Here is a 72089-nt window from a genome sequence, read left to right as displayed (position 1 = left end):
CAGTCACCTCCAGAGCTGCAGTCACTATTCTACTCTTACATCATGTCCTATCTTCCAGTGACCTCCAGAGCTGCAGTCATTATTCTGCTGTTACATCATGTCTTATCCTCCAGTCACCTCCAGAGCTGCAGTCACTATTCTACTCTTACATCATGTCCTATCTTCCAGTGACCTCCACAGCTGCAGTCATTATTCTGCTGTTACATCAGGTCTTATCCCCCAGTCACCTCCAGAGCTGCAGTCATTATTCTGCTGTAATATCGTGTCTTATCCTCCAGTGACCTCAAGAGCTGCACTCACTATTCTGCTGTTACATCATGTCTTATCCTCCAGTCACCTCCAGAGCTGCAATTACTATTCTGCTGTTACATCGTGTCTTATCCTCCAGTCACCTCCCGAGCTGTAATCTCGATTTTGCTGTTACATCATGTCTTATCCTCCAGTCACCTCCAGAGCTGCGTCACTATTCTGCTGTTACATCAGGTCTTATCCTCCAGACACCTCCAGATCTGCACTCACTATTCTGATGTTACATCGTGTCTTATTCTCCAGACACCTCCAGAGCTGCAGTCACTATTCTGCTGTTACATCGTGTCTTATCCTCCAGCCACCTCCAGAGCTGCACTCACTATTCTGCTGTTACATCGTGTCTTATACTCCAGACACCTCCAGAGCTGCAGACACTATTCTGCTGTTACATCGTGTCTTATCCTCCAGTCACCTCAAGAGCTGCACTCACTATTCTGCTGTTACATAGTGTCTTATCCTCCAGTCACCTCCAGAGCTGCACTCACTATTTTGCTGTTACATCGTGTCTTATCCTCCAGTCACCTCAAGAGCTGCACTCACTATTATTTTGTTACATCGTATCTTATCCTCCATTCACCTCCAGAGCTGCAGTCACTATTCTGCTGTTACATCGTGTCTTATACTCCAGTCATCTCCAGAGCTCCAGTCTCTATTCTGCTGTTACATCGTGTCTTATCCTCCAGTCACCTCCAGAGCTGCAGTCACTATTCTGCTGTTACATCGTGTCTTATCCTCCGTTCACCTCCTGAGCTGCAGTCACTATTCTGCTGTTACATCGTGTCTTATCCTCCAGACACCTCCAGAGCTGCAGACACTATTCTGCTGTTACATCGTGTCTTATCCTCCAGTCACCTCCAGAGCTGCAATCACTATTCTGCTGTTACATCGTGTCTTATCCTCCGTTCACCTCCAGATCTGCACTCACTATTCTGCTGTTACATCGTGTCTTATCCTCCAGCCACCTCCAGAGCTGCACTCACTATTCTGCTGTTACATCGTGTCTTATACTCCAGACACCTCCAGAGCTGCAGACACTATTCTGCTGTTACATCGTGTCTTATCCTCCAGTCACCTCAAGAGCTGTAGTCTCTATTCTGCTGTTTCATAAGGTCTTATCCTCCAGTCACCTCCAGAGCTGCACTCACTATTCTGCTGTTACATCGTGTCTTATCCTCCAGTCACCTCCAGAGCTGCAGTCACTATTCTGCTGTTACATCGTGTCTTATCCTCCAGCCACCTCCAGAGCTGCACTCACTATTCTGCTGTTACATCGTGTCTTATCCTCCAGACACCTCCAGAGCTGCAGACACTATTCTGCTGTTACATCGTGTCTTATCCTCCAGTCACATCCAGAGCTGCGTCTCTATTCTGCTGTTACATCAGTTCTTATCCTCCAGTCACCTCCAGATCTGCACTCCCTATTCTGCTGTTACATCGTGTCTTATCCTCCAGTCACCTCCAGAGCTGCAGTCACTATTCTGCTGTTACATCGTGTCTTATCCTCCAGCCACCTCCAGAGCTGCACTCACTATTCTGCTGTTACATCGTGTCTTATCCTCCAGACACCTCCAGAGCTGCAGACACTTTTCTGTTGTTACATCGTGTCTTATCCTCCAGTCACCTCCAGAGCTGCAATCACTATTCTGCTGTTACATAGTGTCTTATCCTCCGTTCACTTCCAGAGCTGCACTCACTATTCTGCTGTTACATCGTGTCTTATCCTCCAGACACCTCCAGAGCTGCAGTCACTATTCTGCTGTTACATCGTGTCTTATCCTCCAGCCACCTCCAGAGCTGCACTCACTATTCTGCTGTTACATCGTGTCTTATCCTCCAGTCACCTCAAGAGCTGCACTCACTATTCTGCTGTTACATCGTGTCTTATCCTCCAGTCACCTCAAGAGCTGTAGTCTCTATTCTGCTGTTTCATAAGGTCTTATCCTCCAGTCACCTCCAGAGCTGCACTCACTATTCTGCTGTTACATCGTGTCTTATCCTCAAGTCACCTCCAGAGCTGCAGTCACTATTCTGCTGTTACATCGTGTCTTATCCTCCAGCCACCTCCAGAGCTGCACTCACTATTCTGCTGTTACATCATGTCTTATCCTCCAGACACCTCCAGAGCTGCAGACACTATTCTGCTGTTACATCGTGTCTTATCCTCCAGTCACCTCCAGATCTGCGTCTCTATTCTGCTGTTACATCAGGTCTTATCCTCCAGTCACCTCCAGATCTGCACTCACTATTCTGCTGTTACATCGTGTCTTATCCTCCAGACACCTCCAGAGCTGCAGACACTATTCTGCTGTTACATCGTGTCTTATCCTCCAGTCACCTCCAGAGCTGCAATCACTATTCTGCTGTTACATCGTGTCTTATCCTCCGTTCACCTCCAGATCTGCACTCACTTTTCTGATGTTACATCGTGTCTTATTCTCCAGACACCTCCAGAGCTGCAGTCACTCTTCTGCTGTTACATCGTGTCTTATCCTCCAGTCACCTCAAGAGCTGCACTCACTATTCTGCTGTTACATCGTGTCTTATCCTCCAGACACCTCCAGAGCTGCAGACACTATTCTGCTGTTACATCGTATCTTATCCTCCATTCACCTCCAGAGCTGCAGTCACTATTCTGCTGTTACATCGTGTCTTATACTCCAGTCATCTCCAGAGCTCCAGTCTCTATTCTGCTGTTACATCGTGTCTTATCCTCCAGTCACCTCCAGAGCTGCAGTCACTATTCTGCTGTTACATTGTGTCTTATCCTCCGTTCACCTCCAGAGCTGCAGTCACTATTCTGCTGTTACATCGTGTCTTATCCTCCAGACACCTCCAGAGCTGCAGACACTATTCTGCTGTTACATCGTGTCTTATCCTCCAGTCACCTCCAGAGCTGCAATCACTATTCTGCTGTTACATCGTGTCTTATCCTCCGTTCACCTCCAGATCTGCAGTCACTATTCTGATGTTACATCGTGTCTTATTCTCCAGACACCTCCAGAGCTGCAGTCACTATTCTGCTGTTACATCGTGTCTTATCCTTCAGCCACCTCCAGAGCTGCACTCACTATTCTGCTGTTACATCGTGTCTTATCCTCCAGTCACCTCAAGAGCTGTAGTCTCTATTCTGCTGTTTCATAAGGTCTTATCCTCCAGTCAACTCCAGAGCTGCACTCACTATTCTGCTGTTATATCGTGTCTTATCCTCAAGTCACCTCCAGAGCTGCAGTCACTATTCTGCTGTTACATCAGGTCTTATCCTCCAGTCACCTCCAGATCTGCACTCACTATTCTGCTGTTACATCGTGTCTTATCCTCCAGTCACCTCCAGAGCTGCGTCTCTATTCTGCTGTTACATCACGTCTTATCCTCCAGTCACCTCCAGATCTGCACTCCCTATTCTGCTGTTACATCGTGTCTTATCCTCCAGTCACCTCCAGAGCTGCAGTCACTATTCTGCTGTTACATCGTGTCTTATCCTCCAGCCACCTCCAGAGCTGCACTCACTATTCTGCTGTTACATCGTGTCTTATCCTCCAGTCACCTCCAGAGCTGCAGACACTATTCTGCTGTTACATCGTGTCTTATCCTCCAGCCACCTCCAGAGCTGCAGACACTATTCTGCTGTTACATCGTGTCTTATCCTCCAGTCACCTCCAGATCTGCACTCACTATTCTGCTGTTACATCGTGTCTTATCCTCCAGACACCTCCAGAGCTGCACTCACTATTCTGCTGTTACATCGTGTCTTATCCTCCAGTCACCTCAAGAGCTGCACTCAATATTATTTTGTTACATCGTATCTTATCCTCCATTCACCTCCAGAGCTGCAGTCACTATTCTGCTGTTACATCGTGTCGTATACTCCAGTCATCTCCAGAGCTCCAGTCTCTATTCTGCTGTTACATCGTGTCTTATCCTCCTGTCACCTCCAGAGCTGCAGTCACTATTCTGCTGTTACATCGTGTCTTATCCTCTGTTCACCTCCAGAGCTTCACTCACTATTCTGCTGTTACATCGTGTCTTATACTCCAGTCATCTCCAGAGCTGCAGTCTATATTCTGCTGTTACATCACGTCTTATCCTCCAGTCACCTCCATAGCTGCACTCACTATTCTGCTGTTACATCGTATCTTATCCTCCAGTCACCTCCAGAGCTGCAGTCACTATTCTGCTGTTACATCATGTCATATCCTCCAGTCACCTCCAGAGCTGCACTCACTATTCTGATGTTACATCATGTTTTATCCTCCAGTCACCTCCAGAGCTGCACTCACTATTCTGCTGTTACATCACGTCTTATCCTCCAGTCACCTCCAGAGCTGCTCTCACTATTCTGCTGTTACATCATGTTTTATCCGTCCAGTCACCTCCAGAGCTGCACTCACTATTCTGTTGTTACACCGTGTCTTATCCTCCAGTCACCTCCAGAGCTGCACTCACTATTCTGCTGTTACATCATGTTTTATCCGCCAGTCACCTCCAGAGCTGCACTCACTATTCTGCTGTTACATCATGTCTTATCCTCCTGTCACTTCCTGAACTGCAGTCACTATTCTGCTGTTACATAGTGTCTTATCCTCCAGTCACCTCCAGAGCTGCGTCACTATTCTGCTGTTACATCAGGTCTTATCCTCCAGTCACCTCCAGATCTGCACTCACTATTCTGCTGTTACATCAGGTCTTATCCTCCAGTCACCTCCAGATCTGCACTCACTATTCTGCTGTTACATCGCCTCTTATCCTCCAGTCACCTCCAGAGCTGCACTCATCATTCTGCTGTTACATTGTGTCTTATCCTCCAGTCAACTCCAGAGCTGTAGTCACTATTCTGCTGTTACATCATGTCTTATCCTCCAGCCACCTCCAGAGCTGTAGTCTCTTTTCTGCTGTTACATCATTTCTTATCCTCCAGCCACCTCCAGAGCTGCAGTCACTATTCTGCTGTTTCATCTTGTCTTATCCTCCAGTCACCTCCTAAGCTGTAGTCACTATTCTGCTGTTTCATCGTGTCTTATCCTCCTGTCACCTCCAGAGCTGCAGTCTATATTCTGCTGTTACATCACGTCTTATCCTCCAGTCACCTCCATAGCTGCACTCAGTATTCTGCTGTTACATCGTATCTTATCCTCCAGTCACCTCCAGAGCTGCAGTCACTATTCTGCTGTTACATCATGTCATATCCTCCAGTCACCTCCAGAGCTGCACTCACTATTCTGATGTTACATCATGTTTTATCCTCCAGTCACCTCCAGAGCTGCACTCACTATTCTGCTGTTACATCACGTCTTATCCTCCAGTCACCTCCAGAGCTGCTCTCACTATTCTGCTGTTACATCATGTTTTATCCGTCCAGTCACCTCCAGAGCTGCACTCACTATTCTGTTGTTACATCATGTCTTATCCTCCTGTCACTTCCTGAACTGCAGTCACTATTCTGCTGTTACATCGTGTCTTATCCTCCAGTCACCTCCAGAGCTGCGTCACTATTCTGCTGTTACATCAGGTCTTATCCTCCAGTCACCTCCAGATCTGCACTCACTATTCTGCTGTTACATCAGGTCTTATCCTCCAGTCACCTCCAGATCTGCACTCACTATTCTGCTGTTACATCGCCTCTTATCCTCCAGTCACCTCCAGAGCTGCACTCATCATTCTGCTGTTACATTGTGTCTTATCCTCCAGTCAACTCCAGAGCTGTAGTCACTATTCTGCTGTTACATCATGTCTTATCCTCCAGCCACCTCCAGAGCTGTAGTCTCTTTTCTGCTGTTACATCATTTCTTATCCTCCAGCCACCTCCAGAGCTGCAGTCACTATTCTGCTGTTTCATCTTGTCTTATCCTCCAGTCACCTCCTAAGCTGTAGTCACTATTCTGCTGTTTCATCGTGTCTTATCCTCCTGTCACCTCCAGAGCTGAAGTCACCATTCTGCTTTTACATCATGTCTTATCCTCCAGTCACCTCCAGAGCTACACTAACTATTCTGCTGTTACATAGTGTATTATCCTCCAGTCACCTCCAGAGCTGCACTCACTATTCTGCTGGTACATCATGTCTTATCCTCCTGTCACCTCCAGAGCTGCAGTCACTATTCTGCTGTTACATCATCTATTATCCTCCAACCACCTCCAGAGCTACAGTCACTATTCTACTGTTACATCGTGTATTATCCTCCAGTTACCTCCAGAGCTGAATTCACCATTCTGCTGTTACATCATGTCTTATCTTCCAGTCACCTCCAGAGCTGCAATCATTATTCTTCTGTTACATCGTGTCTTATCCTCCTGTCACCTCCAGAGCTGCACTCACTATTCTGCTGTTACATCGTATCTTATCCTTCAGTCACCTCCAGAGCTGCAGTCACTATTCTGCTGTTACATCATGTCATATCCTCCAGTCACCTCCAGAGCTGCACTCACTATTCTATTGTTACACCGTGTCTTATCCTCCAGTCACCTCCAGAGCTGCACTCACTATTCTGCTGTTACATCATGTTTTATCCGCCAGTCACCTCCAGAGCTGCACTCACTATTCTCCTGTTACATCATGTCTTATCCTCCAGTCACTTCCTGAACTGCAGTCACTATTCTGCTGTTACATCGTGTCTTATCCTCCAGTCACCTCCAGAGCTGCGTCACTATTCTGCTGTTACATCAGGTCTTATCCTCCAGTCACCTCCAGATCTGCACTCACTATTCTGCTGTTACATCAGGTCTTATCCTCCAGTCACCTCCAGAGCTGCACTCATCATTCTGCTGTTACTTCATGTCTTATCCTTCAGTCACCTCCAGAGCTGCAGTCACTGTTCTGCTGTTACATCATGTCTTATCCTCCAGCCACCTCCAGAACTGCACAAACTATTCTGCTGTTACATCATGTCTTATCCTCCAGTCACCTCCAGAGCTGCAGTCACTATTCTGCTGTTACATCAGGTCTTATCCTCCACTCACCTCCAGAGCTGCAGTCACTATTCTGCTGTTACATCATGTCCTATCCTCCAGTCACCTCCAGAGCTGCTGTCACTATTCTGCTGTTACATCAGGTCTTATCCTCCATTCACCTCCAGAGATGGACTCACTACTGTTACATCGTGTCTTATCCTCCAGTTACCTCCAGAGCTGAATTCATCATTCTGCTGTTACATCATGTCTTATCCTCCAGTCATCTACAGAGCTGCACTCACCATTCTGCTGTTAAATCATGTCTTATCTTCCACTCACCTCCAGAGCTGCAGTCACTATTCTACTGTTACATCAGGTTTTATCCTCCAGTCACCTCCAGAGCTGCAATCATTATTCTGCTGTTACATCGTGTCTTATCCTCCTGTCACCTCCAGAGCTGCACTCACTATTCTGCTGTTACTTCGTATCTTATCCTCCAGTCAACTCCAGAGCTGCAGTCACTATTCTGCTGTTAAATCATGTCTTATCCTCCAGCCACCTCCAGAGCTGCACTCACTATTCTGCTGTTAAATCATGTCTTATCCTCCAGTCACCTCCATAGCTGCACTCACTATTCTGCTGTTACATCGTATCTTATCCTCCAGTCACCTCCAGAGCTGCAGTCACTATTCTGCTGTTACATCATGTCATATCCTCCAGTCACCTCCAAAGCTGCACTCACTATTCTGTTGTTACACCGTGTCTTATCCTCCAGTCACCTCCAGAGCTGCACTCACTATTCTGCTGTTACATCATGTTTTATCCGCCAGTCACCTCCAGAGCTGCACTCACTATTCTGCTGTTACATCATGTCTTATCCTCCAGTCACTTCCTGAACTGCAGTCACTATTCTGCTGTTACATCGTGTCTTATCCTCCAGTCACTTCCAGAGCTGCGTCACTATTCTGCTGTTACATCAGGTCTTATCCTCCAGTCACTTCCAGAGCTGCGTCACTATTCTGCTGTTACATCAGGTCTTATCCTCCAGTCACCTCCAGATCTGCACTCACTATTCTGCTGTTAGATCAGGTCTTATCCTCCAGTCACCTCCAGATCTGCACTCACTATTCTACTGTTACATCGCCTCTTATCCTCCAGTCACCTCCAGAGCTGCACTCATCATTCTGCTGTTTCTTCATGTCTTATCCTTCAGTCACCTCCAGAGCTGCAGTCACTGTTCTGCTGTTACATCATGTCTTATCCTCCAGCCACCTCCAGAACTGCACAAACTATTCTGCTGTTACATCATGTCTTATCCTCCAGTCACCTCCAGAGCTGCAGTCACTATTCTGCTGTTACATCAGGTCTTATCCTCCACTCACCTCCAGAGCTGCACTCACTATTCTGCTGTTACATCGTATCTTATCCTCCAGTCACCTCCAGAGCTGCAGTCACTATTCTGCTGTTACATCATGTCATATCCTCCAGTCACCTCCAGAGCTGCACTCACTATTCTGTTGTTACACCGTGTCTTATCCTCCAGTCACCTCCAGAGCTGCAGTCACTATTCTGCTGTTACATCATGTCATATCCTCCAGTCACCTCCAGAGCTGCACTCACTATTCTGTTGTTACACCGTGTCTTATCCTCCAGTCACCTCCAGAGCTGCACTCACTATTCTGCTGTTACATCATGTTTTATCCGCCAGTCACCTCCAGAGCTGCAGTCACTGTTCTGCTGTTACATCATGTCTTATCCTCCAGCCACCTCCAGAACTGCACAAACTATTCTGCTGTTACATCGTGTCTTATCCTCCAGTCACCTCCAGAGCTGCGTCACTATTCTGCTGTTACATCAGGTCTTATCCTCCAGTCACCTCCAGATCTGCACTCACTATTCTGCTGTTACATCAGGTCTTATCCTCCAGTCACCTCCAGATCTGCACTCACTAGTCTGCTGTTACATCGCCTCTTATCCTCCAGTCACCTCCAGAGCTGCACTCATCATTCTGCTGTTACTTCATGTCTTATCCTTCAGTCACCTCCAGAGCTGCAGTCACTGTTCTGCTGTTACATCATGTCTTATCCTCCAGTCACCTCCAGAGCTGCAGTCACTATTCTGCTGTTACATCAGGTCTTATCCTCCACTCACCTCCAGAGCTGCAGTCACTATTCTGCTGTTACATCATGTCCTATCCTCTAGTCACCTCCAGAGCTGCTGTCACTATTCTGCTGTTACATCAGGTCTTATCCTCCATTCACCTCCAGAGATGGACTCACTACTGTTACATCGTGTCTTATCCTCCAGTTACCTCCAGAGCTGAATTCATCATTCTGCTGTTACATCATGTCTTATCCTCCAGTCACCTACAGAACTGCACTCACCATTCTGCTGTTAAATCATGTCTTATCCTCCAGCCACCTCCAGAGCTGCACTCACTATTCTGCTGTTAAATCATGTCTTATCCTCCAGTCTCCTCCAGAGCTGCAGTCACTATTCTGTCGTTACATCGTGTCTTATCCTCCAGTCACCTCCAGAGCTGCAGTCACTATTCTGCTGTTACATCGTGTCTTATCCTCCAGCCACCTCCAGAGCTGCAGTCACTATTCTGCTGTTACATCAGGTCTTATCCTCCACTCACCTCCAGAGCTGCCGTCACTATTCTGATGTTACATCAGGTCTTATCCTCCAGTCACCTCCAGAGCTGCTGTCACTATTCTGTTGTTACATCAGGTCTTATCCTCCGTTCACCTCCAGAGATGCACTCACTATTCTGCTGTTACATCTTGTCTTATCCTCCAGTCACCTCATGAGCTGCAGTCACTATTCTGCTGTTACATCGTATCTTGTCCTCCAGTCACCTCCAGAGCTGCACTCACTATTATGCTGTTACTTCATGTCTTATCCTCCAGTCACCTCCAGAGCTCCAGTCAGTATTCTGCTGTTACATCGTGTCTTATCCTCCGTTCACCTCCAGAGCTGCACTCACTATTCTGCTGTTACATTGTGTCTTATCCTCCAGACACCTCCAGAGCTGCAGTCACTATTCTGCTGTTACATCGTGTCTTATACTCCAGTCATCTCCAGAGCTGCAGTCTATATTCTGCTGTTACATCACGTCTTATCCTCCAGTCACCTTCATAGCTGCACTCACTATTCTGCTGTTACATCGTATCTTATCTTCCAGTCACCTCCAGAGCTGCAGTCACTATTCTGCTGTTATATCACGTCATATCCTCCAGTCACCTCCAGAGCTGCACTCACTATTCTGCTGTAACATCATGTTTTTTCCTCCAGTCACCTCCAGAGCTGCACTGACTATTCTGCTGTTACATCACGTCTTATCCTCCAGTCACCTCCAGAGCTGCTCTCACTATTCTGCTGTTACATCATGTTTTATCCGTCCAGTCACCTCCAGAGCTGTAATCACTATTCTGCTGTTACATCACGTCTTATCCTCCAGCCACCTCCACAGCTGTAGTCTCTTTTCTGCTGTTACATCATTTCTTATCCTCCAGCCACCTCCAGAGCTGCAATCAATATTCTGCTGTTACATCGTGTCTTATCCTCCTGTCACCTCCAGAACTGCACTCACTATTCTGCTGTTACATAATGTTTTATCCGCCAGTCACCTCCAGAGCTGCACTCACTATTCTGCTGTTACATCATGTCTTATCCTCCAGTCACTTCCTGAAGTGGAGTCACTATTCTGCTGTTACATCGTGTCTTATCCTCCAGTCACCTCCAGAGCTGCGTCACTATTCTGCTGTTACATCAGGTCTTATCCTCCAGTCACCTCCAGATCTGCACTCACTATTCTTCTGTTACATCAGGTCTTATCCTCCATTCACCTCCAGAGCTGCAGTCACTATTCTGCTGTTACATCATGTCTTATCCTCCAGCCACCTCCAGAGCTGTAGTCTCTTTTCTGCTGTTACATCATTTCTTATCCTCCAGCCACCTCCAGAGCTGCAGTCACTATTCTGCTGTTTCATTGTGTCTTATCCTCCAGACACCTCCAGAGCTGTAGTCACTATTCTGCTGTTACATCGTGTCTTATCCTCCAGTCACCTCCTGAGCTGTAGTCACCATTCTGCTGTTACATCATGTCTTATCCTCCAGTCACCTCCAGAGCTACACTAACTATTCTGCTGTTACATAGTGTATTATCCTCCAGTCACCTCCAGAGCTGCACTCACTATTCTTCTGTTACATCATGTCTTATCCTCCAGTTACCTCCAGAGCTGCAGGCACTATTCTGCTGTTACATCATGTCTTATCTTCCAGTCACCTCCAGAGCTGCAGTCACTATTCTGCTGTTACATCATCTATTATCCTCCAGCCACCTCCAGAACTACAGTCACTATTCTACTGTTACATCGTGTCTTATCCTCCAGTCACCTCAAGAGCTGCAGTCAGTATTCTGCTGTTACATCATGTCTTAATCTCCAGTCACCTCCAGAGCTGCACTCACTATTCTGCTGTTACATCGTGTCTTGTCCTCCAGTCATCTCCAGAGCTGCAGTCACTATTCTGCTGTTACATCATGTCTTATCCTCCAGTCACCTCCAGAGCTGCACTCACTATTCTGCTGTTACATCGTGTCCTATCCTCCAGTCACCTCAAGAGCTGCCGTCACTATTCTGCTGTTACATCGTGTCTTATCCTCCAGTCACCTCCAGAGCTGCACTCACTATTCTGCTGTTACATCGTGTCTTGTCCTCCAGTCATCTCCAGAGCTGCACTCACTATTCTGCTGTTACATCGTGTCCTATCCTCCAGTCACCTCCAGAGCTGCAGTCACTATTCTGCTGTTACATGGTGTCTTATCCACCAGCCACCTCCAGAGCTGCAGTCACTATTCTGCTGTTACATCAGGTCTTATCCTCCACTCACCTCCAGAGCTGCAGTCACTATTCTGCTGCTACATCATGTCTTATCCTCCAGTCACCTCCTGAGCTGCTGTCACTATTCTGCTGTTACATCAGGTCTTATCCTTCATTCACCTCCAGAGATGCACTCACTATTCTTCTGTTAAATCGTGTCTTATCCTCCAGTTACCTCCAGAGCTGAATTCACCATTCTGCTGTTACATCATGTCTTATCCTCCAGTCACCTACAGAGCTGCACTCACCATTCTGCTGTTAAGTCATGTCTTATCTTCCAGTTACCTCCAGAGCTGCAGTCACTATTCTGCTGTTACATCAGATCTTATCCTCCAGTCACCTCCAGAGCTGCAATCATTATTCTGCTGTTACATCGTATCTTTTCCTCCAGTCAACTCCAGAGCTGCACTCACTATTCTGCTGTTAAATCATGTCTTATCCTCCAGCCACCTCCAGAGCTGCACTCACTATTCTGCTGTTACATCATGTCTTATCCTCCAGTCTCCTCCAGAGCTGCAGTCACTATTCTGCCGTTACATCGTGTCTTATCCTCCAGTCATATCCAGAGCTGCAGTCACTATTCTGCTGTTACATCGTGTCTTATCCTCCAGCCACCTCCAGAGCTGCAGTCACTATTCTGCTGTTACATCACGTCTTATCCTCCACTCACCTCCAGAGCTGCAGTCACTATTCTGATGTTACATCAGGTCTTATCCTCCAGTCACCTCCAGAGCTGCTGTTACTATTCTGTTGTTACATCAGGTCTTATCCTCCGTTCACCTCCAGAGATGCACTCACTATTCTGCTGTTACATCTTGTCTTATCCTCCAGTCACCTCCAGAGCTGCAGTCACTATTCTGCTGTTACATCGTGTCTTATCCTCCAGTCACCTCAAGAGCTGCAGTCACTATTCTGCTGTTACATCATGTCTTATCCTCCAGTCACCTCATGAGCTGCAGTCACTATTCTGCTGTTACATCTTTTCTTGTCCTCCAGTCACCTCCAGAGCTGCACTCACTATTATGCTGTTACTTCATGTCTTATCCTCCACTCATCTCCAGAGCTGCAGTCACTATTCTGCTGTTACATCATGTCTTATCCTCCAGTCACCTCCAGAGCTGCTGTCACTATTCTGTTGTTACATAGTTTCTTATCCTCCATTCACCTCCAGAGATGCAATCACTGTTCTGCTGTTACATGGTGTCTTATCCTCCAGTCACCTCCAGAGCTGCAGTCACTATTCTGCTGTTACATTGTGTCTTGTCCTCCAGTCACCTCCAGAGCTGCACTCACTTTTCTGCTGTTACATTGTGTCTTATCCTCCAGTCACCTCCAGAGCTGCAGTCACTATTCTGCTGTTACATCAGGTCTTATCCTCCAGTCACCTCCAGAGCAGCAATCATTATTCTGCTGTTACATCGTGTCTTATCCTCCTGTCACCTCCAGAGCTGCAATCACTATTCTACTGTTACATCCTGTCTTATCCTCCAGTCACCTCCAGAGCTGCAGTCACTATTCTGCTGTTACATCAGGTCTTATCCTCCATTCACCTCCAGAGCTGCACTCACTATTCTACTGTTACATCGTGTCTTATCCTCCAGTTACCTCCAGAGCTGAATTCACCATTCTGCTGTTACATCATGTCTTATCCTCCAGTCTCCTACAGAGCTGCACTCACCATTCTGCTGTTAAACCATGTCTTATCTTCCAGTCACCTCCAGAGCTGCAGTCACTATTCTGCTGTTACATCGTGTCTTATCCTCCACTCACCTCCAGAGCTGTGGTCATTATTCTGCTGTTACATCATGTCTTATCCTCCAGTCACCTCCAGAGCTGCACTCACTATTCTGCTGTTACATCGTGTCCTATCCTCCAGTCACCTCCAGAGCTGCAGTCACTATTCTGCTGTTACATGGTGTCTTATCCTCCAGCCACCTCCAGAGCTGCAGTCACTATTCTGCTGTTAAATCATGTCTTATCCTCCAGTCACCTCCAGAGCTGCTGTCACTATTCTGCTGTTACATCAGGTCTTATCCTCCATTCACCTCCAGAGATGCACTCACTATTCTACGGTTACATCGTGTCTTATCCTCCAGTTACCTCCAGAGCTGAATTCACCATTCTGCTGTTACATCATGTCTTATCCTCAAGTCACCTACAGAGCTGCACTCACCATTCTGCTGTTAAATCATGTCTTATCTTCCAGTCACCTCCAGAGCTGCAGTCACTATTCTGCTGTTACATCATGTCTTATCCTCCACTCATCTCCAGAGCTGCAGTCACTATTCTGCTGTTACATCATGTCTTATCCTCCACTCATCTCCAGAGCTGCAGTCACTATTCTGCTGTTACATCATGTCTTATCCTCCAGTCACCTCCAGAGCTGCACTCACTATTCTGCTGTTACATCGTGTCCTATCCTCCAATCACCTACAGAGCTGCAGTCACTATTCTGCTGTTACATGGTGTCTTATCCTCCAGCCACCTCCAGAGCTGCAGTCACTATTCTGCTGTTACATCAAGTCTTATCCTCCACTCACCTCCAGAGCTGCAGTCACTATTCTGCTGTTACATCATGTCTTATCCTCCAGTCACCTCCAGAGCTGCTGTCACTATTCTGCTGTTACATCAGGTCTTATCCTCCATTCACCTCCAGAGATGCACTCACTATTCTACTGTTACATTGTGTCTTATCCTCCAGTTACCTCCAGAGCTGAATTCACCATTCTACTGTTACATCATGTCTTATCTCCCTGTCACCTCCAGAGCTGCAGTCACTATTCTGCTGTTACATCAGGTCTTATCCTCCAGTCACCTCCAGAGCTGCAATCATTATTCTGCTGTTGCATCGTGTCTTATCCTCCTGTCACCTCCAGAGCTGCAATCACTATTCTACTGTTACATCCTGTCTTATCCTCCAGTCACCTCCAGAGCTGCAGTCACTATTTTGCTGTTACATCATCTATATTCCTCCAGTCACCTCAAGAGCTGCACTCTCTATTCTGCTGTTACATCGTATCTTATCGTCCAGTCACCTCCAGAGCTGCAGTCACTGTTCTGCTGTTACATCATGTCTTATCCTCCAACCACCTCCAGAGCTGCACTCACTATTCTGCTGTTACATCATGTCTTATCCTCCAGTCACGTCCAGAGCTGCAGTCACTATTCTGCCGTTACATCGTGTCTTATCCTCCAGTCACCTCCAGAGCTGCCGTCACTATTCTGCTGTTACATCGTGTCTTATCCTCCAGCCACCTCCAGAGCTGCAGTCACTATTCTGCTGTTACATCAGGTCTTATTCTCCACTCACCTCCAGAGCTGCACTCACTATTCTGCTGTTACATCATGTCTTTTCCTCCAGTCACCTCCAGAGCTGCTGTCACTATTCTGCTGTTACATCAGGTCTTATCCTCCATTCACCTCCAGAGATGCACTCACTATTCTACTGTTACATCGTGTCTTAACCTCCAGTTACCTCCAGAGCTGAATTCACCATTCTGCTGTTACATCATGTCTTATACTCCAGTCACCTACAGAGCTGCACTCACCATTCTGCTGTTAAATCATGTCTTATCTTCCAGTCACCTCCAGAGCTGCAGTCACTATTCTGCTGTTACATCATGTCTTATCCTCCACTCATCTCCAGAGCTGCAGTCACTATTCTGCTGTTACATCATGTCTTATCCTCCAGTCACCTCCAGAGCTGCACTCACTATTCTGCTGTTACATCGTGTCCTATCCTCCACTCACCTCCAGAGCTGCAGTCACTATTCTGCTGTTACATCATGTCTTATCCTCCAGTCACCTCCAGAGCTGCTGTCACTATTCTGCTGTTACATCAGGTCTTATCCTCCATTCACCTCCAGAGATGCACTCACTATTCTACTGTTACATCGTGTCTTATCCTCCAGTTACCTCCAGAGCTGAATTCACCATTCTGCTGTTACATCATGTCTTATCCTCCAGTCACCTACAGAGCTGCACTCACCATTCTGCTGTTAAATCATGTCTTATCTTCCAGTCACCTCCAGAGCTGCAGTCACTATTCTGCTGTTACATCATGTCTTATCCTCCACTCATCTCTAGAGCTGCAGTCACTATTCTGCTGTTACATCATGTCTTATCCTCCAGTCACCTCCAGAGCTGCACTCACTATTCTGCTGTTACATCGTGTCCTATCCTCCAGTCACCTCCAGAGCTGCAGGCACTATTCTGCTGTTACATGGTGTCTTATCCTCCAGCCACCTCCAGAGCTGCAGTCACTATTCTGCTGTTACATCATGTCTTATCCTCCAGTCACCTCCAGAGCTGCTGTCACTATTCTGCTGTTACATCAGGTCTTATCCTCCATTCACCTCCAGAGATGCACTCACTATTCTACTGTTACATCGTGTCTTATCCTCCAGTTACCTCCAGAGCTGAATTCACCATTCTGCTGTTACATCATGTCTTATCCTCCAGTCACCTACAGAGCTGCACTCACCATTCTGCTGTTAAGTCATGTCTTATCTTCCAGTCACCTCCAGAGCTGCAGTCACTATTCTGCTGTTACATCAGGTCTTATCCTCCAGTCACCTCCAGAGCTGCAATCATTATTCTGCTGTTATATCGTGTCTTATCCTCCTGTCACCTCCAGAGCTGCAATCACTATTCCACTGTTACATCATGTCTTATCCTCGAGTCACCTCCAGAGCTGCACTCACTATTCTGCAAGACAAAAATATATCTCATACCCTACCATAATTATATATAAATAGTTCACTAAGTACCCTATATTTATTATGCAACTTTGCTTTACATTTATATATAATTATGGTAGGGTATGAGATATATTTTTGTCTTGCTTCTTTTTTGCTAGTGTGAACATGCCTCTGTTTCTTCTATGTCTGCCATCTTAGACCTCAGTTCACATTGTCTGGTTTTTTGACTTGTTTGCATTCTGTGCAATTTAAGGGTGTGGCATGCCCTTTGTTGAGCTGATTGGTATATATGTAGCTTACCACGGGCCTAGGTGGTCTGGAGTTGGGACCCGGTCCTATTTGTCTCCCCTTTTATATGCATTACTTCAACTTTGATATACAGTAAGGTTTTTAATATAGGCAGTATAGGTACCGTCCCAATTTAGGGTCACCTTGCCGCTGGTGGGACGGCTTGTATACTTTTTTTGATCAAAAATAGTTCACTAAGTACCCTATATTTATTATGCAACTTTGCTTTACATTTATATATAATTATGGTAGGGTATGAGATATATTTTTGTCTTGCTTCTTTTTTGCTAGTGTGAACATGCCTCTGTTTCTTCTATGTCTGCCATCTTAGACCTCAGTTCACATTGTCTGGTTTTTTGACTTGTTTGCATTCTGTGCAATTTAAGGGTGTGGCATGCCCTTTGTTGAGCTGATTGGTATATATGTAGCTTACCACGGGCCTAGGTGGTCTGGAGTTGGGACCCGGTCCTATTTGTCTCCCCTTTTATATGCATTACTTCAACTTTGATATACAGTAAGGTTTTTAATATAGGCAGTATAGGTACCGTCCCAATTTAGGGTCACCTTGCCGCTGGTGGGACGGCTTGTATACTTTTTTTGATCAAAAATAGTTCACTAAGTACCCTATATTTATTATGCAACTTTGCTTTACATTTATATATAATTATGGTAGGGTATGAGATATATTTTTGTCTTGCTTCTTTTTTGCTAGTGTGAACATGCCTCTGTTTCTTCTATGTCTGCCATCTTAGACCTCAGTTCACATTGTCTGGTTTTTTGACTTGTTTGCATTCTGTGCAATTTAAGGGTGTGGCATGCCCTTTGTTGAGCTGATTGGTATATATGTAGCTTACCACGGGCCTAGGTGGTCTGGAGTTGGGACCCGGTCCTATTTGTCTACCCTTTTATATGCATTACTTCAACTTTGATATACAGTAAGGTTTTTAATATAGGCAGTATAGGTACCGTCCCAATTTAGGGTCACCTTGCCGCTGGTGGGACGGCTTGTATACTTTTTTTGATCAAAAATAGTTCACTAAGTACCCTATATTTATTATGCAACTTTGCTTTACATTTATATATAATTATGGTAGGGTATGAGATATATTTTTGTCTTGCTTCTTTTTTGCTAGTGTGAACATGCCTCTGTTTCTTCTATGTCTGCCATCTTAGACCTCAGTTCACATTGTCTGGTTTTTTGACTTGTTTGCATTCTGTGCAATTTAAGGGTGTGGCATGCCCTTTGTTGAGCTGATTGGTATATATGTAGCTTACCACGGGCCTAGGTGGTCTGGAGTTGGGACCCGGTCCTATTTGTCTACCCTTTTATATGCATTACTTCAACTTTGATATACAGTAAGGTTTTTAATATAGGCAGTATAGGTACCGTCCCAATTTAGGGTCACCTTGCCGCTGGTGGGACGGCTTGTATACTTTTTTTGATCAAAAATAGTTCACTAAGTACCCTATATTTATTATGCAACTTTGCTTTACATTTATATATAATTATGGTAGGGTATGAGATATATTTTTGTCTTGCTTCTTTTTTGCTAGTGTGAACATGCCTCTGTTTCTTCTATGTCTGCCATCTTAGACCTCAGTTCACATTGTCTGGTTTGTTGTTACATCAGGTCTTATCCTCCGTTCACCTCCAGAGATGCACTCACTATTCTGCTGTTACATCTTGTCTTATCCTCCAGTCACCTCCAGAGCTGCAGTCACTATTCTGTTGTTACATCGTGTCTTATCCTCCAGTCACCTCCAGAGCTGCACTCACTATTATGCTGTTACATCGTGTCTTGTCCTCCAGTCACCTCCAGAGCTGCACTCACTATTCTGATGTTACATCATGTCTTATCCTCCAGTCACCTCCAGAGCTGCACTCACTATTCTGCTGTTACATCGTGTCCTATCCTCCAGTCACCTCCAGAGCTGCAGTCACTATTCTGCTGTTACATCGTGTCTTGTCCTCCAGTCACCTCCAGAGCTGCACTCACTATTATGCTGTTACTTCATGTCTTATCCTCCAGTCACCTCAAGAGCTGCACTCACTATTCTTTTGTTACATCATGTCTTATCCTCCAGTCACCTCCAGAGCTGCAGTCACTATTCTGCTGTTACATCATCTATATTCCTCCAGTCACCTCAAGAGCCGCACTCTCTATTCTGCTGTTACTTCATGTCTTATCCTCCACTCACCTCCAGAGCTGCAGTCACTATTCTGCTGTTACATGGTGTCTTATCCTTCAGCCACCTCCAGAGCTGCAGTCACTATTCTGCTGTTACATCAGGTCTTATCCTCCTTTCACCTCCAGAGATGCACTCACTATTCTCTGTTACATGGTGTCTTATCCTCCAGCCACTTCCAGAGCTGCAATCATTATTCTGCTGTTACATCGTGTCTTATCCTCCTGTCACCTCCAGAGCTGCAATCACTATTCCACTGTTACATCATGTCTTATCCTCCAGTCACCTCCAGAGCTGCACTCACTATTCTGCTGTTACATCGTATCTTATCCTCCAGTCAACTCCAGAGCTGCACTCACTATTCTGCTGTTAAATCATGTCTTATCCTCCAGCCACCTTCAGAGCTGCACTCACTATTCTGCTGTTACAGCATGTCTTATCCTCCAGTCTCCTCCAGAGCTGCAGTCACTATTCTGCCGTTACATCGTGTCTTATCCTCCAGTCACCTCCAGAGCTGCACTCACTATTCTGCTGTTACATCATGTTTTATCCGCCAGTCACCTCCAGAGCTGCACTCACTATTCTGCTGTTACATCAGGTCTTATCCTCCAGTCGCCTCCAGAGCTGCTGTCTCTATTCTGTTGTTACATCAGGTCTTATCCTCCGTTCACCTCCAGAGATGCACTCACTATTCTGCTGTTACATCTTGTCTTATCCTCCAGTCACCTCCAGAGCTGCAGTCACTATTCTGTTGTTACATCGTGTCTTATCCTCCAGTCACCTCAAGAGCTGCAGTCACTATTCTGCTGTTACATCGTGTCTTATCCTCCAGTCACCTCCAGAGCTGCACTCACTATTATGCTGTTACATCGTGTCTTGTCCTCCAGTCACCTCCAGAGCTGCACTCACTATTCTGATGTTACATCATGTCTTATCCTCCAGTCACCTCCAGAGCTGCACTCACTATTCTGCTGTTACATCGTGTCCTATCCTCCAGTCACCTCCAGAGCGGCAGTCACTATTCTGCTGTTACATCATGTCTTATCCTCCAGTCACCTCCAGAGCTGCTGTCACTATTCTGTTGTTACATCGTTTCTTATCCTCCATTCACCTCCAGAGCTGCACTCACTATTATGCTGTTACTTCATGTCTTATCCTCCAGTCACCTCAAGAGCTGCACTCACTATTCTGCTGTTACTTCGTATCTTATCCTCCAGTCAACTCCAGAGCTGCAGTCACTATTCTGCTGTTAAATCATGTCTTATCCTCCAGCCACCTCCAGAGCTGCACTCACTATTCTGCTGTTAAATCATGTCTTATCCTCCAGTCACCTCCATAGCTGCACTCACTATTCTGCTGTTACATCGTATCTTATCCTCCAGTCACCTCCAGAGCTGCAGTCACTATTCTGCTGTTACATCATGTCATATCCTCCAGTCACCTCCAAAGCTGCACTCACTATTCTGTTGTTACACCGTGTCTTATCCTCCAGTCACCTCCAGAGCTGCACTCACTATTCTGCTGTTACATCATGTTTTATCCGCCAGTCACCTCCAGAGCTGCACTCACTATTCTGCTGTTACATCATGTCTTATCCTCCAGTCACTTCCTGAACTGCAGTCACTATTCTGCTGTTACATCGTGTCTTATCCTCCAGTCACTTCCAGAGCTGCGTCACTATTCTGCTGTTACATCAGGTCTTATCCTCCAGTCACTTCCAGAGCTGCGTCACTATTCTGCTGTTACATCAGGTCTTATCCTCCAGTCACCTCCAGATCTGCACTCACTATTCTGCTGTTAGATCAGGTCTTATCCTCCAGTCACCTCCAGATCTGCACTCACTATTCTACTGTTACATCGCCTCTTATCCTCCAGTCACCTCCAGAGCTGCACTCATCATTCTGCTGTTTCTTCATGTCTTATCCTTCAGTCACCTCCAGAGCTGCAGTCACTGTTCTGCTGTTACATCATGTCTTATCCTCCAGCCACCTCCAGAACTGCACAAACTATTCTGCTGTTACATCATGTCTTATCCTCCAGTCACCTCCAGAGCTGCAGTCACTATTCTGCTGTTACATCATGTCATATCCTCCAGTCACCTCCAGAGCTGCACTCACTATTCTGTTGTTACACCGTGTCTTATCCTCCAGTCACCTCCAGAGCTGCAGTCACTATTCTGCTGTTACATCATGTCATATCCTCCAGTCACCTCCAGAGCTGCACTCACTATTCTGTTGTTACACCGTGTCTTATCCTCCAGTCACCTCCAGAGCTGCACTCACTATTCTGCTGTTACATCATGTTTTATCCGCCAGTCACCTCCAGAGCTGCAGTCACTGTTCTGCTGTTACATCATGTCTTATCCTCCAGCCACCTCCAGAACTGCACAAACTATTCTGCTGTTACATCGTGTCTTATCCTCCAGTCACCTCCAGAGCTGCGTCACTATTCTGCTGTTACATCAGGTCTTATCCTCCAGTCACCTCCAGATCTGCACTCACTATTCTGCTGTTACATCAGGTCTTATCCTCCAGTCACCTCCAGATCTGCACTCACTAGTCTGCTGTTACATCGCCTCTTATCCTCCAGTCACCTCCAGAGCTGCACTCATCATTCTGCTGTTACTTCATGTCTTATCCTTCAGTCACCTCCAGAGCTGCAGTCACTGTTCTGCTGTTACATCATGTCTTATCCTCCACTCACCTCCAGAGCTGCAGTCACTATTCTGCTGTTACATCATGTCCTATCCTCTAGTCACCTCCAGAGCTGCTGTCACTATTCTGCTGTTACATCAGGTCTTATCCTCCATTCACCTCCAGAGATGGACTCACTACTGTTACATCGTGTCTTATCCTCCAGTTACCTCCAGAGCTGAATTCATCATTCTGCTGTTACATCATGTCTTATCCTCCAGTCACCTACAGAACTGCACTCACCATTCTGCTGTTAAATCATGTCTTATCCTCCAGCCACCTCCAGAGCTGCACTCACTATTCTGCTGTTAAATCATGTCTTATCCTCCAGTCTCCTCCAGAGCTGCAGTCACTATTCTGTCGTTACATCGTGTCTTATCCTCCAGTCACCTCCAGAGCTGCAGTCACTATTCTGCTGTTACATCGTGTCTTATCCTCCAGCCACCTCCAGAGCTGCAGTCACTATTCTGCTGTTACATCAGGTCTTATCCTCCACTCACCTCCAGAGCTGCCGTCACTATTCTGATGTTACATCAGGTCTTATCCTCCAGTCACCTCCAGAGCTGCTGTCACTATTCTGTTGTTACATCAGGTCTTATCCTCCGTTCACCTCCAGAGATGCACTCACTATTCTGCTGTTACATCTTGTCTTATCCTCCAGTCACCTCATGAGCTGCAGTCACTATTCTGCTGTTACATCGTATCTTGTCCTCCAGTCACCTCCAGAGCTGCACTCACTATTATGCTGTTACTTCATGTCTTATCCTCCAGTCACCTCCAGAGCTCCAGTCAGTATTCTGCTGTTACATCGTGTCTTATCCTCCGTTCACCTCCAGAGCTGCACTCACTATTCTGCTGTTACATTGTGTCTTATCCTCCAGACACCTCCAGAGCTGCAGTCACTATTCTGCTGTTACATCGTGTCTTATACTCCAGTCATCTCCAGAGCTGCAGTCTATATTCTGCTGTTACATCACGTCTTATCCTCCAGTCACCTTCATAGCTGCACTCACTATTCTGCTGTTACATCGTATCTTATCTTCCAGTCACCTCCAGAGCTGCAGTCACTATTCTGCTGTTATATCACGTCATATCCTCCAGTCACCTCCAGAGCTGCACTCACTATTCTGCTGTAACATCATGTTTTTTCCTCCAGTCACCTCCAGAGCTGCACTGACTATTCTGCTGTTACATCACGTCTTATCCTCCAGTCACCTCCAGAGCTGCTCTCACTATTCTGCTGTTACATCATGTTTTATCCGTCCAGTCACCTCCAGAGCTGTAATCACTATTCTGCTGTTACATCACGTCTTATCCTCCAGCCACCTCCACAGCTGTAGTCTCTTTTCTGCTGTTACATCATTTCTTATCCTCCAGCCACCTCCAGAGCTGCAATCATTATTCTGCTGTTACATCGTGTCTTATCCTCCTGTCACCTCCAGAACTGCACTCACTATTCTGCTGTTACATAATGTTTTATCCGCCAGTCACCTCCAGAGCTGCACTCACTATTCTGCTGTTACATCATGTCTTATCCTCCAGTCACTTCCTGAAGTGGAGTCACTATTCTGCTGTTACATCGTGTCTTATCCTCCAGTCACCTCCAGAGCTGCGTCACTATTCTGCTGTTACATCAGGTCTTATCCTCCAGTCACCTCCAGATCTGCACTCACTATTCTTCTGTTACATCAGGTCTTATCCTCCATTCACCTCCAGAGCTGCAGTCACTATTCTGCTGTTACATCATGTCTTATCCTCCAGCCACCTCCAGAGCTGTAGTCTCTTTTCTGCTGTTACATCATTTCTTATCCTCCAGCCACCTCCAGAGCTGCAGTCACTATTCTGCTGTTTCATTGTGTCTTATCCTCCAGACACCTCCAGAGCTGTAGTCACTATTCTGCTGTTACATCGTGTCTTATCCTCCAGTCACCTCCTGAGCTGTAGTCACCATTCTGCTGTTACATCATGTCTTATCCTCCAGTCACCTCCAGAGCTACACTAACTATTCTGCTGTTACATAGTGTATTATCCTCCAGTCACCTCCAGAGCTGCACTCACTATTCTTCTGTTACATCATGTCTTATCCTCCAGTTACCTCCAGAGCTGCAGGCACTATTCTGCTGTTACATCATGTCTTATCTTCCAGTCACCTCCAGAGCTGCAGTCACTATTCTGCTGTTACATCATCTATTATCCTCCAGCCACCTCCAGAACTACAGTCACTATTCTACTGTTACATCGTGTCTTATCCTCCAGTCACCATTCTGCTGTTACATCATGTCTTAATCTCCAGTCACCTCCAGAGCTGCACTCACTATTCTGCTGTTACATCGTGTCTTGTCCTCCAGTCATCTCCAGAGCTGCAGTCACTATTCTGCTGTTACATCATGTCTTATCCTCCAGTCACCTCCAGAGCTGCACTCACTATTCTGCTGTTACATCGTGTCCTATCCTCCAGTCACCTCAAGAGCTGCCGTCACTATTCTGCTGTTACATCGTGTCTTATCCTCCAGTCACCTCCAGAGCTGCACTCACTATTCTGCTGTTACATCGTGTCTTGTCCTCCAGTCATCTCCAGAGCTGCACTCACTATTCTGCTGTTACATCGTGTCCTATCCTCCAGTCACCTCCAGAGCTGCAGTCACTATTCTGCTGTTACATGGTGTCTTATCCACCAGCCACCTCCAGAGCTGCAGTCACTATTCTGCTGTTACATCAGGTCTTATCCTCCACTCACCTCCAGAGCTGCAGTCACTATTCTGCTGCTACATCATGTCTTATCCTCCAGTCACCTCCTGAGCTGCTGTCACTATTCTGCTGTTACATCAGGTCTTATCCTTCATTCACCTCCAGAGATGCACTCACTATTCTTCTGTTAAATCGTGTCTTATCCTCCAGTTACCTCCAGAGCTGAATTCACCATTCTGCTGTTACATCATGTCTTATCCTCCAGTCACCTACAGAGCTGCACTCACCATTCTGCTGTTAAGTCATGTCTTATCTTCCAGTTACCTCCAGAGCTGCAGTCACTATTCTGCTGTTACATCAGATCTTATCCTCCAGTCACCTCCAGAGCTGCAATCATTATTCTGCTGTTACATCGTATCTTTTCCTCCAGTCAACTCCAGAGCTGCACTCACTATTCTGCTGTTAAATCATGTCTTATCCTCCAGCCACCTCCAGAGCTGCACTCACTATTCTGCTGTTACATCATGTCTTATCCTCCAGTCTCCTCCAGAGCTGCAGTCACTATTCTGCCGTTACATCGTGTCTTATCCTCCAGTCATATCCAGAGCTGCAGTCACTATTCTGCTGTTACATCGTGTCTTATCCTCCAGCCACCTCCAGAGCTGCAGTCACTATTCTGCTGTTACATCACGTCTTATCCTCCACTCACCTCCAGAGCTGCAGTCACTATTCTGATGTTACATCAGGTCTTATCCTCCAGTCACCTCCAGAGCTGCTGTTACTATTCTGTTGTTACATCAGGTCTTATCCTCCGTTCACCTCCAGAGATGCACTCACTATTCTGCTGTTACATCTTGTCTTATCCTCCAGTCACCTCCAGAGCTGCAGTCACTATTCTGCTGTTACATCGTGTCTTATCCTCCAGTCACCTCAAGAGCTGCAGTCACTATTCTGCTGTTACATCATGTCTTATCCTCCAGTCACCTCATGAGCTGCAGTCACTATTCTGCTGTTACATCTTTTCTTGTCCTCCAGTCACCTCCAGAGCTGCACTCACTATTATGCTGTTACTTCATGTCTTATCCTCCACTCATCTCCAGAGCTGCAGTCACTATTCTGCTGTTACATCATGTCTTATCCTCCAGTCACCTCCAGAGCTGCTGTCACTATTCTGTTGTTACATAGTTTCTTATCCTCCATTCACCTCCAGAGATGCAATCACTGTTCTGCTGTTACATGGTGTCTTATCCTCCAGTCACCTCCAGAGCTGCAGTCACTATTCTGCTGTTACATTGTGTCTTGTCCTCCAGTCACCTCCAGAGCTGCACTCACTTTTCTGCTGTTACATTGTGTCTTATCCTCCAGTCACCTCCAGAGCTGCAGTCACTATTCTGCTGTTACATCAGGTCTTATCCTCCAGTCACCTCCAGAGCAGCAATCATTATTCTGCTGTTACATCGTGTCTTATCCTCCTGTCACCTCCAGAGCTGCAATCACTATTCTACTGTTACATCCTGTCTTATCCTCCAGTCACCTCCAGAGCTGCAGTCACTATTCTGCTGTTACATCAGGTCTTATCCTCCATTCACCTCCAGAGCTGCACTCACTATTCTACTGTTACATCGTGTCTTATCCTCCAGTTACCTCCAGAGCTGAATTCACCATTCTGCTGTTACATCATGTCTTATCCTCCAGTCTCCTACAGAGCTGCACTCACCATTCTGCTGTTAAACCATGTCTTATCTTCCAGTCACCTCCAGAGCTGCAGTCACTATTCTGCTGTTACATCGTGTCTTATCCTCCACTCACCTCCAGAGCTGTGGTCATTATTCTGCTGTTACATCATGTCTTATCCTCCAGTCACCTCCAGAGCTGCACTCACTATTCTGCTGTTACATCGTGTCCTATCCTCCAGTCACCTCCAGAGCTGCAGTCACTATTCTGCTGTTACATGGTGTCTTATCCTCCAGCCACCTCCAGAGCTGCAGTCACTATTCTGCTGTTAAATCATGTCTTATCCTCCAGTCACCTCCAGAGCTGCTGTCACTATTCTGCTGTTACATCAGGTCTTATCCTCCATTCACCTCCAGAGATGCACTCACTATTCTACGGTTACATCGTGTCTTATCCTCCAGTTACCTCCAGAGCTGAATTCACCATTCTGCTGTTACATCATGTCTTATCCTCAAGTCACCTACAGAGCTGCACTCACCATTCTGCTGTTAAATCATGTCTTATCTTCCAGTCACCTCCAGAGCTGCAGTCACTATTCTGCTGTTACATCATGTCTTATCCTCCACTCATCTCCAGAGCTGCAGTCACTATTCTGCTGTTACATCATGTCTTATCCTCCACTCATCTCCAGAGCTGCAGTCACTATTCTGCTGTTACATCATGTCTTATCCTCCAGTCACCTCCAGAGCTGCACTCACTATTCTGCTGTTACATCGTGTCCTATCCTCCAGTCACCTACAGAGCTGCAGTCACTATTCTGCTGTTACATGGTGTCTTATCCTCCAGCCACCTCCAGAGCTGCAGTCACTATTCTGCTGTTACATCAAGTCTTATCCTCCACTCACCTCCAGAGCTGCAGTCACTATTCTGCTGTTACATCATGTCTTATCCTCCAGTCACCTCCAGAGCTGCTGTCACTATTCTGCTGTTACATCAGGTCTTATCCTCCATTCACCTCCAGAGATGCACTCACTATTCTACTGTTACATTGTGTCTTATCCTCCAGTTACCTCCAGAGCTGAATTCACCATTCTACTGTTACATCATGTCTTATCTCCCTGTCACCTCCAGAGCTGCAGTCACTATTCTGCTGTTACATCAGGTCTTATCCTCCAGTCACCTCCAGAGCTGCAATCATTATTCTGCTGTTGCATCGTGTCTTATCCTCCTGTCACCTCCAGAGCTGCAATCACTATTCTACTGTTACATCCTGTCTTATCCTCCAGTCACCTCCAGAGCTGCAGTCACTATTTTGCTGTTACATCATCTATATTCCTCCAGTCACCTCAAGAGCTGCACTCTCTATTCTGCTGTTACATCGTATCTTATCGTCCAGTCACCTCCAGAGCTGCAGTCACTGTTCTGCTGTTACATCATGTCTTATCCTCCAACCACCTCCAGAGCTGCACTCACTATTCTGCTGTTACATCATGTCTTATCCTCCAGTCACGTCCAGAGCTGCAGTCACTATTCTGCCGTTACATCGTGTCTTATCCTCCAGTCACCTCCAGAGCTGCCGTCACTATTCTGCTGTTACATCGTGTCTTATCCTCCAGCCACCTCCAGAGCTGCAGTCACTATTCTGCTGTTACATCAGGTCTTATTCTCCACTCACCTCCAGAGCTGCACTCACTATTCTGCTGTTACATCATGTCTTTTCCTCCAGTCACCTCCAGAGCTGCTGTCACTATTCTGCTGTTACATCAGGTCTTATCCTCCATTCACCTCCAGAGATGCACTCACTATTCTACTGTTACATCGTGTCTTAACCTCCAGTTACCTCCAGAGCTGAATTCACCATTCTGCTGTTACATCATGTCTTATACTCCAGTCACCTACAGAGCTGCACTCACCATTCTGCTGTTAAATCATGTCTTATCTTCCAGTCACCTCCAGAGCTGCAGTCACTATTCTGCTGTTACATCATGTCTTATCCTCCACTCATCTCCAGAGCTGCAGTCACTATTCTGCTGTTACATCATGTCTTATCCTCCAGTCACCTCCAGAGCTGCACTCACTATTCTGCTGTTACATCGTGTCCTATCCTCCACTCACCTCCAGAGCTGCAGTCACTATTCTGCTGTTACATCATGTCTTATCCTCCAGTCACCTCCAGAGCTGCTGTCACTATTCTGCTGTTACATCAGGTCTTATCCTCCATTCACCTCCAGAGATGCACTCACTATTCTACTGTTACATCGTGTCTTATCCTCCAGTTACCTCCAGAGCTGAATTCACCATTCTGCTGTTACATCATGTCTTATCCTCCAGTCACCTACAGAGCTGCACTCACCATTCTGCTGTTAAATCATGTCTTATCTTCCAGTCACCTCCAGAGCTGCAGTCACTATTCTGCTGTTACATCATGTCTTATCCTCCACTCATCTCTAGAGCTGCAGTCACTATTCTGCTGTTACATCATGTCTTATCCTCCAGTCACCTCCAGAGCTGCACTCACTATTCTGCTGTTACATCGTGTCCTATCCTCCAGTCACCTCCAGAGCTGCAGGCACTATTCTGCTGTTACATGGTGTCTTATCCTCCAGCCACCTCCAGAGCTGCAGTCACTATTCTGCTGTTACATCATGTCTTATCCTCCAGTCACCTCCAGAGCTGCTGTCACTATTCTGCTGTTACATCAGGTCTTATCCTCCATTCACCTCCAGAGATGCACTCACTATTCTACTGTTACATCGTGTCTTATCCTCCAGTTACCTCCAGAGCTGAATTCACCATTCTGCTGTTACATCATGTCTTATCCTCCAGTCACCTACAGAGCTGCACTCACCATTCTGCTGTTAAGTCATGTCTTATCTTCCAGTCACCTCCAGAGCTGCAGTCACTATTCTGCTGTTACATCAGGTCTTATCCTCCAGTCACCTCCAGAGCTGCAATCATTATTCTGCTGTTATATCGTGTCTTATCCTCCTGTCACCTCCAGAGCTGCAATCACTATTCCACTGTTACATCATGTCTTATCCTCGAGTCACCTCCAGAGCTGCACTCACTATTCTGCAAGACAAAAATATATCTCATACCCTACCATAATTATATATAAATAGTTCACTAAGTACCCTATATTTATTATGCAACTTTGCTTTACATTTATATATAATTATGGTAGGGTATGAGATATATTTTTGTCTTGCTTCTTTTTTGCTAGTGTGAACATGCCTCTGTTTCTTCTATGTCTGCCATCTTAGACCTCAGTTCACATTGTCTGGTTTTTTGACTTGTTTGCATTCTGTGCAATTTAAGGGTGTGGCATGCCCTTTGTTGAGCTGATTGGTATATATGTAGCTTACCACGGGCCTAGGTGGTCTGGAGTTGGGACCCGGTCCTATTTGTCTCCCCTTTTATATGCATTACTTCAACTTTGATATACAGTAAGGTTTTTAATATAGGCAGTATAGGTACCGTCCCAATTTAGGGTCACCTTGCCGCTGGTGGGACGGCTTGTATACTTTTTTTGATCAAAAATAGTTCACTAAGTACCCTATATTTATTATGCAACTTTGCTTTACATTTATATATAATTATGGTAGGGTATGAGATATATTTTTGTCTTGCTTCTTTTTTGCTAGTGTGAACATGCCTCTGTTTCTTCTATGTCTGCCATCTTAGACCTCAGTTCACATTGTCTGGTTTTTTGACTTGTTTGCATTCTGTGCAATTTAAGGGTGTGGCATGCCCTTTGTTGAGCTGATTGGTATATATGTAGCTTACCACGGGCCTAGGTGGTCTGGAGTTGGGACCCGGTCCTATTTGTCTACCCTTTTATATGCATTACTTCAACTTTGATATACAGTAAGGTTTTTAATATAGGCAGTATAGGTACCGTCCCAATTTAGGGTCACCTTGCCGCTGGTGGGACGGCTTGTATACTTTTTTTGATCAAAAATAGTTCACTAAGTACCCTATATTTATTATGCAACTTTGCTTTACATTTATATATAATTATGGTAGGGTATGAGATATATTTTTGTCTTGCTTCTTTTTTGCTAGTGTGAACATGCCTCTGTTTCTTCTATGTCTGCCATCTTAGACCTCAGTTCACATTGTCTGGTTTTTTGACTTGTTTGCATTCTGTGCAATTTAAGGGTGTGGCATGCCCTTTGTTGAGCTGATTGGTATATATGTAGCTTACCACGGGCCTAGGTGGTCTGGAGTTGGGACCCGGTCCTATTTGTCTACCCTTTTATATGCATTACTTCAACTTTGATATACAGTAAGGTTTTTAATATAGGCAGTATAGGTACCGTCCCAATTTAGGGTCACCTTGCCGCTGGTGGGACGGCTTGTATACTTTTTTTGATCAAAAATAGTTCACTAAGTACCCTATATTTATTATGCAACTTTGCTTTACATTTATATATAATTATGGTAGGGTATGAGATATATTTTTGTCTTGCTTCTTTTTTGCTAGTGTGAACATGCCTCTGTTTCTTCTATGTCTGCCATCTTAGACCTCAGTTCACATTGTCTGGTTTGTTGTTACATCAGGTCTTATCCTCCGTTCACCTCCAGAGATGCACTCACTATTCTGCTGTTACATCTTGTCTTATCCTCCAGTCACCTCCAGAGCTGCAGTCACTATTCTGTTGTTACATCGTGTCTTATCCTCCAGTCACCTCCAGAGCTGCACTCACTATTATGCTGTTACATCGTGTCTTGTCCTCCAGTCACCTCCAGAGCTGCACTCACTATTCTGATGTTACATCATGTCTTATCCTCCAGTCACCTCCAGAGCTGCACTCACTATTCTGCTGTTACATCGTGTCCTATCCTCCAGTCACCTCCAGAGCTGCAGTCACTATTCTGCTGTTACATCGTGTCTTGTCCTCCAGTCACCTCCAGAGCTGCACTCACTATTATGCTGTTACTTCATGTCTTATCCTCCAGTCACCTCAAGAGCTGCACTCACTATTCTTTTGTTACATCATGTCTTATCCTCCAGTCACCTCCAGAGCTGCAGTCACTATTCTGCTGTTACATCATCTATATTCCTCCAGTCACCTCAAGAGCCGCACTCTCTATTCTGCTGTTACTTCATGTCTTATCCTCCACTCACCTCCAGAGCTGCAGTCACTATTCTGCTGTTACATGGTGTCTTATCCTTCAGCCACCTCCAGAGCTGCAGTCACTATTCTGCTGTTACATCAGGTCTTATCCTCCTTTCACCTCCAGAGATGCACTCACTATTCTCTGTTACATGGTGTCTTATCCTCCAGCCACTTCCAGAGCTGCAATCATTATTCTGCTGTTACATCGTGTCTTATCCTCCTGTCACCTCCAGAGCTGCAATCACTATTCCACTGTTACATCATGTCTTATCCTCCAGTCACCTCCAGAGCTGCACTCACTATTCTGCTGTTACATCGTATCTTATCCTCCAGTCAACTCCAGAGCTGCACTCACTATTCTGCTGTTAAATCATGTCTTATCCTCCAGCCACCTTCAGAGCTGCACTCACTATTCTGCTGTTACATCAGGTCTTATCCTCCAGTCGCCTCCAGAGCTGCTGTCTCTATTCTGTTGTTACATCAGGTCTTATCCTCCGTTCACCTCCAGAGATGCACTCACTATTCTGCTGTTACATCTTGTCTTATCCTCCAGTCACCTCCAGAGCTGCAGTCACTATTCTGTTGTTACATCGTGTCTTATCCTCCAGTCACCTCAAGAGCTGCAGTCACTATTCTGCTGTTACATCGTGTCTTATCCTCCAGTCACCTCCAGAGCTGCACTCACTATTATGCTGTTACATCATGTCTTATCCTCCAGTCACCTCCAGAGCTGCACTCACTATTCTGCTGTTACATCGTGTCCTATCCTCCAGTCACCTCCAGAGCGGCAGTCACTATTCTGCTGTTACATCATGTCTTATCCTCCAGTCACCTCCAGAGCTGCTGTCACTATTATGCTGTTACTTCATGTCTTATCCTCCAGTCACCTCAAGAGCTGCACTCACTATTCTTTTGTTACATCATGTCTTATCCTCCAGTCACCTCCAGAGCTGCAGTCACTATTCTGCTGTTACATCATCTATATTCCTCCATTCACCTCCAGAGCTGCACTCACTATTATGCTGTTACTTCATGTCTTATCCTCCAGTCACCTCAAGAGCTGCACTCACTATTCTTTTGTTACATCATGTCTTATCCTTCAGTCACCTCCAGAGCTGCAGTCACTATTCTGCTGTTACATGGTGTCTTATCCTCCAGCCACCTCCAGAGCTGCAGTCACTATTCTGCTGTTACATCATGTCTTATCCTCCAGTCACCTCCAGAGCTGCTGTCACTATTCTGCTGTTACATCAGGTCTTATCCTCCTTTCACCTCCAGAGATGCACTCACTATTCTCTGTTACATGGTGTCTTATCCTCCAGCCACTTCCAGAGCTGCAATCATTATTCTGCTGTTACATCGTGTCTTATCCTCCTGTCACCTCCAGAGCTGCAATCACTATTCCACTGTTACATCATGTCTTATCCTCCAGTCACCTCCAGAGCTGCACTCACTATTCTGCTGTTACATCGTATCTTATCCTCCAGTCAACTCCAGAGCTGCACTCACTATTCTGCTGTTAAATCATGTCTTATCCTCCAGCCACCTTCAGAGCTGCACTCACTATTCTGCTGTTACAGCATGTCTTATCCTCCAGTCTCCTCCAGAGCTGCAGTCACTATTCTGCCGTTACATCGTGTCTTATCCTCCAGTCACCTCCAGAGCTGCAGTCAATATTCTGCTGTTACATCAGGTCTTATCCTCCACTCACCTCCAGATCTGCAGTCACTATTCTGATGTTACATCAGGTCTTATCCTCCACTCACCTCCAGATCTGCAGTCACTATTCTGATGTTACATCAGGTCTTATCCTCCGTTCACCTCCAGAGATGCACTCACTATTCTGCTGTTACATCTTGTCTTATCCTCCAGTCACCTCCAGAGCTGCAGTCACTATTCTGCTGTTACATCGTGTCTTATCCTCCAGTCACCTCCAGAGCTGCAGTCACTATTCTGCTGTTACATGGTGTCTTATCCTCCAGCCACCTCCAGAGCTGCAGTCACTATTCTGCTGTTACATCAGGTCTTATCCTCCACTCATCTCCAGAGCTGCAGTCACTGTTCTGCTGCTACATCATGTCTTATCCTCCAGTTACCTCCAGAGCTGCAATCATTATTCTGCTGTTACATCGTGTCTTATCCTCCTGTCACCTCCAGAGCTGCAATCACTATTCCACTGTTACATCATGTCTTATCCTCCAGTCACCTCCAGAGCTGCACTCACTATTCTGTTGTTGCATCATATCTTATCCTCCAGTCAACTCCAGAGCTGCACTCACTATTCTGCTGTTACATCGTATCTTATCCTCCAGTCAACTCCAGAGCTGCACTCACTATTCTGCTGTTAAATCATGTCTTATCCTCCAGCCACCTCCAGAGCTGCACTCACTATTCTGCTGTTACATCATGTCTTATCCTCCAGTCACCTACAGAGCTGCACTCACTATTCTGCTGTTACATCGTGTCCTATCCTCCAGTCACCTCCAGAGCTGCAGTCAGTATTCTGCTGTTACATGGTGTCTTATCCTCCAGCCACCTCCAGAGCTGCAGTCACTATTCTGCTGTTACATCAGGTCTTATCCTCCACTCACCTCCAGAGCTGCAGTCACTATTCTGCTGCTACATCATGTCTTATCCTCCACTCATCTCCAGAGCTGCAGTCACTATTCTGCTGTTACATCATGTCTTATCCTCCAGTCACCTCCAGAGCTGCACTCACTATTCTGCTGTTACATTGTGTCCTATCCTCCAGTCACCTCCAGAGCTGCAGTCACTCTTCTGCTGTTACATCATGTCTTATCCTCCAGTCACCTCCAGAGCTGCTGTCACTATTCTGTTGTTACATCGTTTCTTATCCTCCATTCACCTCCAGAGATGCAATCACTGTTCTGCTGTTACATGGTGTCTTATCCTCCAGTCACCTCCAGAGCTGCAGTCACTATTCTGCTGTTACATCGTGTCTTGTCCTCCAGTCACCTCCAGAGCTGCACTCACTATTATGCTGTTACTTCATGTCTTATCCTCCAGTCACCTCAAGAGCTGTACTCACTTTTCTGCTGTTGCATTGTGTCTTATCCTCCAGTCACCTCCAGAGCTGCACTCACTATTCTGCTGTTACCTCATGTCCTATCTACCAGTCACCTCCAGAGCTGCACTCACTATTCTGCTGTTATTTCATGTGTTATCCTTCAGTCACCTCCAGAGCTGCAGTCACTGTTCTGCTGTTACATCATGTCTTATCCTCCAGCCACCTCCAGAGCTGCACTCACTATTCTGCTGTTACATCATGTCTTATCCTCCAGTCACGTCCAGAGCTGCAGTCACTATTCTGCTGTTACATCGTGTCTTATCCTCCAGTCACCTCCAGAGCTGCAGTCACTATTCTGCTGTTACATCGTGTCTTATCCTCCAGCCACCTCCAGAGCTGCAGTCACTATTCTGCTGTTACATCAGGTCTTATCCTCCACTCACCTCCAGAGCTGCACTCACTATTCTACTGTTACATCATGTCTTATCCTCCAGTCACCTCCAGAGCTGCTGTCACTATTCTGCTTTTACATCAGGTCTTATCCTCCAGTCACCTACAGAGCTGCACTCCTGCACTCACCATTCTGCTGTTAAATCATGTCTTATCTTCCAGTCACCTCCAGAACTGCAGTCACTATTCTGCTGTTACATCATGTCTTATCCTCCAGTCACCTCATGAGCTGCAGTCACTATTCTGCTGTTACATCGTATCTTATCCTCCAGTCAACTCCAGAGCTGCACTCACTATTCTGCTGTTAAATCATGTCTTATCCTCCATCCACCTCCAGAGCTGCACTCACTATTCTGCTGTTACATCATGTCTTATCCTCCAGTCTCCTCCAGAGCTGCACTCACTATTATGCTGTTACTTCATGTCTTATCCTCCACTCATCTCCAGAGCTGCAGTCACTATTCTGCTGTTACATCATGTCATATCCTCCAGTCACCTCCAGAGCTGCAGTCACTATTCTGCTGTTACATCATGTCTTATCCTCCAGTCACCTCCAGAGCTGCAGTCACTATTCTGCTGTTACATCGTGTCTTATCCTCCAGTCACCTCCAGAGCTGCACTCACTATTCTGCTGTTACATCATCTATTATTCTCCAGTCACCTCCAGAGATGCACTCACTATTCTACTGTTACATCGTGTCTTATCCTCCAGTTACCTCCAGAGCTGAATTCACCATTCTGCTGTTACATCATGTCTTATCCTCCAGTCACCTACAGAGCTGCACTCACCATTCTGCTGTTACATCATGTCTTATCTTCCAGTCACCTCCAGAGCTGCTGTCACTATTCTGCTGTTACATCAGGTCTTATCCTCCAGACACCTCCAGAGCTGCAATCATTATTCTGCTGTTACATCGTGTCTTATCCTCCTGTCACCTCCAGAGCTGCAATCACTATTCCACTGTTACAGCATGTCTTATCCTCCAGTCACCTCCAGAGCTGCACTCACTATTCTGCTGTTAAATCATGTCTTATCCTCCAGTCTCCTCCAGAGCTGCTGTCACTATTCTGCTGTTACATCAGGTCTTATCCTCCATTCACCTCCAGACATGCACTCACTATTCTCTGTTACATGGTGTCTTATCCTCCAGCCACTTCCAGAGCTGCAATCATTATTCTGCTGTTACATCGTGTCTTATCCTCCTGTCACCTCCAGAGCTGCAATCACTATTCCACTGTTACATCCTGTCTTATCCTCCAGTCACCTCCAGAGCTGCACTCACTATTCTGCTGTTACATCGTATCTTATCCTCCAGTCAACTCCAGAGCTGCACTCACTATTCTGCTCTTAAATCATGTCTTATCCTCCAGCCACCTTCAGAGCTGCACTCACTATTCTGCTGTTACATCATGTCTTATCCTCCAGTCTCCTCCAGAGCTGCAGTCACTATTCTGCCGTTACATCGTGTCTTATCCTCCAGTCACCTCCAGAGCTGCAGTCACTATTCTGCTGTTACATCGTGTCTTATCCTCCAGCCACCTCCAGAGCTGCAGTCACTATTCTGCTGTTACATCAGGTCTTATCCTCCACTCACCTCCAGAGCTGCAGTCACTATTCTGATGTTACATCAGGTCTTATCCTCCAGTCACCTCCAGAGCTGCTGTCACTATTCTGTTGTTACATCAGGTCTTATCCTCCTTTCACCTCCAGAGATGCACTCACTATTCTGCTGTTACATCTTGTCTTATCCTCCAGTCACCTCCAGAGCTGCAGTCACTATTCTGCTGTTACATCGTGTCTTATCCTCCAGTCACCTCAAGAGCTGCAGTCACTATTCTGCTGGTACATCGTGTCTTATCCTCCAGTCACCTCCAGAGCTGCAGTCACTATTCTGCTGTTACATGGTGTCTTGTCCTCCAGCCACCTCCAGAGCTGCAGTCACTATTCTGCTGTTACATCAGGTCTTATCCTCCACTCACCTCCAGAGCTGCAGTCACTATTCTGCTGCTACATCATGTCTTATCCTCCTTTCACCTCCAGAGCTGCACTCACTATTCTGTTGTTGCATCGTATCTTATCCTCCAGTCAACTCCAGAGCTGCACTCACTATTCTGCTGTTACATCATGTCTTATCCTCCAGTCTCCTCCAGAGCTGCAGTCACTATTCTGCCATTACATCGTGTCTTATCCTCCAGTCACCTCCAGAGCTGCAGTCACTATTCTGCTGTTACATCGTGTCTTATCCTCCAGCCACCTCCAGAGCTGCAGTCACTATTCTGCTGTTACATCAGGTCTTATCCTCCACTCACCTCCAGAGCTGCAGTCGCTATTCTGATGTTACATCAGGTCTTATCCTCCAGTCACCTCCATAGCTGCAGTCACTATTCTGCTGTTACATCTGGTCTTATCCTCCAGTCACCTACAGAGCTGCACTCCTGCACTCACCATTCTGCTGTTAAATCATGTCTTAACTTCCAGTCACCTCCAGAACTGCAGTCACTATTCTGCTGTTACATCGTGTCTTGTCCTCCAGTCACCTCCAGAGCTGCACTCACTATTATGCTGTTACTTCATGTCTTATCCTCCACTCATCTCCAGAGCTGCAGTCACTATTCTGCTGTTACATCATGTCTTATCCTCCAGTCACCTCCAGAGCTGCACTCACTATTCTGCTGTTACATCGTGTCCTATCCTCCAGTCACCTCCAGAGCTGCTGTCACTATTCTGCTGTTACATCAGGTCTTATCCTCCATTCGCCTCCAGAGATGCACTCACTATTCTACTGTTACATCATGTCTTATCCTCCAGTTACCTCCAGAGCTGAATTCACCATTCTGCTGTTACATCGTATCTTATCCTCCAGTCAACTCCAGAGCTGCACTCACTATTCTGCTGTTAAATCATGTCTTATCCTCCAGCCACCTCCAGAGCTGCACTCACTATTCTGCTGTTACATCATGTCTTATCCTCCAGTCTCCTCCAGAGCTGCACTCACTATTATGCTGTTACTTCATGTCTTATACTCCAGTTACCTCCAGAGCTGCAGTCACTATTCTGCTGTTACATCGTGTCTTGTCCTCCAGTCACCTCCAGAGCTGCACTCACTATTATGCTGCTACTTCATGTCTTATCCTCCAGTCACCTCAAGAGCTGCACTCACTATTCTGCTGTTACATCATGTCTTATCCTCCAGTCACCTCCAGAGCTGCACTCAGTATTCTGCTGTTACCTCATGTCCTATCTACCAGTCACCTCCAGAGCTGCACTGACTATTCTGCTGTTACATCGTGTCTTATCCTCCAGTCACCTCCAGAGCTGCACTCACTATTCTGCTGTTACATCGTGTCTTATACTCCAGTTACCTCCAGAGCTGCTGTCACTATTCTGCTGTTACATCATTTCTTATCCTCCAGTCACCTCCAGAGCTGCACTCACTATTCTGCTGTTACATCATGTCTTATCCTCCAGTCACCTCCAGAGCTGCAATCACTATTCTGCTGTTACATCATCTATTATCCTCCAGTCACCTCCAGAGCTGCACTCACTATTCTGCTGTTACATCGTGTCCTATCCTCCAGTCACCTCCAGAGCTGCAGTCACTATTCTGCTGTTACATGGTGTCTTATCCTCCAGCCACCTCCAGAGCTGCAGTCACTATTCTGCTGTTACATCAGGTCTTATCCTCCACTCACCTCCAGAGCTGCACTCACTATTCTGCTGTTGCATCATGTCTTATCCTCCAGTCACCTCCAGAGCTGCTGTCACTATTCTACTGTTACATCAGGTCTTATCCTCCAGTTACCTCCAGAGCTGAATTCACCATTCTGCTGTTACATCATGTCTTATCCTCCAGTCACCTACAGAGCTGCACTCACCATTCTGCTGTTAAGTCATGTCTTATCTTCCAGTCACCTCCAGAGCTGCAGTCACTATTCTGCTGTTACATCATGTCTTATCCTCCATTCACCTCCAGACATGCACTCACTATTCTGTTACATGGTGTCTTATCCTCCAGCCACTTCCAGAGCTGCAATCATTATTCTGCTGTTACATCGTGTCTTATCCTCCTGTCACCTCCAGAGCTGCAATCACTATTCCACTGTTACATCCTGTCTTATCCTCCAGTCACCTCCAGAGCTGCACTCACTATTCTGCTGTTACATCGTATCTTATCCTCCAGTCAACTCCAGAGCTGCACTCACTATTCTGCTGTTAAATCATGTCTTATCCTCCAGCCACCTTCAGAGCTGCACTCACTATTCTGCTGTTACATCATGTCTTATCCTCCAGTCTCCTCCAGAGCTGCAGTCACTATTCTGCCGTTACATCGTGTCTTATCCTCCATTCACCTCCAGACATGCACTCACTATTCTCTGTTACATGGTGTCTTATCCTCCAGCCACTTCCAGAGCTGCAATCATTATTCTGCTGTTACATCGTGTCTTATCCTCCAGCCACCTCCAGAGCTGCAGTCAATATTCTGCTGTTACATCAGGTCTTATCCTCCTTTCACCTCCAGAGATGCACTCCCTATTCTGCTGTTACATCTTGTCTTATCCTCCAGTCACCTCCAGAGCTGCAGTCACTATTCTGCTGTTACATCGTGTCTTATCCTCCAGTCACCTCAAGAGCTGCAGTCACTATTCTGCTGGTACATCATGTCTTATCCTCCAGTCACCTCATGAGCTGCAGTCACTATTCTGCTGTTACATCGTGTCTTGTCCTCCAGTCACCTCATGAGCTGCAGTCACTATTCTGCTGTTACATCGTGTCTTGTCCTCCAGTCATCTCCAGAGCTGCAGTCACTATTCTGCTGTTACATCATGTCTTATCCTCCAGTCACCTACAGAGCTGCATTCACCATTCTGCTGTTACATCAGATCTTATCCTCCAGTCACCTCCAGAGCTGCAATCATTATTCTGCTGTTACATCGTGTCTTATCCTCCTTTCACCTCCAGAGCTGCACTCACTATTCTGTTGTTGCATCATATCTTATCCTCCAGTCAACTCCAGAGCTGCACTCACTATTCTGCTGTTAAATCATGTCTTATCCTCCAGCCACCTCCAGAGCTGCACTCACTATTCTGCTGTTACATCGTGTCTTATCCTCCAGCCACCTCCAGAGCTGCAGTCACTATTCTGCTGTTACATCAGGTCTTATCCTCCAGTCACCTCCAGAGCTGCTGTCACTATTCTGTTGTTACATCAGGTCTTATCCTCCGTTCACCTCCAGAGATGCACTCACTATTCTGCTGTTACATCTTGTCTTATCCTCCAGTCACCTCCATAGCTGCAGTCACTATTCTGTTGTTACATCGTGTCTTATCCTCCAGTCACCTCAAGAGCTGCACTCACTATTATGCTGTTACTTCATGTCTTATCCTCCACTCATCTCCAGAGCTGCAGTCACTATTCTGCTGTTACATCATGTCTTATCCTCCAGTCACCTCCAGAGCTGCACTCACTATTCTGCTGTTACATCGTGTCCTATCCTCCAGTCACCTCCAGAGCTGCAGTCACTATTCTGCTTTTACATCATGTCTTATCCTCCAGTCACCTCCAGAGCTGCTGTCACTATTCTGTTGTTACATCGTTTCTTATCCTCCATTCACCTCCAGAGATGCAATCACTGTTCTGCTGTTACATGGTGTCTTATCCTCCAGTCACCTCCAGAGCTGCAGTCACTATTCTGCTGTTACCTCGTGTCTTGTCCTCCAGTCACCTCCAGAGCTGCACTCACTATTATTCTGTTACTTCATGTCTTATCCTCCAGTCACCTCCAGAGCTGCACTGACTATTCTGCTGTTACATCTTCTTATCCTCCAGTCACCTCCAGAGCTGCACTCACTATTCTGCTGTTACATCGTGTCTTATACTCCAGTTACCTCCAGAGCTACAGTCACTATTCTACTGTTACATCGTGTATTATCCTCCAGAGCTGAATTCACCTTTCTGCTGTTACTTCATGTCTTATCCTCCACTCATCTCCAGAGCTGCAGTCACTATTCTGCTGTTACATCATGTTTTATCCTCCAGTCACCTCCAGAGCTGCACTCACTATTCTGCTGTTACATCGTGTCCTATCCTCCAGTCACCTCCAGAGCTGCTGTCACTATTCTGCTTTTACATCATGTCTTATCCTCTAGTCACCTCCAGAACTGCACTCACTATTCTGCTGTTACCTCATGTCCTATCTACCAGTCACCTCCAGAGCTGCACTGACTATTCTGCTGTTACATCGTGTCTTATACTCCAGTTACCTCCAGAGCTGCTGTCACTATTCTGCTGTTACATCATGTCTTATCCTCCAGTCACCTCCAGAGCTGCACTCACTATTCTGCTGTTACATCGTGTCTTATACTCCAGTTACCTCCAGAGCTGCTGTCACTATTCTGCTGTTACATCATGTCTTATCCTCCAGTCACCTCCAGAGCTGCACTCACTATTCTGCTGTTACATCATGTCTTATCCTTCAGTCACCTACAGAGCTGCACTCCTGCACTCACCATTCTGCTGCTAAATCATGTCTTATCTTCCAGTCACCTCCAGAGCTGCAGTCACTATTCTGCTGTTACATCATGTCTTATCCTCCAGTCACCTCATGAGCTGCACTCACTATTATGCTGTTACTTCATGTCTTATCCTCCACTCATCTCCAGAGCTGCAGTCACTATTCTGCTGTTACATCATGTCTTATCCTCCAGTCACCTCCAGAGCTGCACTCACTATTCTGCTGTTACATCGTGTCCTATCCTCCAGTCACCTCCAGAGCTGCAGTCACTATTCTGCTTTTACATCATGTCTTATCCTCCAGTCACCTCCAGAGCTGCTGTCACTATTCTGTTGTTACATCGTTTCTTATCCTCCATTCACCTCCAGAGATGCAATCACTGTTCTGCTGTTACATGGTGTCTTATCCTCCAGTCACCTCCAGAGCTGCAGTCACTATTCTGCTGTTACCTCGTGTCTTGTCCTCCAGTCACCTCCAGAGCTGCACTCACTATTATTCTGTTACTTCATGTCTTATCCTCCAGTCACCTCCAGAGCTGCACTGACTATTCTGCTGTTACATCTTCTTATCCTCCAGTCACCTCCAGAGCTGCACTCACTATTCTGCTGTTACATCGTGTCTTATACTCCAGTTACCTCCAGAGCTGCTGTCACTATTCTGCTGTTACATCATGTCTTATCCTCCAGTCACCTCCAGAGCTGCAGTCACTATTCTGCTGTTACATCATCTATTATCCTCCAGCCACCTCCAGAGCTACAGTCACTATTCTACTGTTACATCGTGTATTATCCTCCAGAGCTGAATTCACCTTTCTGCTGTTACTTCATGTCTTATCCTCCACTCATCTCCAGAGCTGCAGTCACTATTCTGCTGTTACATCATGTTTTATCCTCCAGTCACCTCCAGAGCTGCACTCACTATTCTGCTGTTACATCGTGTCCTATCCTCCAGTCACCTCCAGAGCTGCTGTCACTATTCTGCTTTTACATCATGTCCTATCTACCAGTCACCTCCAGAGCTGCACTCACTATTCTGCTGTTACATCTTCTTATCCTCCAGTCACCTCCAGAGCTGCACTCACTATTCTGCTGTTACATCGTGTCTTATACTCCAGTTACCTCCAGAGCTGCACTCACTATTCTGCTGTTACATCATGTCTTATCCTTCAGTCACCTACAGAGCTGCACTCCTGCACTCACCATTCTGCTGCTAAATCATGTCTTATCTTCCAGTCACCTCCAGAGCTGCAGTCACTATTCTGCTGTTACATCGTGTCTTGTCCTCCAGTCACCTCCAGAGCTGCACTCACTATTATGCTGTTACTTCATGTCTTATCCTCCACTCATCTCCAGAGCTGCAGTCACTATTCTGCTGTTACATCATGTCTTATCCTCCAGTCACCTCCAGAGCTGCACTCACTATTCTGCTGTTACATCGTGTCCTATCCTCCAGTCACCTCCAGAGCTGCAGTCACTATTCTGCTGTTACATCAGGTCTTATCCTCCAGTCACCTCCAGAGCTGAATTCACCATTCTGCTGTTACATCATGTCTTATCCTCCAGTCACCTACAGAGCTGAACTCACCATTCTGCTGTTACATCATGTCTTATCCTCCAGTCACCTCCAGAGCTGCTGTCACGATTCTGTTGTTACATCAGGTCTTATCCTCCGTTCACCTCCAGAGATGCACTCACTATTCTGCTGTTACATCTTTTCTTATCCTCCAGTCACCTCCAGAGCTGCAGTCACTATTCAGCTGTTACATTGTGTCTTATCCTCCAGTCACCTCAAGAGGTGCAGTCACTATTCTGCTGTTACATCATGTCTTATCCTCCAGTCACCTCATGAGCTGCAGTCACTATTCTGCTGTTACATCGTGTCTTATCCTCCAGTCACCTCAAGAGGTGCAGTCACTATTCTGCTGTTACATCGTGTCTTATCCTCCAGTCACCTCATGAGCTGCAGTCACTATTCTGCTGTTACATCGTGTCTTATACTCCAGTTACCTCCAGAGCTGCTGTCACTATTCTGCTGTTACATCGTGTCTTATCCTCCAGTCACCTCCAGAGCTGCACTCACTATTATGCTGCTACTTCATGTCTTATCCTCCAGTCACCTCCAGAGCTGCACTCAGTATTCTACTGTTGCATCATGTCTTATCCTCCATTCACCTCCAGAGATGCACTCACTATTCTACTGTTACATCGTGTCTTATCCTCCAGTTACCTCCAGAGCTGAATTCACCATTCTGCTGTTACATCGTGTCTTATCCTCCAGCCACCTCCAGAGCTGCACTCAATATTCTACTGTTACATCAGGTCTTATCCTCCACTCACCTCCAGAGCTGCACTCAATATTCTACTGTTACATCAGGTCTTATCCTCCACTCACCTCCAGAGCTGCAGTCTCTATTCTGCTGCTACATCATGTCTTATCCTCCACTCATCTCCAGAGCTGCAGTCACTATTCTGCTGTTACATCATGTCTTATCCTCCAGTCACCTCCAGAGCTGCACTCACTATTCTGCTGTTACATCGTGTCCTATCCTCCAGTCACCTCCAGAGCTGCTGTCACTATTCTGTTGTTACATCGTGTCCTATCCTCCAGTCACCTCAAGAACTGCACTCACTATTCTGCTGTTACATCATGTCTTATCCTCCAGTCACCTCCAGAGCTGCACTGACTATTCTGCTGTTACATCGTCTTATCCTCCAGTCACCTCCAGAGCTGCACTCACTATTCTGCTGTTAAATCATGTCTTATCCTCCAGCCACCTCCAGAGCTGCACTCACTATTCTGCTGTTACATCGTGTCTTATCCTCCAGCCACCTCCAGAGCTGCAGTCACTATTCTGCTGTTACATCAGGTCTTATCCTCCACTCACCTCCAGAGCTGCAGTCACTATTCTGCTGTTACATCAGGTCTTATCCTCCAGTCACCTCCAGAGCTGCAGTCACTATTCTGATGTTACATCAGGTCTTATCCTCCAGTCACCTCCAGAGCTGCTGTCACTATTCTGTTGTTACATCAGGTCTTATCCTCCGTTCACCTCCAGAGCTGCACTCACTATTCTGCTGTTACATCTTGTCTTATCCTCCAGTCACCTCCAGAGCTGCAGTCACTATTCTGCTGTTACATCGTGTCTTATCCTCCAGTCACCTCAAGAGCTGCAGTCACTATTCTGCTGTTACATCGTGTCTTGTCCTCCAGTCACCTCCAGAGCTGCACTCACTATTATGCTGCTACTTCATGTCTTATCCTCCAGTCACCTCAAGATCTGCACTCACTTTTCTGCTGTTACATTGTGTCTTATCCTCCAGTCACCTCAAGAACTGCACTCACTATTCTGCTGTTACATCATGTCTTATCCTCCAGTCACCTCCAGAGCTGCACTCACTATTCTGCTGTTACCTCATGTCCTATCTACCAGTCACCTCCAGAGCTGCACTGACTATTCTGCTGTTACATCGTATCTTATCCTCCAGTCACCTCCAGAGCTGCACTCACTATTCTGCTGTTACATCGTGTCTTATACTCCAGTCACCTCCAGAGCTGCAGTCACTATTCTGCTGTTGCATCATGTCTTATCCTCCAGTCACCTCCAGAGCTGCTGTCACTATTCTGCTGTTACATCAGGTCTTATCCTCCATTCACCTCCAGAGATGCACTCACTATTCTACTGTTACATCGTGTCTTATCCTCCAGTTACCTCCAGAGCTGAATTCACCATTCTGCTGTTACATCGTATCTTATCCTCCAGCCACCTCCAGAGCTGCACTCACTATTCTGCTGTTACATCATGTCTTATCCTCCAGTCTCCTCCAGAGCTGCAGTCACTATTCTGCCGTTACGTCGTGTCTTATCCTCCAGTCACCTCCAGAGCTGCACTCACCATTCTGCTGTTAAGTCATGTCTTATCCTCCAGTGACCTCCAGAGCTGCAGTCACTATTCTGCTGTTACATCGTGTCTTATCTTCCAGTCACCTCATGAGCTGCAGTCACTATTCTGCTGTTACATCGTATCTTATCGTCCAGTCAACTCCAGAGCTGCACTCACTATTCTGCCGTTACATCGTGTCTTATCCTCCAGTCACCTCCAGAGCTGCAGTCACTATTCTGCTGTTAAATCGTGTCTTATCCTCCAGAGCTGCAGTCACTATTCTGCTGTTACATCAGGTCTTATCCTCCACTCACTTCCAGAGCTGCACTCACTATTCTGCTGTTACATCATGTCTTATCCTCCAGTTACCTCCAGAGCTGAATTCACCATTCTGCTGTTACATCATGTCTTATCCTCCAGTCACCTACAGAGCTGCACTCCCCATTCTGCTGTTAAATCATGTCTTATCTTCCAGTCACCTCCAGAGCTGCACTCACTATTCTGCTGTTACATCGTATCTTATCCTCCAGTCAACTCCAGAGCTGCACTCACTATTCTGCTTTTAAATCATGTCTTCTCCTCCAGCCACCTCCAGAGCTGCACTCACTATTCTGCTGTTACATCATGTCTTATCCTCCAGAGCTGCAGTCACTATTCTGCCGTTACATCGTCTTATCCTCCAGTCACCTCCAGAGCTGCAGTCACTATTCTGCTGTTACATCAGGTCTTATCCTCCACTCACCTCCAGAGCTGCAGTCACTATTCTGATGTTACATCAGGTCTTATCCTCCAGTCACCTCCAGAGCTGCTGTCACTATTCTGTTGTTACATCAGGTCTTATCCTCCGTTCACCTCCAGAGCTGCACTCACTATTCTCCTGTTACATCGTGTCTTATCCTCCAGTCACCTCCAGAGCTGCAGTCACTATTCTGCTGTTACATCGTGTTTTGTCCTCCAGTCACCTCCAGAACTGCACTCACTATTATGCTGTTACTTCATGTCTTATCCTCCAGTCACATCAAGAGCTGCACTCACTTTTCTGCTGTTACATCGTGTCTTATCCTCCAGTCACCTCAAGAGCTGCACTGACTATTCTTATGTTACATCAGGTCTTATCCTCCAGTCACCTCCAGAACTGCAGTCACTATTTTGCTGTTACATCATGTCTTTCCTCCAGTCACCTCCAGAGCTGCACTCACTATTCTGTTGTTACATCATGTCCTATCTACCAGTCACCTCCAGAGCTGCACTCACTATTCTGATGTTACATCAGGTCTTATCCTCCAGTCACCTCCAGAGCTGCAATCATTATTCTGCTGTTACATCGTGTCTTATCCTCCTGTCACCTCCAGAGCTGCAATCACTATTCTGATGTTACATCAGGTCTTATCCTCCAGTCACCTCCAGAGCTGCAGTCACTATTCTGATGTTACATCAGGTCTTATCCTCCAGAGCTGCTGTCACTATTCTGTTGTTACATCAGGTCTTATCCTCCGTTCACCTCCAGAGCTGCACTCACTATTCGGCTGTTACATCGTGTCTTATACTCCAGTTACCTCCAGAGCTGCTGTCACTATTCTGCTGTTACATCAAGTCTTATCCTCCAGTCACCTCCAGAGCTGCACTCACTATTCTGTTGTTACATCATGTCCTATCTACCAGTCACCTCAAGAACTGCACTCACTATTCTGCTGTTACATCATGTCTTATCCCCCAGTCACCTCCAGAGCTGCAATCATTATTCTGCTGTTACATTGTGTCTTATCCTCCTGTCACCTCCAGAGCTGCACTCACTATTCTCCTGTTACATCGTGTCTTATCTTTCAGTCACCTCCAGAGCTGCAGTAACTATTCTGCTGTTACTTCATGTCTTATCCTCCAGCCACCTCCAGAGCTGCACTCACTATTCTGCTGTTACATCGTGTCTTGTCCTCCAGTCACCTCCAGAGCTGCACTCACTATTATGCTGTTACTTCATGTCTTATCCTCCACTCATCTCCAGAGCTGCAGTCACTATTCTGCTGTTACATCATGTCTTATCCTCCAGTCACCTCCAGAGCTGCACTCACTATTCTGCTGTTACATAGTGTCCTATCCTCCAGTCACCTCCAGAACTGCAGTCACTATTCTGCTGTTACATCATGTCTTATCCTCCAGTCACCTCCAGAGCTGCTGTCACTATTCTGTTGTTACATCGTTTCTTATCCTCCATTCACCTCCAGAGATGCACTCACTATTATGCTGCTACTTCATGTCTTATCCTCCAGTCACCTCAAGATCTGCACTCACTTTTCTGCTGTTACATTGTGTCTTATCCTCCAGTCACCTCAAGAACTGCACTCACTATTCTGCTGTTACATCATGTCTTATACTCCAGTCACCTCCAGAGATGCACTCACTATTCTACTGTTACATCGTGTCTTATCCTCCAGTTACCTCCAGAGCTGAATTCACCATTCTGCTGTTACATCATGTCTTATCCTTCAGTCACCTACAGAGCTGCACTCACCATTCTGCTGTTAAGTCATGTCTTATCTTCCAGTCACCTCCAGAGCTGCAGTCACTATTCTGCTGTTACATCAGGTCTTATCCTCCAGTCACCTCCAGAGCTGCAATCATTATTCTGCTGTTACATCGTGTCTTATCCTCCTGTCACCTCCAGAGCTGCACTCACTATTATGCTGTTACTTCATGTCTTATCCTCCACTCATCTCCAGAGCTGCAGTCACTATTCCACTGTTACATCATGTCTTATCCTCCAGCCACCTCCAGAGCTGCACTCACTATTCTGCTGTTACATCATGTCTTATCCTCCAATCTCCTCCAGAGCTGCAGTCACTATTCTGCCGTTACGTCGTGTCTTATCCTGCAGTCACTATTCTGCTGTTACATCGTGTCTTATCCTCCAGCCACCTCCAGAGCTGCAGTCACTATTCTGCTGTTACATCAGGTCTTATCCTCCACTCACCTCCAGAGATGCACTCACTATTCTGCTGTTACATCTTGTCTTATCCTCCAGTCACCTCCAGAGCTGCAGTCACTATTCTGCTGTTACATCGTGTCTTATCTTCCAGTCACCTCAAGAGCTGCAGTCACTATTCTGCTGTTACATCGTGTCTTATCTTCCAGTCACCTCATGAGCTGCAGTCACTATTCTGCTGTTACATCGTGTCTTGTCCTCCAGTCACCTCCAGAGCTGCACTCACTATTATGCTGTTACTTCATGTCTTATCCTCCACTCATCTCCAGAGCTGCACTCACTATTATGCTGTTACTTCATGTCTTATCCTCCACTCATCTCCAGAGCTGCAGTCACTATTCTGCTGTTACATCATGTCTTATCCTCCAGTCACCTCCAGAACTGCACTCACTATTCTGCTGTTACATAGTGTCCTATCCTCCAGTCACCTCCAGAGCTGCACTCACTATTCTGCTGTTACATCATGTCTTATCCTCCAGTCACCTCCAGAGCTGCTGTCACTATTCTGTTGTTACATCGTTTCTTATCCTCCATTCACCTCCAGAGATGCAATCACTGTTCTGCTGTTACATGGTGTCTTATCCTCCAGTCACCTCCAGAGCTGCAGTCACTATTCTGCTGTTACATCGTGTCTTATCCTCCAGTCACCTCAAGAGCTGCACTCACTTTTCTGCTGTTACATTGTATCTTATCGTCCAGTCAACTCCAGAGCTGCACTCACTATTCTGCTGTTACTTCATGTCTTATCCTTCAGTCACCTCCAGAGCTGCAGTCACTGTTCTGCTGTTACATCATGTCTTATCCTCCAGCCACCTCCAGAGCTGCAGTCACTATTCTGCTGTTACATCAGGTCTTATCCTCCATTCACCTCCAGAGATGCACTCACTCTTCTACTGTTACATCATGTCTTATCCTGCAGTCACTATTCTGGTGTTACATCGTGTGTTATCCTCCAATCACCTCATGAGCTGCACTCACTATTATGCTTTTACATCTTGTCTTATCCTCCAATCACCTCATGAGCTGCAGTCTCTATTCTGCTGTTACATCGTGTCTTGTCCTCCTGTCACCTCCAGAGCTGCAGTCACTATTCTGCTGTTACATCAGGTCTTATCCTCCAGTCACCTCCAGAGCTGCAATCATTATTCTGCTGTTACATCGTGTCTTATCCTCCTGTCACCTCCAGAGCTGCAATCACTATTCTACTGTTACATCCTGTCTTATCCTCCAGTCACCTCCAGAGCTGCAGTCACTATTCTGCTGTTACATCGTGTCTTATCCTCCAGAGCTGCACTCACTATTCGGCTGTTACATCGTGTCTTATACTCCAGTTACCTCCAGAGCTGCTGTCACTATTCTGCTGTTACATTATGTCTTATCCTCCAGTCACCTCCAGAGCTGCAGTCACTATTCTGCTGTTACATCATGTCTTATCCTCCAGTCACCTCCAGAGCTGCTGTCACTATTCTGTTACATCGTGTCTTATCCTCCAGTCACCTCCAGAGCTGCACTCACTATTCTGCTGTTTCATCGTGTCTTATCCTCCAGTTACCTCCAAAGCTGCAGTCACTATTCTGCTGTTACATCATGTCTTATCCTCCAGTCACCTCCAGAGCTGCACTCACTATTCTGCTGTTACATCATGTCCTATCTACCAGTCACCTCCAGAGCTGCACTCACTATTCTGTTGTTACATCATGTCCTATCTACCAGTCACCTCCAGAGCTGCACTCACTATTCTGATGTTACATCGTGTCTTATCCTCCTGTCACCTCCAGAGCTGCAATCACTATTCTACTGTTACATTATGTCTTATCCTCAAGTCACCTCCAGAGCTGCAGTGACTATTCTGCTGTTACATTATCTATTATGCTCCAGTCACCTCCAGAGCTGCACTCACTATTCTGCTGTTACATCGTGTCTTATCCTCCAGTCACCTCCAGAGCTGCACTCACTATTCTGCTGTTACATCGTGTCTTATCTTTCAGTCACCTCCAGAGCTGCAGTAACTATTCTGCTGTTACATCAAGTCTTATCCTCCAGTCACCTCCAGAGCGGCAGTCACTCTTCTGCTGTTACATCGTGTCTTATCCTCCAGTCACCTCCAGAGCTGCTGTCACTATTCTGCCGTTACATCGTGTCTTATCCTCCAGTCACCTCCAGAGCTGCAATCACTGTTCTGCTGTTACATGGTGTCTTATCCTCCAGTCACCTCCAGAGCTGCACTCACTATTATGCTGCTACTTCATGTCTTATCCTCCAGTCACCTCAAGATCTGCACTCACTTTTCTGCTGTTACATCGTGTCTTATCCTCCAGTCACCTCAAGAACTGCACTCACTCTTCTGCTGTTACATCATGTCTTATCCTCCAGTCACCTCCAGAGCTGCACTCACTATTCTGCTGTTACCTCATGTCCTATCTTCCAGTCACCTCCAGAGCTGCAGTCACTATTCTGCTGTTACATCAGGTCTTATCCTCCAGTCAACTCCAGAGCTGTAATCATTATTCTGCTGTTACATCGTGTCTTATCCTCCTGTCACCTCCAGAGCTGCAATCACTATTCCACTGTTACATCATGTCTTATCCTCCAGTCACCTCCAGAGCTGCACTCACTATTCTGCTGTTACATCGTATCTTATCCTCCAGTCAACTCCAGAGCTGCACTCACTATTCTGCTGTTAAATCATGTCTTATCCTCCAGCCACCTCCAGAGCTGCACTCACTATTCTGCTGTTACATCATGTCTTATCCTCCAGTCTCCTCCAGAGCTGCAGTCACTATTCTGCTGTTACATCGTGTCTTATCCTCCAGCCACCTCCAGAGCTGCAGTCACTATTCTGCTGTTACATCAGGTCTTATCCTCCACTCACCTCCAGAGCTGCAGTCACTATTCTGATGTTACATCAGGTCTTATCCTCCAGTCACCTCCAGAGCTGCTGTCACTATTCTGTTGTTACATCAGGTCTTATCCTCCGTTCACCTCCAGAGATGCACTCACTATTCTGCTGTTACATCTTGTCTTATCCTCCAGTCACCTCCAGAGCTGCAGTCACTATTCTGCTGTTACATCGTGTCTTATCCTCCAGTCACCTCAAGAGCTGCAGTCACTATTCTGCTGTTACATCATGTCTTATCTTCCAGTCACCTCATGAGCTGCAGTCACTATTCTGCTGTTACATCGTGTCTTGTCCTCCAGTCACCTCCAGAGCTGCACTCACTATTATGCTGTTACTTCATGTCTTATCCTCCACTCATCTCCAGAGCTGCACTCACTATTATGCTGTTACTTCATGTCTTATCCTCCACTCATCTCCAGAGCTGCAGTCACTATTCTGCTGTTACATCATGTCTTATCCTCCAGTCACCTCCAGAACTGCACTCACTATTCTGCTGTTACATAGTGTCCTATCCTCCAGTCACCTCCAGAGCTGCACTCACTATTCTGCTGTTACATCATGTCTTATCCTCCAGTCACCTCCAGAGCTGCAGTCACTATTCTGCTGTTACATCGTGTCTTGTCCTCCAGTCACCTCCAGAGCTGCACTCACTATTATGCTGCTACTTCATGTCTTATCCTCCAGTCACCTCAAGAGCTGCACTCACTTTTCTGCTGTTACATTGTGTCTTATCCTCCAGTCACCTCCAGAGCTGCAGTCACTATTCTGCTGTTACATCAGGTCTTATCCTCCAGTCACCTCCAGAGCTGCAATCATTATTCTGCTGTTACATCGTGTCTTATCCTCCTGTCACCTCCAGAGCTGCAATCACTATTCTACTGTTACATCCTGTCTTATCCTCCAGTCACCTCCAGAGCTGCAGTCACTATTCTGCTGTTACATCATCTATATTCCTCCAATCACCTCAAGAGCTGCACTCTCTATTCTGCTGTTACATCGTATCTTATCGTCCAGTCAACTCCAGAGCTGCACTCACTATTCTGCTGTTATTTCATGTCTTATCCTTCAGTCACCTCCAGAGCTGCAGTCACTATTCTGCCGTTACATCGTGTCTTATCCTCCAGTCACCTCCAGAGATGCACTCACTCTTCTACTGTTACATCGTGTCTTATCCTCCAGTTACCTCCAGAGCTGAATTCACCATTCTGCTGTTACATCATGTCTTATCCTCCAGTCACCTACAGAGCTGCACTCCCCATTCTGCTGTTAAATCATGTCTTATCTTCCAGTCACCTCCAGAGCTGCAGTCACTATTCTGCTGTTACATCGGGTCTTATCCTCCAGTCACCTCCAGAGCTGCAATCATTATTCTGCTGTTACATCGTGTCTTATCCCCTTGTCACCTCCAGAGCTGCAATCACTATTCCACTGTTACATCATGTCTTATCCTCCAGTCACCTCCAGAGCTGCACTCACTATTCTGCTGTTACATCGTATCTTATCCTCCAGCCACCTCCAGAGCTGCACTCACTATTCTGCTGTTACATCATGTCTTATCCTCCAGTCTCCTCCAGAGCTGCAGTCACTATTCTGCCGTTACATCGTGTCTTATCCTCCAGCCACCTCCAGAGCTGCAGTCACTATTCTGCTGTTACATCGTGTCTTATCCTCCAGAGCTGCAGTCACTATTCTGCTGTTACATCAGGTCTTATCCTCCACTCACTTCCAGAGCTGCTGTCACTATTCTGCTGTTACATCAGGTCTTATCCTCCATTCACCTCCAGAGATGCACTCACTCTTCTACTGTTACATCGTGTCTTATCCTCCAGTTACCTCCAGAGCTGAATTCACCATTCTGCTGTTACATCATGTCTTATCCTCCAGTCACCTACAGAGCTGCACTCCCCATTCTGCTGTTAAATCATGTCTTATCTTCCAGTCACCTCCAGAGCTGCAATCTTTATTCTGCTGTTACATCGTGTCTTATCCCCTTGTCACCTCCAGAGCTGCAATCAATATTCCGCTGTTACATCATGTCTTATCCTCCAGTCACCTCCAGAGCTGCACTCACTATTCTGCTGTTACATCGTGTCTTATCCTCCAGCCACCTCCAGAGCTGCAGTCACTATTCTGCTGATACATCAGGTCTTATCCTCCACTCACCTCCAGAGCTGCAGTCACTATTCTGATGTTACATCAGGTCTTATCCTCCAGTCACCTCCAGAGCTGCTGTCACTATTCTGTTGTTACATCAGGTCTTATCCTCCGTTCACCTCCAGAGCTGCACTCACTATTCGGCTGTTACATCGTGTCTTATACTCCAGTTACCTCCAGAGCTGCTGTCACTATTCTGCTGTTACATCAAGTCTTATCCTCCAGTCACCTCCAGAGCTGCAATCATTATTCTGCTGTTACATTGTGTCTTATCCTCCAGTCACCTCCAGAGCTGCAGTCACTATTCTGCTGTTACATAATGTCTTATCCTCCAGTCACCTCCAGAGATGCAATCACTGTTCTGCTGTTACATGGTGTCTTATCCTCCAGTCACCTCCAGAGCTGCAGTCACTATTCTGCTGTTACATCGTGTTTTGTCCTCCAGTCACCTCCAGAACTGCACTCACTATTATGCTGTTACTTCATGTCTTATCCTCCAGTCACATCAAGAGCTGCACTCGCTTTTCTGCTGTTACATCGTGTCTTATCCTCCAGTCACCTCCAGAGCTGCACTGACTATTCTGCTGTTACATCGTGTCTTATCCTCCAGTCACCTCCAGAGCTGCACTCACTATTCTGCTGTTTCATCGTGTCTTATCCTCCAGTTACCTCCAGAGCTGCACTCACTATTCTGCTGTTACATCATGTCCTATCTACCAGTCACCTCCAGAGCTGCAGTCACTATTCTTATGTTACATCAGGTCTTATCCTCCAGTCACCTCCAGAACTGCAGTCACTATTCTGCTGTTACATCGTGTCTTATTCTCCAGTTACCTCCAGAGCTGCAATCACTATTCTGATGTTACATCAGGTCTTATCCTCCAGTCACCTCCAGAGCTGCAGTCACTATTCTGATGTTACATCAGGTCTTATCCTCCAGAGCTGCTGTCACTATTCTGTTGTTACATCAGGTCTTATCCTCCGTTCACCTCCAGAGCTGCACTCACTATTCGGCTGTTACATCGTGTCTTATACTCCAGTTACCTCCAGAGCTGCTGTCACTATTCTGCTGTTACATCAAGTCTTATCCTCCAGTCACCTCCAGAGCTGCAATCATTATTCTGCTGTTACATTGTGTCTTATCCTCCTGTCACCTCCAGAGCTGCAATCACTATTCTACTGTTACATTATGTCTTATCCTCCAGTCACCTCCAGAGCTGCAGTCACTATTCTGCTGTTACATCGTGTCTTATCCTCCATTCACCTCCAGAGATGCAATCACTGTTCTGCTGTTACATGGTGTCTTATCCTCCAGTCACCTCCAGAGCTGCAGTCACTATTCTGCTGTTACATCGTGTTTTGTCCTCCAGTCACCTCCAGCACTGCACTCACTATTATGCTGTTACTTCATGTCTTATCCTCCAGTCACATCAAGAGCTGCACTCACTTTTCTGCTGTTAAATCGTGTCTTATCCTCCAGTCACCTCAAGAGCTGCACTCACTATTCTGCTGTTACATCATGTCTTATCCTCCAGTCACCTCCAGAGCTGCACTCACTATTCTGCTGTTACATCATGTCTTATCCTCCAGTCACCTCCAGAGCTGCACTCACTATTCTGCTGTTACATCATGTCCTATCTACCAGTCACCTCCAGAGCTGCACTCACTATTCTGTTGTTTCATCATGTCCTATCTACCAGTCACCTCCAGAGCTGCACTCACTATTCTGATGTTACATCAGGTCTTATCCTCCAGTCACCTCCAGAGCTGCAATCATTATTCTGCTGTTACATCGTGTCTTATCCTCCTGTCACCTCCAGAGCTGCAATCACTATTCTACTGTTACATTATGTCTTATCCTCAAGTCACCTCCAGAGCTGCAGTGACTATTCTGCTGTTACATTATCTATTATGCTCCAGTCACCTCCAGAGCTGCACTCACTATTCTGCTGTTACATCGTGTCTTATCCTCCAGTTACCTCCAGAGCTGAATTCACTATTCTGCTGTTACATCATGTCTTATCCTCCAGTCACCTACAGAGCTGCACTCCCCATTCTGCTGTTAAATCATGTCTTATCTTCCAGTCACCTCCAGAGCTGCAGTCACTATTCTGCTGTTAAATCATGTCTTATCTTCCAGTCACCTCCAGAGCTGCAGTCACTATTCTGCTGTTACATCGGGTCTTATCCTCCAGTCACCTCCAGAGCTGCACTCACTATTCTGCTGTTACATCGTGTCTTATCCTCCAGCCACCTCCAGAGCTGCTGTCACTATTCTGCTGTTACATCAGGTCTTATCCTCCACTCACCTCCAGAGCTGCAGTCACTATTCTGCTGTTACATCAGGTCTTATCCTCCAGTCACCTCCAGAGCTGCAATCATTATTCTGCTGTTACATCGTGTCTTATCCTCCTGTCACCTCCAGAGCTGCAATCACTATTCTACTGTTACATCCTGTCTTATCCTCCAGTCACCTCCAGAGCTGCAGTCACTATTCTGCTGTTACATCGTGTCTTATCCTCCAGAGCTGCAGTCAATATTCTGCTGTTACATCAGGTCTTATCCTCCACTCACTTCCAGAGCTGCACTCACTATTCTGCTGTTACATCATGTCTTATCCTCCAGTCACCTCCAGAGCTGCTGTCACTATTCTGCTGTTACATCAGGTCTTATCCTCCATTCACCTCCAGAGATGCACTCACTCTTCTACTGTTACATCGTGTCTTATCCTCCAGTTACCTCCAGAGCTGAATTCACCATTCTGCTGTTACATCAGGTCTTATCCTCCAGTCACCTCCAGAGCTGCAGTCACTATTCTGCTGTTACATCGGGTCTTATCCTCCAGTCACCTCCAGAGCTGCAATCATTATTCTGCTGTTACATTGTGTCTTATCCCCTTGTCACCTCCAGAGCTGCAATCACTATTCCACTGTTACATCATGTCTTATCCTCCAGTCACCTCCAGAGCTGCACTCACTATTCTGCTTTTAAATCATGTCTTCTCCTCCAGCCACCTCCAGAGCTGCACTCACTATTCTGCTGTTACATCATGTCTTATCCTCCAGTCTCCTCCAGAGCTGCAGTCACTATTCTGCCGTTACATCGTGTCTTATCCTCCAGTCACCTCCAGAGCTGCAGTCACTATTCTGCTGTTACATCAGGTCTTATCCTCCACTCACCTCCAGAGCTGCAGTCACTATTCTGTTGTTACATCAGGTCTTATCCTCCGTTCACCTCCAGAGCTGCACTCACTATTCTGCTGTTACATGGTGTCTTATCCTCCAGTCACCTCCAGAGCTGCAGTCACTATTCTGCTGTTACATCGTGTTTTGTCCTCCAGTCACCTCCAGAACTGCACTCACTATTATGCTGTTACTTCATGTCTTATCCTCCAGTCACCTCAAGAGCTGCACTCACTATTCTGCTGTTACATCATGTCTTATCCTCCAGTCACCTCCAGAGCTGCACTCACTATTCTGCTGTTACCTCATGTCCTATCTACCAGTCACCTCCAGAGCTGCACTGACTATTCTGCTGTTACATCGGGTCTTATCCTCCAGTCACCTCCAGAGCTGCACTCACTATTCTGCTGTTTCATCGTGTCTTATCCTCCAGTCACCTCCAGAGCTGCAGTCACTATTCTTATGTTACATCAGGTCTTATCCTCCAATCACCTCCAGAGCTGCAATCATTATTCTGCTGTTATATCGTGTCTTATCCTCCTGTCACCTCCAGAGCTGCTGTCACTATTCTGTTGTTACATCAGGTCTTATCCTCCGTTCACCTCCAGAGCTGCACTCACTATTCGGCTGTTACATCGTGTCTTATACTCCAGTTACCTCCAGAGCTGCAATCACTATTCTACTGTTACATCAAGTCTTATCCTCCAGTCACCTCCAGAGCTGCAATCATTATTCTGCTGTTACATTGTGTCTTATCCTCCTGTCACCTCCAGAGCTGCAATCACTATTCTACTGTTACATTATGTCTTATCCTCCAGTCACCTCCAGAGCTGCAGTCACTATTCTGCTGTTACATCATGTCTTATCCTCCAGTCACCTCCAGAGCTGCTGTCACTATTCTGTTGTTACATCGTGTTTTGTCCTCCAGTCACCTCCAGAACTGCACTCACTATTATGCTGTTACTTCATGTCTTATCCTCCAGTCACATCAAGAGCTGCACTCACTTTTCTGCTGTTACATCGTGTCTTATCCTCCAGTCACCTCCAGAGATGCAATCACTGTTCTGCTGTTACATGGTGTCTTATCCTCCAGTCACCTCCAGAGCTGCAGTCACTATTCTGCTGTTACATCGTGTTTTGTCCTCCAGTCACCTCCAGAACTGCACTCACTATTATGCTGTTACTTCATGTCTTATCCTCCAGTCACATCAAGAGCTGCACTCACTTTTCTGCTGTTACATCGTGTCTTATCCTCCAGTCACCTCAAGAGCTGCACTCACTATTCTGCTGTTACATCATGTCTTATCCTCCAGTCACCTCCAGAGCTGCACTGACTATTCTGCTGTTACATCGTGTTTTATCCTCCAGTCACCTCCAGAGCTGCACTCACTATTCTGCTGTTTCATCGTGTCTTATCCTCCAGTTACCTCCAAAGCTGCAGTCACTATTCTGCTGTTACATCATGTCTTATCCTCCAGTCACCTCCAGAGCTGCAGTCACTATTCTGTTGTTACATCATGTCCTATCTACCAGTCACCTCCAGAGCTGCACTCACTATTCTAATGTTACATCAGGTCTTATCCTCCAGTCACCTCCAGAGCTGCAATCATTATTCTGCTGTTACATCGTGTCTTATCCTCCAGTCACCTCCAGAGCTGCAATCACTATTCTACTTTTACTTAATGTCTTATCCTCCAGTCACCTCCAGAGCTGCACTCACTATTCTGCTGTTACATCGTATCTTATCCTCCAGTCACCTCCAGAGCTGCACTCACTATTCTACTTTTACTTAATGTCTTATCTTTCAGTCACCTCCAGAGCTGCAGTAACTATTCTGCTGTTACTTCATGTCTTATCCTCCAGCCACCTCCAGAGCTGCACTCACTATTCTGCTGTTACATCAAGTCTTATCCTCCAGTCACCTCCAGAGCTGCAGTCACTATTCTACTGTTACTTGGTGTCTTATCCTCCAGTCACCTCCAGAGCTGCACTCACTATTCTGCTGTTTCATCGTGTCTTATCCTCCAGTCACCTCCAGAGCTGCTGTCACTATTCTGCCGTTACATCGTGTCTTATCCTCCAGTCACCTCCAGAGCTGCAGTCTTTTATCTACTGTTACATCCTGTCTTATCCTCCATTCACCTACAGAGATGCACTCACTATTCTGTTGTTACATCGTGTCTTATCCTCCAGTTACCTCCAGAGCTGCAGTCACTATTCTGCTGTTACATCATGTCTTATCCTCCAGTCACCTCCAGAGCTGCACTCACTATTCTGCTGTTACATCATGTCCTATCTACCAGTCACCTCCAGAGCTGCACTCACTATTCTGCTGTTACATCCAGGGCTGTGGAGTCGGAGTCGTGGAGTCAGAGTTAGTTTTGGTTGGAGTCGGAGTCGGTAGAAATGTACCGACTCCGACTCCAGCTTTAAAAAAATGTATTAATATTTCATAATTGAACTTTCATATGAATTTTATAAATGTTACTTAAATATATATGTTCTATCAAACTATGAACAACAGTGATGAGCAGTTCTGCTGGAGATAGAGACATTTCTTACTTCTTGTGTGTCACTGTTCTCCACTGCCCTTATCTAATCTTATACTTGGTTAACCTCATGCTGCCCCAACCCCCCTACTTACAATGTATGAAACTGAAAGTGAAAATGTGTTGCAAATTCTTAGTAGTAAAGCTCCTCCTCTAGACTAGATGTTTACTAGGTGTGCGTCTTCCAAGCATCTCACAGCTGCTACTCAGAAGAGGAAGACTGTAAGAAGTATTATCCTTTCAACAAACTTTGCATCAGTTAACTGTGAGTACATGAGGAATAACAGTATTACTGACCACTATATCAGTTGTACGACCTGGCAATAATTTTGTACAATTGTTTTTAGGAAAAACAATTGTCATTTGGATTGTGAATGCAGAATTAAAAACCTGAGAATGTCAAAGAAGCGTCACATTAAATCAGCTGTATTTGAACATTTCACCATCACTCAAGATAGAAAACATTATGTTTGTCAGTGTATGACAAATGATCCAGACGAAAACAAATGCTGTGAAGCCAAGATCAGTGCATATTCAGGTAAAGATAAAATTGCTCCTACCAGAGCTTCTATTCTAAAGAGACATTTACAGCGCTTTCATCCAGAAGTACTGAAAGCAGTGGATGAGAGAGACTGCATCCAAACCAATGAGCCAGTGCCCAGCTCTTCCAGCCAAACAAAGGAGCAGAGAACTTTGCAGCCATCAGATATTTTGTCAGTGATAAAGTTACTGTGACAATGACAGTAGATACATTTAAAAAACAGATCATAGAGCTTGTTGTAAAGGATAGTGTGCCTATTTCATTATTTTCATGACCAGCTTTTATGTGTCTGAATGGGGAAATGGCCCGCAAGCTTGGTGTTTCTCTGGAGAGAGAGAGTATTAGAAAATTAGTAATCGAAGAAGCTTTTAAACAAAAGGAAGAACTTAAAAAAACTCTCAAGGGACGCTTTCTGCTTCTTAAAATGGATGCCTGCACACGTCACAGAGTGAACTATTTTGCCATCAATGTCCGATTTGTTTGTGACAAAAATGAAATAGTTACCAAGACATTGGCAGTAAAAGACACCAAAGCGCATCACACCAGTGAGTTTCTCCAGGTCTTGGTGGAAAAGGTTCTGCAAGACTATGAACTTAAAAAAGAGCAAGTTCTTTCTGTCGTAACTGACAATGCTTCAAATATGATAAGTACTATTAAGCTAATGAATGAGAGTAATGATGGTGACCAGCAGCTAGAAGAACATTCTGGGTCCACAGACACAGAAATGTTTGAAATAGAGGAACACAGTATTGTAACTGAGGAGCAAACTGAAGTTGCTTCAGATGAACAGCAACATGATAGTTTAGATGATCTTGTTGAAACTGTGTCAATCCGTTCTTTCATTCATCACATGCGCTGTGTTGTGCGTACGCTACAGCTGGCTATAAGAGACAGTCTGCAAGAAGGACATGCTGCTGCACTGATTGGCAAGGTGAGAAAATTGGCTACTGTTGCCAGAACCCCTAAAGTTGACTCAATTGTGAAGAGACGTGCTGGAAAAGGGGCAATTATTGATCAAGCCACACGATGGGGCAGTACTTACTTAATGATTCAGCGCTTGGTTGAACTGAAAACCTTTCTTGGAGACATGGCTAACCCTCAACTGACGCTAAATGAAAGTCAGTGGAATCAGGTGACTGAGTGTAACGGGTCTGGGAGGCGGAACCTCTGAGCTACTATACAAGGGGGCGGTCCTTGTAAGGGAGCGGGTGGCGACCAGGGAAGACGGGCAGGAAGTCACAGCAGGTGACCGTGACAGTCTCTGAGTGAACGGGCTGGAGGTCACGGCAAGAGACCGGGGCAGTCTCTGGATGAACGGGCAGATGGTCACGGCAAGTGACCGGGGCAGTCTCTGGATGAACGGGCAGATGGTCACGGCAAGTGACCGGGGCAGTCTCTGGATGAACGGGCAGATGGTCACGGCAAGTGACCGGGGCAGTCTCTGAATGAACGGGCAGATGGTCACGGCAAGTGACCGGGGCAGTCTCTGAATGAACGGGCAGATGGTCACGGCAAGTGACCGGGGCAGTCTCTGAATGAACGGGCAGATGGTCACGGCAAGTGACCGGGGCAGTCTCTGAATGAACGGGCAGATGGTCACGGCAAGTGACCGGGGCAGTCTCTGGATGAACGGGCAGATGGTCACGGCAAGTGACCGGGGCAGTCTCTGGGTAAAGGGTTGGTACGACCTGTGGCGGCTGATGATAGACGTGAGCTCCCAGGTGAGCAGGCGAGAGTCTCTGGATGAACGGGTGGTCACAGCATGTGACGGCGGAGCCTCCAGGAAGACCAACAGACAGGCGGCAGATGAGCGCTCCCAGGTGAGCGGGCAGAAGTCTCTGGACAGGCGGGTGGTCACAGCACGTGACGGCAGAGCCTCCAGGTAGGCTAGCAGACAGGCAGCAGATGAGCGCTCCCAGGTGAGCGGGCAAGAGTCACTGGACAGGCAGGTGGTCACAGCACGTGACGGCGGAGCCTCCAGGTAGGCTAGCAGACAGGCAGCAGATGAGCGCTCCCAGGTGAGCGGACAGGAGTCACTGGACAGGCAGGTGGTCACAGCACGTGACGGCGGAGCCTCCAGGTAGGCTAGCAGGTAGGTAGCAGATGTGTGCTCCCAGGTGAGCAGGCAAGCTGGTCCATAGACAGACTGACAGGAGTTGGAAGGCAGACCGTCGGACCTCAGGCAAGCAGGCAGGTGGCTGAAGTGCGCTCCCAGGTGAGCGGACAGGCTGGTCCTTAGACAGACTGACAGGAGTAGTAAGGCAGACCGTCAGACCTCAGACTAGCAGGCAGGTAGCAGATAATCAGGCAGGAATAAGACAGCAAGCTGGCAGGTAACTGGCAACGGGACCTGAGGGCTGAAGCAGAGTAGTGAACAGTGCAACAACATTGCTCGGGCACCTCCATTTTGGAGGAGGTGCCTTATATATGGTGAAGTCCTCCGGCCATTGGCCGGGGACTCCTTAGGACGGCGCGCGCGGCCCCTTTAAGAGGGAGGGAGAGCGCGCGCGCCCTAAGCACAGTGGCTGGGAAGGAGCGCGCGCTGCCAGCAGAGCGGGAGGAGGACGCCGTGCACGGAGCAGAGAGGTGAGGGGAACAGCGTCCCTGCCTAGCAGAGGGCAGGGACGCCGGCGCTACAGTACCCCCCCCCTTTAGGCCCCCCCTTTTTTAGGCCAGACAGAAATTTAGCTAGGATAAGAGGGGCATGGATGTTCTCCCGGGGCTCCCACGTTCTCTCCTCAGGACCAAACCCCTTCCAATCTACTAGAAAAAAGGTCTTTCCTCTTACCCTTTTGGTGGCAAGAATGTTCTCTACCTCAAACTTGTCCTCAGCAGAAACCGGAGCAGGAGGCGTACCTGTAGACTTGGAAAAAGAGTTAAGTACCACAGGTTTGAGGAGAGATACATGGAAGGAGTTAGGGATCCGTAAGTTGGCTGGGAGTTTCAATTTATAGGCCACCGGGTTGATCTGACTGATGACCTCCAGAGGACCGATGAACCGAGGCCCTAACTTGTAAGAAGGTATCTTGAGTCGGACATATTTAGATGAGAGCCAGACTTTATCTCCAGGACGAAATTGTGGAGGATCCAGGCGTTTTTTGTCAGCGTGTCTTTTCATCCGTTCGGACGACTGAAGGAGTGCGGATCGGGTACTCTCCCAAATGGAGGAAAATTTGCTAACGAGAGATTCCGCAGCCGGGTTGTCCACAGAGGTGGAGACAGGAAAAGGAATCCGAGGATGCTGACCGAAGACTACAAAAAACGGGGATTTGGAGGAGGATTCGCTCTCGTGATTGTTATAAGAGAACTCGGCCCATGGTAGGAGATCCACCCAGTCTGAATGATGGGCATTAACAAAGTGCCGGAGGTAACTGGTCAGGTTCTGATTGATCCGCTCCACTTGACCATTGGACTGTGGGTGGTAAGCGGAAGAGAAGTCCAGGGTGACGTCTAGCAGTTTACAAGTGGCTCTCCAGAAGCGTGAGGTGAACTGTACCCCACGATCCGACACGATGTGGAGGGGCAGGCCATGAAGACGAAAGATGTGACGAATAAAGTCTTTAGCCAGCTCGGGTGCAGACGGGAGGGCTGGCAGGGGAATAAAGTGAGCCATCTTGGAAAAGCGATCAGCGACCACCCAAATGACCGTACAACCGGCGGAGACGGGGAGATCAGTTATGAAGTCCATAGCAATATGCTGCCAGGGGGCAGCAGGCACAGGAAGCGGAAGGAGGCGACCGGCTAGCAGGTGTCTCGGGACTTTGTTGCGGGCGCAGGACACACAGGCAGAAACAAAGTCTATTACGTCCTTGTGCAGGGTAGGCCACCAGTAGTGCCGGGCAATAAGCTGGAGGGTCTTTTTCTGACCGGCGTGGCCAGCTAGTTTAGACGAATGGCCCCAGTGTAGGATCTTCTTCCGATCAGGTACTGAAACAAACGTCTTACCGGGAGGGAGACGATTTAGACTCACGGGAGCCACCTGCATTACTCTGGCGGGATCGATGATATGTTTAGGTTCTTCCTCGAGATCGGACACCAGAAAGGATCGGGACAAGGCGTCTGCTTTGACGTTTTTGTCAGCTGGGCGAAAATGAAGAACAAAATCAAAGCGAGCAAAAAACAAGGACCACCGGGCTTGGCGCGGGTTAAGTCTCTGGGCATGCTGGAGGTAAGCCAAGTTCTTGTGGTCAGTGTAAATTATTACCGGGTGAAGAGCCCCCTCGAGTAGGTAACGCCACTCCTCCAACGCCAGCTTGATGGCCAATAACTCTCGGTCTCCTATGGAATAGTTGCGCTCAGAAGAGGAGAAGAGTTTGGAGAAGAAGCCACAAGTTACCATTCTCCCGGAAGATGATTTTTGAGTAAGTACCGCTCCGGCTCCAGAGGAGGAGGCGTCAACTTCCAGGAAGAACTGCTTGTTGCCGTCCGGGCGATGCAGCACCGGGGCGGAAGAGAAGGCCTGTTTTAGGGAAAGAAAGGCCTCCTCAGCTTCGGGCGGCCACTCTTTGGGATTAGTACCCTTACGGGTGAGCGCGGAGATTGGGGCAGTCCGGGAAGAGAAGTGTGGTATGAAGAGGCGGTAGTAGTTAGCGAAGCCCAGGAATCGCTGAATGGCCTTCAACCCCTCCGGTCGAGGCCATTTCGCGATGGCAGACAGCTTCTCTGGATCCATTCGTAGGCCGGTCTGAGAAATAATGTAGCCCAAAAACGGAAGCGAGGTCTGCTCAAAGAGGCACTTCTCGTATTTAGCGAAGAGGTGATTCTGCCTGAGCCTGAGCAGGACCTGACGAACGTCCCTCCGGTGAGTCTGGAGATCCGGAGAGAAGACCAAGATGTCGTCCAGGTACACCACTACGCAGGAGTAGAGAAGGTCCCGGAAGATGTCATTGACCAACTCTTGAAAGACAGCAGGAGCGTTACAGAGACCAAAGGGCATTACCAGATATTCATAGTGGCCGTCCCGGGTGTTGAATGCCGTCTTCCATTCATCCCCCTGACGGATACGAACCAGGTTGTACGCCCCACGGAGGTCCAGTTTGGTGAAGATTCTAGCCCCCCTCAGACGATCAAATAACTCCGGAATGAGCGGAAGGGGGTACTTATTCTTCACCGTGATCTGGTTAAGGCCTCTATAGTCTATACAGGGACGGAGAGAGCCGTCCTTCTTTTTGACGAAAAAGAAGCCTGCTCCCGCCGGGGAGGTAGATTTCCGGATGAATCCCCTGGCCAGATTCTCCTCAATATATTCGGACATCGACCGGGTCTCAGCAGCGGATAATGGATAAATACGCCCACGGGGAGGAGTAGTACCAGGTAACAGGTCGATAGGGCAGTCGTATGGTCTATGAGGGGGTAGTGTCTCTGCTTCCTTTTTATTAAAGACATCAGCATAAGACCAATAAGGAATCGGAAGTCCAGGTAGATTAGCTGGGGTAGGAGAAGGACGGACGGGATGGACGGGAACCAGACAGGTCTTATGGCAGTCCTGTCCCCAGCGAAGGACTTCTCCGGTCTGCCAGTCAAGCACGGGTGCATGTCTCTGGAGCCAAGGTAGGCCTAGCAAGAGGGCGTGGGAGAGTCCAGGCAGAACATGAAAGGAGATACTCTCAGAATGCAGCATTCCCACCTGCAGAGTAATGGATTCGGTGATGAGTTGGATGGGGCGTGGTAAGAGACCCCCATCCACGGCAGCAACAGACAAGGGTACAGCCAGAGGTTTGGTGGGGATGCGGTATTTCTCTACCAGGGACTGTGTAATAAGATTCCCGGCTGCTCCAGAGTCAAGTTGGGCTAGTTCGAAATAACGGTTCTCCCCGCAGACAATTGAGACTGACAACAGCAGAGATGGAGAGGATTTATTCTTGTCTAGGTCGACCTCTCTGAGCGAACCTAGACACAGGCGTTTCCCGACCTCTCCGGGCAGGTACGGATCCGGTGCTCCTTACTGCCACAGTAGAAGCAGCTCCCCTCGGCACGGCGTAAGTCCTGACGGGTTTTGACCATCTTGGTCTGGTCGACCTGCATAGGCTCAGGAGAGTGTACCTGGGTAGAGACGGAGGGAGTGACGGGTTTCTGAAAAGTAGGAGCTAGACGTGGTAACCTCCTCTCACGGGTGACCTCTTTGGCACGCTCCTGGAACCGTAGGTCAATCCGGGTGGCAAGAGTTATTAGGTCATCGAGAGTGGTAGGGATGTCCCGACCGGCAAGTTCATCTTTAATACGGCCGGACAGACCCTCCCAGAAGACTGATACCAGAGCGTCGTTATCCCAGGCCAGCTCCGAGGCAAGGGTACGGAACCGTATGGCATATTGGCCCACGGTGAGACTTCCCTGACGGAGGCGTAGCAGTGATGATGCGGATGAGGTCTTCCGTCCGGGTTCGTCGAAGACTTTCCGGAAAGCCGTGAGAAAAGCAGGCAAGTTGGACACCAGGGGGTCTCCTCTCTCCCATAGAGGATTCAGCCAGGCCAGGGCCTCCCCGGTGAGATGGGACATGATGAATGCAATTTTGGCTCGGTCGGAGTTAAACTGGTGGGACAATAGTTCAAAGTGCAGGGTGCACGGATTTATGAAGCCCCGAGCCTGGGCGGAGTCGCCTCCGAAACGAGGAGGTGCAGAAAGCCGGGGTCCGGGGTAGGATACCATGGTATTAGTGGGCAGCGGAGCTGCCGGATTGCGAGACATGGCACTGGCGGAGGTTGCTGGTGGAGCAGTCAGAGTGTCCAGGCGAGTATTGACATTCCGCAGGTGACCTAGGATGGACTCCTGTTGGGACCTTTGACGGGACAGTTCATGACACAGGTCCGAGAGCGAGGGAGCTTGGGTGCCACCGGGTTCCATGGCCCGAGCAAACTGTAACGGGTCTGGGAGGCGGAACCTCTGAGCTACTATACAAGGGGGCAGTCCTTGTAAGGGAGCGGGTGGCGACCAGGGAAGACGGGCAGGAAGTCACAGCAGGTGACCGGGACAGTCTCTGAGTGAACGGGCTGGAGGTCACGGCAAGAGACCGGGGCAGTCTCTGGATGAACGGGCAGATGGTCACGGCAAGTGACCGGGGCAGTCTCTGAATGAACGGGCAGATGGTCACGGCAAGTGACCGGGGCAGTCTCTGAATGAACGGGCAGATGGTCACGGCAAGTGACCGGGGCAGTCTCTGGATGAACGGGCAGATGGTCACGGCAAGTGACCGGGGCAGTCTCTGGGTAAAGGGTTGGTACGACCTGTGGCGGCTGATGATAGACGTGAGCTCCCAGGTGAGCAGGCGAGAGTCTCTGGATGAACGGGTGGTCACAGCATGTGACGGCGGAGCCTCCAGGAAGACCAACAGACAGGCGGCAGATGAGCGCTCCCAGGTGAGCGGGCAGAAGTCTCTGGACAGGCGGGTGGTCACAGCACGTGACGGCAGAGCCTCCAGGTAGGCTAGCAGACAGGCAGCAGATGAGCGCTCCCAGGTGAGCGGGCAGGAGTCACTGGACAGGCAGGTGGTCACAGCACGTGACGGCGGAGCCTCCAGGTAGGCTAGCAGGTAGGTAGCAGATGTGTGCTCCCAGGTGAGCAGGCAAGCTGGTCCGTAGACAGACTGACAGGAGTTGGAAGGCAGACCGTCGGACCTCAGGCAAGCAGGCAGGTGGCTGAAGTGCGCTCCCAGGTGAGCGGACAGGCTGGTCCTTAGACAGACTGACAGGAGTAGTAAGGCAGACCGTCGGACCTCAGACTAGCAGGCAGGTAGCAGATAATCAGGCAGGAATAAGACAGCAAGCTGGCAGGTATCTGGCAGGTAACTGGCAACGGGACCTGAGGGCTGAAGCAGAGTAGTGAACAGTGCAACAACATTGCTCGGGCACCTCCATTTTGGAGGAGGTGCCTTATATATGGTGAAGTCCTCCGGCCATTGGCCGGGGACTCCTTAGGACGGCGCGCGCGGCCCCTTTAAGAGGGAGGGAGAGCGTGCGCGCGCGCCCTAAGCACAGTGGCCGGGAAGGAGCGCGCGCTGCCAGCAGAGCGGGAGGAGGACGCCGTGCACGGAGCAGAGAGGTGAGGGGAACAGCGTCCCTGCCTAGCAGAGGGCAGGGACGCCGGCGCTACACTGAGCTGGAAAAATTGCTAGAGCACCCATTTACAGTGACTAAAAAATTACAAGCAGAGGACTTAACTCCAGGTATTTTCTTAAAGGAGTGGAAGAACCTGATGTTTCGCCTGTCCCAAAGAGGAGGGTTAATTGCAAGTGGCATTGCTACTAGTGTTGAGCGAGCACTAAAATGCTCGGGTGCTCGAAGCTCGGGCCGAGCTCACTGTGATACTCGGGTGCTCGACCCGAGCAACGAGTCCAATGTTAGTCTATGGGAGACCCGAACATTTTTGCGGCGGCTCCCCCGGCAGTCTGTAGAAAGCCTAAAAAGTGCCCAAAACGATAGTGACAGTGCTCAAATGACATGGGGACTGCATGGGGATCGCCCCTGGAAGCATTTCTGACCCCCAGGTCACTGCTGTCAACAACGTGGTCAGAGGTATTAAGCCACTTTTACAGGCTCACAATAAAACATACAAAAACGAAACTGAAAGTGCTTTCCTGTTAAATATGTTAACCCCTTAACGACCTTGGGTCTCTGTTTTTGTGTTTTCCTTATTTGGTCCCCTTCTTCCCAGAGCCAGAGCTTTTTTAATTTTCGTTCAATATGGCCATGTGAGGGCTTATTTTTTGCGGGACGAGTTATACTTTTAAACACCATCACTGGTTTTACCATATCGTGTGCTGGAAAATGGGAAAAAAAGTGCAGTGAAACTGCAAAAAAAATGCAATTCCACAGTTGTTTTTTGGGTCCTTGTTTTACCACGTTCACAGATTGCTAAAACTGACCTGCCATCATTATTTTCCAGGTCGTTACGAGTTCATAGACACCAAACATGTATAGGTTCTTTTTTATTTAAGTGGTGAAAAAAAATCCAAAGCTTGCTAAAAAAAACAAAAAAAAAATGACACCATTTTCCGAGACCCTTAGCTTTTCCATTTTTCGGGATCTGGGGCTGGGTGAGGGCTTATTTTTTTGCGTGCCGAGCTGACGTTTTTATTGATACCATTTTGGGGTAGATCCGATGTTTTGATCGCCCGTTATTGCATTTTATTGCAAAGTTGTAGCGACCAAAAAAACTTAATTCTGGCGTTTAAAATTTTTTTCTCGTTACGCCGTTTACTGATTGTATTAATTCTTCTTTTATATTGATAGATCGGGCGATTCTGAACGCGGCGATACCAAATATGTCTATGTGTTTTTTTTTTATATATATATATATTTTATTTTGAATTGGGCGACAGGGGGGTGACTTAAAGTTTTATATATTTTTTATTTTTTTAAAAACTTTTTTTTTAAACTTTCTGCTTGCTTCTATAGTCTCCAGAGAAGACTAGAAGCAGCAGTTGTCTGATTGCTTCTACTGCATACAAGCGATGAGCAGATCGCTTGTATGCAGGAGAAATGCTCACTTGCTATGAGCGCTGACCACTAGGTGGCGCTCATAGCAATTGAGACATGACAACCACAGGCGTCTGCTGCAGACCCTGAGTTGTCATGCCCACCAATTGGTGACCCGCGATCACGTGACGGGGTCACTGATGGGCGGGGCTTAGGACTCCCGGAAGCGCGAGTTAAATGCCGCTGTCAGAGATTTAACATATTAACAGCCGCGGGTGGATTGCGATTCCAATAATCAGCTGACATGTGCTCGCTTCAGTGCGGGCTCACCGCCGGAGCCCCCGCTGAACCGGCCTTCCCGACCTGGTGCGTACTATTACTGACCAGGTCGGAAAGGGGTTAAGGAACATCCTTTCCAGGGTAAAGACTTGTGTATAAGGTAAAATAAATAACCAAAAACAAAAATACTCCTCCACACCTTGGGCTATGTTCACAAGTAGCATTTTTTATGCGTTTTTGCACTTTTGTATTGCTTTCAACCGTGACAAATGCATTCACCTTGAAATGTCATTTTAACATTTTACAACCTTATCTGGCCATGTGCTGTGTGACACATGCATACAGTGCTAAAAAGACATGGGAACAGCATGGGGAAGACCCCTGGAAGCATCTCTGACACCCAGGTCACTGCCTAAAAGTGTGCCCATCAGAAGTGATCCTTGCCGCATCAGAAGATGCAGACTTGCAACTATCCCCGTGCAAGTCCTTGTCCCAGGGCAGTGTTCAATTGTACCTCCCCCATAACTTGCAATACAAGCGCAAGTATGCAGCCTGCCACCCACCCACCCCCAGGCTGCAATACCATACTGCTAGCTTGCTTGCACTTGAAATTGGGCCTTTTAGGCATGTGGAGGTGGAATCTGGCCACCACGTCATGGCTGCGTCGGTAGCCTGGTATCCATACTCAGCCGCCCGGCGGCCGGGTGTCCACACTTGGTCCCCAGCCGCCAGGGGGCGGCCGGGTGTCCATACTCGGTCCCCAGTCGCCCCGCGGCCGGGTGCCCACACACAGTCCCCAGCCGCGTGGGGGTGGCCGGGTGTCCATAAACGGTCCCCAGCCGCCCCTATTTGTCCCGGTGCGCCTTATACACAAGCGCACATGCCAAAACATTACCTGTGCCCTCCCCAGTGCATTTAGTGGGAAGTACAGCCTAACCACAAACACGTGGACAAGTGAATGTGGCCAGGAATGGTCCATCTCACTGACGCCTTCACACTGGGTTAATATTGTGGAAGCCGGGACACAGTTGGACACTGGGATGCAACACATCCTCCAGACATAGAGGATTGCGGGTCCTGGGTCAATCAGGCTTCAACACAAAGTTCAGAAGGTAGACAGCAGCAGTGGTCGGCCTCCTACACAACGAGTAAATTATTCATGATCATGAGGCCATCTACCTCCTTAGCTTTCTGTTCCTTGGAATGCAAGCGCATGTATGTAGTAGCAGCTAGGCCTGAGGTGGTCAGCGTTTTGGCGCATATTCTACCTCCTTCGAGGATTGCTGAATGTTTTCCTGCTACTATCCCAGTTCTATGACTCCCGTTAAAACAAAGCTTCAGGTGATGAAAGATGGATGAGGTGGTGGAAAAGGAGAAAGAGCAGGAGGAACAGGGACCATTCACATCAATATCAGGCCAGCCAACCACACATGTCTTGTAGGATATGTTTCTGTACCAAAAGGAGCGGTTCAGCTACACAGTTATAAGGCATACAGTGAATGCAATGCCTACCAAAAATTTCGAGGCACTCCAATACCCCTTGGAAGTGACATGGAGGTCAGAGGGCCTTAACTAAACCGTTTTTTCCATTTATAGCAACTGGGTCTCCTGTACACTGTTGGCCTAAGCAGGGAATGGAAGGCTTTCCAAAAATTATTAGGCACTGCAATGCCCCTTGAAACAGACGTGGATTACAGCGTATTAAAAACCTTCTACCCATTATTGGGGAGTGGGTCTCCCTTAGTGTTCGCCTATGCATTGAAAAGCAAAAGCTGACAAAAATTAGGAGGAAATGCAATGCCCGTTGCAAGAGTCGTGGAGGTTAGAAGTAATTAAAAACAACATGTCAATGCCCCTTGGAAGAGCTGTGGAGTTCAGAGTGGTTAACAAGACGGTTTTAATGCCCCTTAGAAGAGATGTGGAGGTCACAGTAGCTTAGCAAGATGGTTTTAATGCCCCTTGGAAGAGACGTGGAGTTCAGAGTGGTTTAACAAGACAGTTTTAATGCCCCTTGGAAGAGTGGTGGAAGTTACACTGGAATGAAAAGACAATATCAATGCCCCTTGGAAGAGTGGTGGAAGTTACACTGGAATGAAAAGACAATATCAATGCCCTGTGGAAGAGACGTGGAGGTCACAGTAGCTTAACAAGATGCTTTTAATGCCCCTTGGAAGAGTGGTGGAGGTCTCAGTGGAATAAAAAGACAATATTAACGACCCTTGGAAGAGACGTGGAGGTCACAGTAGCTTAACAAGACGATTTTAATGCCCCTTACAAGAGCCATGCAGTACAGCATATTAAAAACATTATTCCCATTTTTGGGGAGTGGGTCTCCCATAGTCTTTGCCTATGCCTTCCAAGCAAAAGCTGCCAAAAATTAGGAAGGGGGAACTTGCAATGTCCCTTACAAGAGCAATGCAGTACAGCATATTAAAAACATTATTCCCATTATTGGGGAGTGGGTCTCCCATAGTCTTTGCCTATGCCTTCCAAGCAAAAGCTGCCAAAAATTAGGACAGAGGAACTTGCAATGCTGGCAACATGGACCACGGTCACCCTGGTGGTATAGTGGTCGTGGAGGCTGAGGATAAGGAGAAGAGCAAAAAACAGCCGAAATGAGGAAGCGTATACCCATGTGTGGGTGTGAAGCGATGCATGGGAATACACCTCCCGAAATAACACAGTGGATTTGACTTTATGTTACTCTGCTGTCATTTCGTGGTGATGAGAAGTCTGGCCCAATCCAGCCCTTGTTCATTTTGATGAGGGTCAGCTTGTCAGCATTGTCAGTT

The sequence above is a fragment of the Phyllobates terribilis genome, unplaced genomic scaffold, assembly GCF_046119375.1.
Source record: "Phyllobates terribilis strain yellow unplaced genomic scaffold, ASM4611937v1 Scaffold_329__1_contigs__length_2103183, whole genome shotgun sequence".
In the NCBI taxonomy this organism is placed as follows: domain Eukaryota; kingdom Metazoa; phylum Chordata; class Amphibia; order Anura; family Dendrobatidae; genus Phyllobates; species Phyllobates terribilis.
The sequence above is the reverse complement of the archived record's forward strand: the minus strand, read 5'-3'. Positions refer to the sequence as shown.